This window comes from Jatropha curcas, chromosome 9, assembly GCF_041381405.1.
Source record: "Jatropha curcas cultivar XTBG-Jc1 chromosome 9, XTBG_Jcur_1.0, whole genome shotgun sequence".
Classification (NCBI taxonomy): domain Eukaryota; kingdom Viridiplantae; phylum Streptophyta; class Magnoliopsida; order Malpighiales; family Euphorbiaceae; genus Jatropha; species Jatropha curcas.
This window is the reverse complement of record NC_143159.1, coordinates 20,657,152-20,729,240: the sequence shown is the minus strand read 5'-3', so window position 1 is coordinate 20,729,240 and position 72,089 is coordinate 20,657,152. Positions and strand designations below refer to the sequence as shown.

The 72,089-nt window shown below is 36.6% G+C and overlaps 2 protein-coding genes, 2 non-coding genes and 2 pseudogenes across 4 annotated transcripts; 4 read left to right on the top strand and 2 right to left on the bottom strand.

Annotated features, from left to right (window-relative positions):
* Positions 1-15,762: 15,762 nt before the first annotated feature.
* LOC149493767 (tRNA nucleotidyltransferase cca2-like) lies at positions 15,763-20,499 on the top strand (annotated as a pseudogene).
* A 5,159-nt stretch (positions 20,500-25,658) lies between these two features.
* On the top strand, positions 25,659-26,702 carry LOC149493766 (uncharacterized). The gene is made up of 2 exons (XM_089726335.1): positions 25,659-26,083; positions 26,411-26,702. The coding sequence occupies exons 1-2, from the start codon at positions 25,659-25,661 to the stop codon at positions 26,700-26,702; spliced, it is 717 nt and encodes a 238-aa protein (XP_089582461.1).
* A 7,189-nt stretch (positions 26,703-33,891) lies between these two features.
* LOC149493765 (CCA tRNA nucleotidyltransferase, mitochondrial-like) lies at positions 33,892-39,982 on the top strand (annotated as a pseudogene).
* Positions 39,983-52,295: 12,313 nt separating this feature from the next.
* LOC149493764 (small nucleolar RNA R71) lies at positions 52,296-52,402 on the bottom strand. The gene has a single exon (XR_016322771.1). It is a non-coding gene; the product is annotated as a small nucleolar RNA R71 (small nucleolar RNA).
* Positions 52,403-53,321: 919 nt separating this feature from the next.
* Positions 53,322-54,103, top strand: LOC149493763 (uncharacterized). Its single transcript, XM_089726334.1, has 2 exons — positions 53,322-54,015; positions 54,087-54,103. Exons 1-2 carry the CDS (start codon positions 53,322-53,324, stop codon positions 54,101-54,103), a joined length of 711 nt encoding a protein of 236 aa, XP_089582460.1.
* Positions 54,104-66,450: 12,347 nt separating this feature from the next.
* On the bottom strand, positions 66,451-66,557 carry LOC149493762 (small nucleolar RNA R71). Its single transcript, XR_016322757.1, has one exon. It is a non-coding gene; the product is annotated as a small nucleolar RNA R71 (small nucleolar RNA).
* Between the last annotated feature and the right edge of the window lie 5,532 nt (positions 66,558-72,089).

The following is a 72,089-nucleotide window of genomic DNA, read 5'->3' as shown; positions in this document are numbered from 1 at the left end:
TGCTGCCAAAATAAACACAAAATCCAGTTGTGGATCGACGAGTATCATGACATCCTGCCCAATCCGCATCTGAATAAGCTGTTAAACATGGTTCGCCTCCTTTATACAATTGTAACCCATAGTTTGATGTTCCTCGAAGATAACGAAGGATTCGTTTTACAGCGTGTAAATGCTTTTCACGTGGTGAATGCATATATTGACATACCTGATTTACTGCAAAGATGATATCAGGTCTTGTGAATGTCAAGTACTGCAGCGCACCCACTATGCTGCGATATAGTTGAGGATCCGAACAAAGTGGGCTTTCAACTGAAGAAGTAAGCACATCATTAATTGCCACTGGTGTTGAGAGAGGTTTCACTGTCTCCATGCCTGACTTCTTTAATAAATCCAAGATGTATTTCGTTTGATGCATAAATAGACCAGATGAGTTTTTCGTAACTGCAATCCCCAAGAAATAATGCAATGTTCCAAGGTCTGTCATCGCAAATTCATCCTTCAACGAAGCCAAAATCTGTTCTAACAATAAACCAGATGAAGCAGTTAGAATAATGTCATCAACGTACAGAAGCAATACTGCCATATCCTCTCCCTTTCGCAAAATAAACATAGAATTATCAGCACGGCTACATTGAAAACCCAATAGTTGAAGATAAGAAGTAAAGCGTTCAAACCACGCTCTCGGTGCCTGTTTTAAGCCATAAAGTGCTTTTCGAAGCTTACAGACATATTCTGGAAATTCTGGATGAACAAACCCACGTGGTTGTTGCATATAAACATCTTCCTTTAACACTCCATGCAAAAACGCATTTTTGACATCTAATTGATGTATCGGCCAGTCCCTCGAAGTTGCCAAAGAGAGCACAGTTCGAATAGTTGTTGATTTAACAACTGGACTGAAAGTTTCATCATAATCTTGTCCAGCCTTCTGCGCAAAACCTTGAGCCACCAAACGTACTTTGTATCGCTCTAAACTTCCATCAGATCGAAGCTTGACACGATAAACCAACTTTGACCCAATGATATTACCACTTTGCGGCTTTGGAACAAGTATCCAGGTCTGGTTATTTAACAAGGAATTATACTCCTCTGACATTGCATTCTTCCATTGTGGATCTTTATTTGCTTGTGTGAAACAAGTTGGCTCAACAAACTGTGTACTCTGAACAGCAGTCATAGAAAATATATTCTTTGGTTTGCGTATACCTGCCTTTGATCGTGTCGTCATTGGATGTTGATTAATTTGTTCAGTCGGCCTTTCTTCAACAGTTGCTAGCGGCATTGAATTGGAGGGATTTTCTGCACTTTCTTGCAGATCAGAAGAACACTTGTTGCGTGCTGAAATCTGTATCCTGCAGTAACAGAGGTGATGCTGGTTGTGATAACAGAACTGGTGCTGATTTTGCTTTTCTTTGCAATGAAGTTACAGTAGATGGAAAACTTGGTAACGGCAGTCGAAATGGAGTAGTGGCAGAAGATTGATGTTGTTCCATTGCAGCAACAAGCTTTTGATAGGGAAATTCATTCTCATTGAACGTGACATGCCTGGAAACAATGACTTTCTTCGAAACTGGATCATAGCACCTGTAACCCTTATAATTCAAGGGAATTCCCAAGAAAACACAATGAATTGAACGAGGAGCCAATTTATGAGCTGCAGTGGCAAAAACGTTAGGAAAACAAGAGCAGCCAAAAACTTTAACATGAGCATATATAGGAGGTTTAGCAAATAATTTCTCATGCGGAGAGACATAAGCCATAGTACTTGAAGGCAAAATATTATACAAATAAACTGCCATGTGCAATGCTTCAACCCAAAACTGCAGTGGTAAACATGCTTGACTCAACAATGTGCGAACCATAGTAATAAGTGTACGATGTAACCTTTCTACTGCCCCGTTTTGTTGAGGGGTATAAGGACATGATTATTGAAGTTTTATACCATTTTCCCTTGCAAAATCCTGAAGTAAAGAACTTGTATATTCACCTCCACCGTCACACTGCAAAACCTTAATCATACAATGAAATTGAGTTTTGATAAACATTGCAAATTCAACAAAAATTTGATAAACATCACTCTTGCGTTTCATTGGAAAAAGCCATACATAACGAGAAAAATCGTCCATAAACGCCACATAGTATTTAAAGCCACTAAAAGACAAGACAGGAGACGTCTAGACATCAGAATGAATTAATGTAAAAGGAGCAGAAGCTCGTACATGAAAATTAGAAAATGGCAGCCTAGTATGCTTACCCAATTGACAAGCATTACAACTTATTTTATTAAAACTAGAAGAATGAAAAATTTTGGACAAAATAGACGAGCTATAATGACCCAAACGACGATGCCATAATACTGGAGAATCTTGAAACGCAACATGACTTGACGAACCAGAAGACGAAGACAACGAAGGAGGAAACTCATAAAGATCACCAGGACTACTGCAGCTGAGAAGAGGATTCCGCGTCCGCAGATCCTTCACACAAAAGCCAAAAGGATCAAATTCAACAGTACAATTATTATCACGAGTAAACTTTTTAATAGAAACAAGATTACGAGCAACTGAAGGAACAACCAGAACATTTTTAAGACGAAAATTAGAGGAAGGAGTAGACAACATATAATTACCAACATGAGTAATTGGAAGTGAGGACCCATTACCAAACTTAACAGAATCATGACCTTGATAGGATTGAACATTATTAAGAATACCTGGATTGCCAGTCATATGAGAAGTAGCCCCAGTATCGGGTAACCATGGAGTTGGCACAGGTTCTTGAAGATTGAAAGCCGCATATGATTGATTATAACCAGATGGACATGACTGAGACTGACGCAGAAAGAAGGGACAATCACGGGCTGAATGAGAAAATTCAGAACAGATTTGACACTGAACAGATTGATTTACTTGTTGAGGTATAGTGTGCGAAACTGGCGGTCGTGCTCCAAGAATTCCAGTGTTATAATTTGCTGTATAGTAAGGATTGGAAAATGATTGCTGTGGATAGGATTGTCCTCTTCTGCCTCTACCTCGCCTGCCACGTCCACGATTATAAGAATCATAAGAATTCTGGTTTTGATTGTATCCTCGACCACCTCTTCCACGACTTGAATTGTTATTAATTGTAGGTGACCGATCGACAGCAACAAGAGCAGTTTGAGAAACAGACGTTGCTGTAGACGAGGCCTGCCTTTTTGTTCAATTCTTTATCCTGAGCTCTTGCAAATATAAAGCAGTCCGAGTTTCAACAAAATTCGGAAGAGGTGTTTTGCTGGTGAGGCTTATAACCACATTCTCATATTCAGTTGGTAATCCTTCAAGAACCTGCATGACCAGATCATCTTCTCCAATTTGATACCCAATAGTACAGAGAGAATCATAAATACTTTTGAGTTTTTGCAAATACTCATCAATCGAAAGAGTGTCCTTAGTAACACTGTAGAATTCTGCCTTTAATTGAAGGAGCTTGGCATGTGCCTGATCTTTAAACAGAGTTTCAATAGAATCCCAGGCTTGCTTCGCTGTAAGTGTGACATTAGGTTTAATAAGACTTCTCAAAATTTCAGAATTAACCGTAGCTTGGATCCATGAGAGGACAAGAGAATCAACTTGCTTCCATGACACAAACTCTGGATTACGTATTGAAACACCATCCATAGTAATTTTCTCAGCAGGAGATTGTTCAGAACCATCAATATGACTATAGACATTGTACCCTTGAAGCACGGGTACCATAAGTGATCTCCACACCAGATAGTTTATGAAAGACAGGGTTTCACTAACATAATTTCTGATATTTGAAACAGAAAAGGAAGGATGAGTCATAGAAGGAATAGCAGAAGAAGACGACACACCAGTATTCTGAGTAATGGAAGGAGGTGTTGAGGGAGGAGTGACCATTATGATAGAAAGACACAGAAATTTAGCCAGAAAAACGCAAAGAAAAGATGGAAGACAGAAAAAAAAAAAAAAAAAAAAAAAAAGAGAATTTGGAACCCTAAGGCTCTGATACCATGTAAGGCGGTTATGAATAATATTTCTCTTGTAAGTCTTATTGATACAGAGTACTCCTATTTATAATACATTGTAGAGAGAATTTAGGTGTTACAGATATAATACAATACAAACTATATTTATCTCTATTAACAGAATATAGCTAGAATAGTTATCCAATACTAACTCCTCATCGGTAGGATCGAACCGAAATCCAGGAAGCATGGTTGAATTCTAGTCTCCCGTTCTTGAATTTCTCTAGAAATTCTTGAATGTTCTCAGCTTTCTCGGGGAAAAGTAGCGCAGAAGCCAAATAATAGTTTGGGAATCAAGCAAAAAGGGAACGAGGGAAAGCAATAAATACCTAATGGAGAGACGCGGGATGTTACCGTTATACCGTTAGAAGAAGATAATTTGAAATCTTAGTTTTATGAGCTGTGCGTGTGGACAGATAATTTAAATCTTTGTATTGGCTATGTATAAATCTTTATAAGTGTTTAACATTGTGTCTAACAATAAAAAAAACGCGTTGGTAGATATATTTATTTGCTAATGAAAAAATGAAACTCTAATAATTTTAAATGAGTTGGATTTAAGTAAATTATTATTTAATTATTATGTAATATAAAATTCAAATAATCAATTAGTTCTGCAAGGAGCCATAATCGAATATTATAGTACTCAAATTCAGCTTAACTATTGGGTCGTAGCTATTCGAGTTTAAGTTTAAAACAATTAAAATCAAGTTAAACTCAAATTTGTTTTGTTAGTCTAATCGAGATAGCTCATAAGTAGTTTAGCTCACTTGCATTTCGAATAATTGGATACCTTGTGCAAAAGACCAAGGTTGATTAAGTTTTACTCCCTAATTAAAAGTATGTGATGTTGTGCAAGAAGTTAAGTTTCAACAATTGACGCTTTTGGAGGCAATTTTTGTAGAAATGATGAAATGTATTTTCACAATTGAAGTTTCAAATTTTAATTTGACTCATTGAACAATTTAATTTTTAAAAATTTCATACATTGAATGTTTATTTAACGACTTTCAATTATTTTATATGTGTTTAATAAAAGTGCTTTTGTAAATTAAAATATCCAACAAATAAATTTTTATAAATTAAAGTTCGATGCATCCATTTTTATAGCAATTCAAGTCTTGAATCCTGCAATGAATCTTTATTTTGTTTTTGAGATATTGTGAATGCTAATGGATTTTATTTTCATTGTCTTAAAAAATGTGAATTTGATTACGCTTAGATATAATGCTTTCACAGAATATCTTTACAATAGAATGTTTAATCTTTTCATTGAAGCTACCACCGTTATATAGTCATTCAAGCAACAGAGCTAGGAGGCCAAAAAAAAAACAAGGAACAATTTACTATTTGGTCCTTGAGGTTTGAATGAAACATTCGCAGTAAAAATGGTTGTTTCCCTTTGAGTGTTTGACTTTCATTGACTAGAAATCTCATCACTGCATTAAAAACACAAACAAAGGTAGGAACATTTTGGAGATTTCTGTGAAATAGTCGAATATTGTTAATAACCGTTAACATACAATAATAAAATATATTAAAATAATAATACTAGACTCCTAAATAAACTCTAACTAACAGATAATGTAGGATGCGTAATCCTTATCCTAACAAGACTATCCTAAATCCAGTATATATACTCTAAATTTACCCCAATGACGTGTTATTTCATAATTTACTATACCTCAAATTCTGAGAGCTTAACAATTGGTGCGGTGAGTGTGGAAGACACCTTTAAACCCTAAAAAATCCCCACAGTTTTTCTCGATTCCTATGGCTAATGATTCCACTGAACGCCTCAACATGGAAGGCCAAGAAAACAATCATGGCGAGGCCAACCAACAACCCACATTCGCCCCTCCAACAACCACTGATCCCTAGGTAGTAGTTACTCTATCTCAGGCTTATTCGTTGTTTACCACTATGTTGAAATGCCTCTTAGAGAACCCTCAGCCTATCCGCGAGCCAGTACCACCCACTAGTCGGGCGAACCCTCCCCACCTAGAACATAACCTCCCACCCACCTCGCCTAAATACCGAAGTCATTCAGTGTCTGATCGATACCATGAGGAGGAATCGGAGGTAGACCCTAGTGCGACTAACCCTAGCAGCCAAGAGCTAAGTCACACTTAGCCAGTCTTGGACGGAGCTAATATTCAGAATGTTGTCAAGGAATTGGTTTGGGAGTGTAGAGAGACAAGAGAAACATGGGATTATGGCCTCTGGTAAGACTCGCCCTTATCAGCTGATATTTTGGCTGCAGTCTTCCCACCAAAGTTCAAACTTCCTACTTTCCAATCATATGATGGATCTACCGATCCCCGAAGCCATCTGGTGACCTTCCGAACAATGATGTACCTTTAAACCAACTCGGAGGATCTAATGTGCATGGTCTTCCCAACTACCTTGAAAGGAACAGCTCAAGAGTAGCATCAAACACTCAAAACAGGATTCGTTCATTCCTTCTCCTACTTAGCCACAATATTCCAAGCTTGTTTTATAACATGTGTATCATCTAGAAAAATATCGTCTGACTTGGTAGATTGAAAAAGAGAAGAGGGGGAGACTCTAAGGCAATACGTATCCAAATTTCAAAGAATGGTGATGCAATTGGAGAACTTGAATGATGAGGTGGCCATTAGCGCCATGGCAAAGAATTACAAGTACAATAAGTTATTTGAGAGTTTAAGTATAGGCCCTCCCCTGACCTTCGCCGAGCTCATGGTGCGACCTCACAAATACACCAAATTATATGAAGCCTATAAGGCACAACAACATAGATTGCCTAAAGAAGAGAGGCATAGGATCAGAAGACACTCATCCCCGATAAGGAGACGATCGCGCCGAAGGGGGTTACCCATCCGGCTCCCACGAATCAGTTACTCTGTTCGAATGCCATACTCAAGAGATGGCAGACCACAACAAGATCGGGAGTTTACCCCCTTTAAACAGACCACGCTCGAAAATATTGTCCTGATTTAGAGAACATGGCGATCAAATTCAATTCTATTATCCTAGAAAGATGAAGGAGGATACCTTGAGCCATCGAGATAAAAGCAAGTATTGTGAGTTCCATAGGGATGTAAACCACGAGACCGAAGCCTGTTGGCAATTAAAGAAAGAGATAGAATGCCTTGTGCAAAGAGGCGAACTAAAGCAATTTGTTGGGAGAGCTCGGAGGGAAAGTGAATAGAAAGACAAGAAGGTGGAAAAATGTCATAATCTAGGCACAATCCACACCATATTTGGTGGCTCATCGGGGGGTGATAGCAATGCAGCTAGGAAAAGGTGAGTTAGGGAAATCTATTCCATTCTACACAATAAAAATCGAGCGCTAATCCGCCCAAATCATTCTCAGAGGCTAATGACGAACTTCTACATACTCCACACAATGATGCCCTAGTAATTGGGGGAATTTTGGAAAACCTTCTAGAAAAAAGAATATTGGTGGATGAAGGTAGTGCAATGAACTTGTTGACCGTGGAAGTGTTCAAGGCTTTGAAACTAGACCAGGCGAAGCTTAAACCTGTCCGAATCCCATTAGTCGGCCTAGCAAGAAAACCTGTACAAATGTCTAGATCTATAGACATAACCCTAAAGCTCAGAACCGAAGTCTCATAAAGGAAAATTGGAGTTTATGGTAGCAGACATTCACTTTCCATACAATTCCATATTGGGAAGACTAGCCCTATTTGAATTGGAAGCGACCACATGCATTAGGTATCTCACCATGAAGTTTTACTTCGACAAGGGCGAAGTCGTCGCTATTAAGGAAGACTCGAATATAGCTCAGGAAGCAAATAGATAGCACTGAAAGGGTTACCTCTTCCCCTACCAATCATGTGGATGCTAGAAGAAGAACTATGACAAAGTCAACCAAACACCAACCCTTTGATAACCCTAATCATAATACAGACCAGCCCAACACTTGTGGGCGAGCTGATCACATGGGAAGTGAAACAGGGGAAGAAGTTAACATCGGAAGACGATCTACTCAGAGAGGTACAGGATTGTATTAAGACAGTTTTAGGGGATAATGTTAACAGCTTCGGCTGGACCGCGAAAGACATAATTGATATCGATCCTGATACCATATCCCGCACGCTCAGCATTGACCCGAAGCTTTAAACCAATAAAGCAAAAAAGCGGAATAATGGTCTAAAAAGACAGCATGTTATAGCAACTGAAGTGGATAAACTTTTGAAATCAAAGTTTATAAGGAAGGTGAACTATCTAGAATGGTTGGCGAACGTAGTTTTGGTACCAAAGTGCAATGGAAAATGGAGATTATGTGTTGACTTTACCGATTTGAACAAGGCATGCCCTAAAGATCCTTACCCTTTGCCCAATGTAGATTAGCTGGCAGATTCAATAGCCGGCTATGAAATATATAGTTTTATGGATACAGAAGTTGGATACCATAAGATAAGAATGAAAGAACTGGATGAGGAAAAGACGAGCTTCATCACTGACAGGGAAATCTATTGTTATCAAGTCATACCGTTCGGATTAAAGAACGCAGGAGCCATATACCAGAGGTTGGTCAATAGCATGTTCCAAGATCAGATAGGCGAACTGTAGAAGTATATTTAGATGACATGATAATAAAACGTACTCAAGCTGTCGACCATCCTAGAGTCCTACATGAAGTGTTTGAAATCCTGAATAGGTTTAATATGAAGTTCAATCTAGACAACTACACATTCAGAGTTAAGGCGGAGAAATTTTTGGGTTTTATGATATCATGAAGGGGGATTGAGGCGTACCCTGAGAAGATCAAGGTAATTTTAAAGATGCAAGAACCCACTAGCATTCATGAAGTTCAACAATTGAATGGTCGAATTATAGCCTTAGTGCGATTTATCTCCTACTCGCCCAAGAGGTGCATGCCTTTCTACCAAACCCTAAAGCAGTTGAACGGTTTTCAATGGGATGAAAAGTGCTAGCTCGCCTTTGAAAGAATTAAAGATTTATTGTCTTTCGCTCCCCTCGTAAGCAGACCTAAAAAAGATGAGCCCTTATACTTGTACTTAGCTGCTATTGAAAATTCTGTTGCATCAGTATTGGTTCGGGAAGAGGAAGGTGAGCAATATTGTGACATCCTGGACATCAGGGGGCATCACCTTAGGCGAATCCCACATCGGCTACGGACGAGGTAAACGATCTATACATAAGAGGGGTAGTCTCTAACCTTGGTAGGCGCCTTTTGAGTTGGCAGAGTGGGTGACCCCTAGCTCAAAGGGACAAAACCGTGAGGTGTAGGGACATCCGGGCCATCCGGGGACTATGCCAAAGCGGACAATACTTACCAAGGGTAGGGCTATGACAATTGGTATCAGAGCCGGCCTCGTTCCCTCTGGCTGGTGGTGGGGCAAACCTCAGCGAGGACGCTGAGTCCCTTAGGGGGGGTGAATGTGACATCCTGGACATCAGGGGGCATCACCTTAGGCGAATCCCACATCGGCTACGGACGAGGTAAACGATCTATACATAAGAGGGGTAGTCTCTAACCTTGGTAGGCGCCTTTTGAGTTGGCAGAGTGGGTGACCCCTAGCTCAAAGGGACAAAACCGTGAGGTGTAGGGACATCCGGGCCATCCGGGGACTATGCCAAAGCGGACAATACTTACCAAGGGTAGGGCTATGACAAATATCTTGTTTATTAGATTAGCAAAGTCCTCAGGGATTCTGAGCTCGGTATCCAAATGTTGAAAAATTAGCATTCGACATCCTTAATTCAGCGAACCAGTTGCACCACTACTTCCAATCTCACACTATAACTATCCGAACTAACCACCCCCTGAAAAGATCCTACACTAAGCCGAAACTTCTAGAAGATTGGTGGAATGGTAGATTAGATTGGGAGAATTTAATATCATGTACGCTCCTCGAACTGCAATGAAGGCATAAGTACTGGCAGACTTTGTGGCCGAAATTTCTAGTGAAGATGGAAAAGGCGAGCCTAAAGCCGAACTCCCGAACCCTAGCTACAACACTTGGCCGTTGCACACTGATGGGGCTTTAGGGAGCTCAGGAGCTATAGCAGGGGTAATCTACAAGGGCCAAGGAAGAAAAAAATTCAGTATGTCGTACGCCCAGACTTTACGACAACTAACAATGGTGCCGAGTATGAGGATTTAATAACCAAAGAGCGAAATCTAATCAAGTACCATTATCTAGCCTTATTCCTCTCACACAAGTTTGAAGAAGAAGGCAGCATTAGGAAGATGACCTAAATAGAATGGGCGAACAATAAAGAGACAAACTCCATAGCCAAAGCTGCAGCGCGGGAAGAAGATTTACTAAGGGAAGTGATGGTCGAACACCAAAATCGGCTGAGCTATGAGTTAAATGAAGTCCTTGTATCCCAACCAGCAGCAACTGGATGAGTCTGATCTTTGACTTCTTATAGAATGGCGTTCGGCCTAGCAATAAGCCAGAGGTGATCAAGCTTTGAGGGAAAGCGACGAACTATGCAATGGAAAATGGAGAGCTCTGCAGGAAATCAAAATCACATCCATGGGCGAAGTGTCTAACTGAGGAAGAAGGCAATTACATCATAAGGGAGACCCATGAAGGTGTTTGCAGGGCAAATGAGGGCTTGGAGGCTATGCTTAGAAAAATACTGCTCTTAGGATACTATTGGCAAATAATGAAGAAGGATGTTAGCCACATATTCACCATTGTAGCACTTGTCAAAAATATGATTGTGCACCTAGAAAACCCTTATCAGAACTACAATCCTTATCATCAGCCTAGCCTTTTGGTCAATAAGGGATAGACATTCTAGCACCTTTTCCCACCACAAAAGCGTAAGAAAGTTCATGCTGGTTGCAATTGATCACTTCTCCAAGTGGGTAGAAGCCGAGGCCCTCAGCACCATTACCCCAGCTCGGGTTATTAGCTTTTTCAGGAAGAATGTGATATTTAGATATGGCGTGCCCCATAAAATCATTACTGACAATGGTAAGCAATTTGACTCTGGAGTCTTTAGATCTTTTTGTGAAGACTGGCACATTGGGCTTCATTTTATCTTGGTAGCCCACCAACAAACTAATGGCCTTACCGAAGTCACCAATAGTACCATCCCGTAAGGCTTAAAGAAGAGGTTGGATGGAGAAAAAACTAACTAGGTAGATGAACTAAACAACGTCTTATGGGCTTACAAAACCACGCCTCGGCAAGCAACATAGCAAACCCCTTTCTCTTTAGTATATGGGACCAAAGCAGTAGTATGAGTAGAGATAAGCATACCTAGCAAAAGCGCAAGAGTGTACGAAGAGCTCGGCAGCAATGAAAGCATAAAAATTAGCTTAGACTTGGTAGTAAAGCTTAGGGAGAATGCTGCAGTCTGAACTGAAGCATACAAACAAAGGATAAGAAGATACTTTAATAGGCAAGTTCAATGTAGGTAGTTCAGAGAAGGAGACAGAGTATGTCGAAAGGCAGAGATAACCAGATGCTTAACATATGTGGGTAAATTAGGACAGAACTGGGAAGGTTACTATGAAATTTCAACGCAGTTAGGCCCGAGAATATATAAGCTGAGAAAGATTGAGGGAGCTGAATTACCTCGGACATGGAACGCTGATAATCTAAAAATGCATATTATGTCTCCAGTTAATAATATGTAAAGTAACTTTTGTATTTGAATAATAATAAGGCCTCGGGTTTTTTCACTTAATGTATCAAGCCTTTCAAAGATAAAAAAGGGCATGATGCATTAAATTTTTCTTGAAGGATCTTACTTAAAAATTTTTCTCTTTTCAGCCTTCACATTAGTTCGCCAGATGACCTAAGCGGTCCTTTTCACTAAGTCCATTAGCTCGGACATTCATAGCTCATCTAGATGACCTAAGCAGTCCTTCTCATTAAGTCCATTAGCTCGAACATACACAGCTCGCCTAGATGACCTAAGTAGTCCTCTTCGTCAAGTCCATTAGCTCAGACATACGTAGTTCACCCAGATGACCTAAGCGGTCCTTCTTACTAAGTCCATTAGCTCGAACATACATAGCTCGCCCAGATGACCTAAGCAGTCCCTTTTACTAACTCCATAGATTTGGAAACACGTAACTCACTGAATAAAACTTAAGTAAACCTTTAGGCTCGATTATACACAGTTTGGATTTTTACTTTAAATCTTAAAAGTAAAAGAAAAATACTTAGGCAAATATGAAAAGCTCAACACACGTGAAATAGTGATAATTTTCATTCATTTCATAAAAAGTGATCACATAGGTATTTTACAAGGTATCCCTATTCAAAAAGATAAGTTACAAAACTTTTTACCCTCTATAAATCCTAATCTAGCTACATGTCTTAGTCAGTAGACCGATCCCCAGCTGCACCTTGTCCTTTTGAAGAAATGGGGTGAATATCAGCAAATACCTTAGTTTCTACCCTTGGGGGAGACAAATCATCGATAGGGCGATTCGCATCCTCTTCTCCTTCCTCGTCTTCATCACCCTCATCGGGGTATACATCATTTATCCAACCCCAGTCAACTTCAGGCTCCTTCACCTTTAGTTCGGCTAGAATGTTCGTTCAAGCTTAAGCATGCCTTGGCCAGATTATCTTCCTCAGACCTCACTTGATCCTGAAACTTCTACAGCTCCTTCTCATCTCTTTTACCCTACTTTCAAGCTCTTTATTCTTATTGAGTAATTCCCAGTTCTCCTCTCTCAACCTGTTTACATCAGCATCTCGAGTAGCAATCTCTACCTTGTGCTGAGCCTCCTGTTCCCTCATTGTAACTTCAGCACCCTTTTGTGTATCCTCCATATAGTTTCTTCACTTTCATCTTAGTATAACCTATCTTTAACTTGGTTATCCGAGCAAAGTTCATACTGTTGGCGTTGATAGCTTGAAACAAGCATTGGTTGATTAGATCCTTTATCGCCACATCGTCCACATGCTCAAAGTAGCTAGCATTTGTAGGGAATAGACAATGGTGAGCCACTTCTCGGCTAGGCTGTCCTCCCAAAGATTGCACGTCACCCCATACTTATGTAGGAAGTCGCTCCGGATGTCCAACGCCCTTGGAGGAACAGGAGAGGGGACAGGAACACGTACTTCCCTCTGCCTTTTTCTGAGAGGCTCTACCAGCGGGCTTAAGGGAGGTTGTTTGCAATGAGTGACCCCTACAACAGCGTCAACTTTGATCGGTTGAGTATCAGGTACCACCGAAGGAGCCTCGTTTCCCGAAATCCCAGCAACAGCCTTTTTCTTCATTGCTTCGATGACCTTGGCTATCTTAGAGGTTTTGGATTTCTTCAGTACCATTTCTGCGCCGAAGCAAGAAGGGAAAATTAAGAGATGTTAGTGTCAAGAATCAAAGGCAAAGTTATTAAGGACAAAGCTTACCAGAGAAGGAAGGGTTGGGTCTCATGGGTCCACTAGGGTAACAGGTCGGATAACCCTCGGCTATCACCTGCTTAGATTAACAGAACCAAGTCCCTTAGCCTTTATTAACTCCATACAAGTTCGGTCATAAGGACTGGGCAAGGTAGGAATGTGGAAAAGAGGATCCTCAGACCAATGGTTTGCCACTCCAAACCCCCTAGGATATTTGATAATGAAATAATAAGATTTTTAATTTTTCAAAGAGGAAATGTTACATTTCTTTGAAAAAATGTTGCAAGTGTTATTTGCCTGGTGGAAGCAGTGGTCCTCCATTAGGCGAACGGAGAAATGATAAAGCTCCCAAACCGCCCTAGCCGTCACATTATACCCATCTTGGTGAGCCAACGCTATTAGGCCACACAAGAGCCTCAAGCCATTGGCGTGTAGTTGGCTGATAGTAATGTTGTACTCATTGAAAACTTATTTCAGTGATTTGGATAAAGGAAATCGAACCCTAGATTGGAAGCTTTCTTCATACATCATATAATAGAATATCCATCTAACGGCTCGATTACCCTCTTGCCCTCTGAAGGTTGGATCAGTTTGTATTCTGGTTAAAGGTTATGTATAAAACATACATCCAATAGCTCGCCCTCATCAATATCAGATGTTATGTTGGCAATTATAACATTCTCCTTCCAACCCTTGGCTTCGCCCACCCCCAAGTCAATGTCCGTAGTATGCTCATCACCGAACTAATCATGTAACATCTGGACATCCTCGTCACCAGAGGAACCCATGACCCTGACAGGCAAAATGCAAAAGGAAGAAAGGAGCAGATTGAACTTACTCGGAAGAAGTTAGAGAGGGAAACAATTTAGAGAGAGATGCTCTGAGGATCAATTTCTGAGAAGTGAAACAAATGAAGTAAGGAAGTGGCCTTATATAGGTCAGGCTAGGCAACTGAAGAGTCACCTCATTTAATAAGGCAACTCTTCAAGTACCCCCCCCCCCAAACCAATGCCTAATTCTTTGCAAAATAAAGCTGCCATAAAATGACAGCCTTCACAACAAGCAACACAACAAAAGCTTGTAAAAAATAAATAACTAACGAAATAAACAGACATTAAAAATACATAAACACTACATTTGGACATAAAATGACCAAATAACTAATTGGGAACTACTGTTAACATTCAATAATAAAATATTTTAAAATAATAATACTAGACTCCTACATAAACTCCAACCAACACATAATGTAGGATTCGTAATCCTTATCCTAACATGACTATCCTAAATCAAGTATATATACTCCAAATTTATCCCAAGGATGGGTGAATTTACAATTTACTACACCTCAAATTCTGAGAGCTTAACAATAACTAAGCAATTAAATTTTGGAAAAGATAACCAATGAGTTTTGTTTAGTGATACTGGAACTATCTGAAAAAATCTAAAAGTTTCGAATTAAAATCTCTACTAACCTAAACTAATCCCAAGTTAAAAGTTGAAAAGTAGAACTAATCCACTTTAGTTTCGAAGCATGGAGTTGTCTCCAGGACTATGAATTTGCAGCCAAGAAAGTTCAAATTTCAAAAGAAAAATGAGAGACTAATATAGATAACATAAATACTTTAGGCCTAAATAAAAAGAATGGTATACATGTGCATGTCAGAGTTTGTTATAATTTTTAGAATTTTAAACCTACTTCTTACTCATTAATCTATCATCTATCTCGTGTTAGTTTTCCAATTGCATGCTTGATTAAAACTTCAAGTATGTTTAAGAAGCCATGGAAAAACAAGTTAATAAATACAAATCACATTTTTTTATTATCATTAATTTATTTTGAGATGTTTTATCAGAACTACAATGAATTAATTTTACAGTCTTCACTTCTCCAGTTTAACCAGCATACGACTACTGCCTATTGTTAAGTTTTTCAAGTAGACTATCTAACTACTGACTTACGTGGTATCCATCAATAACTACATCAACAGGCCAAATTAAACGATTGGTCACTCAAATTTTTAAAGCTAATTTTAGTTTGGTAATTAAAGATCCATTTGTTTATTTGATGCCAGACTTTTTCATTTAACAAACCAAATATAATCATATTAAAATTTAAGAGTAATCCTACCAGGAAAATACAAATCAAATAGGGTTTTTTTTTAGAATTAGGGAGGTGGTTTTCAAACCTAAGACTATGCCAAAATTTGTATTCGGTAATTGCTTATACATAATAAGTTTTGTTGCTTATACAAAATTTAAAAATTTGTATTTGGTTCACTTGTATTATAACAAAAAACATAAATGGAAACAATAATTATTTTCAACAAAGTCAAAACAAATTCCATTCATTTATGTTGGTATCTTCCTTTTTAAATGATTAAATTGGTGCGCTCTCTGTATGCTATTCATGATAACTATATAATTATTGTTGGACTAACATATGGCATTAACATTTCATTTTATGTTAGCTTGTTCTACAATATTAATACCAGTTCAGTTGAGGACTTTACTGAAAGAGGTTAAGATAGGCTTTTTATGCTGTTCTCTTTCGTTTATTATTAAGTAAATTTGTTACGTCCTTTGCATAAAGCTTTCTCACTTATATTACTCTTTCTTTCATTGCAGGCATTGAAGATCTAAAGTCTAGAAAAATAGTTATTCCTTTACCTCCAAAAGCTACTTTTTTGGATGATCCGCTTAGAGTTCTTCGAGCTATTCGATTTGATACTTTTGAATTTAGATTTTATTTGATTGTGTTGGGATAATTTTTTGGATAACACATGCAAGTTTCTTGCTCAGCATGTCTTGAAATAGCTTAGTATCAAAACTTGTATTTTTTATATCTCTATTTTGTTTTCTTAGTGTCATGTAATGTCTTCAAGAAACATTTGGGTTTTATCCTTTCAATTGAATTATAAATTTTCATTGAAATAAAACTCTACCAAACAATTAGAACTCATGTTGGTCCTTGGATAGGTGAAACATGTTGAACTTTGTAAATCTTCTAAGGCTTCATTTTAAACAGCTGTATTTAAGAAGTAAGATCAAACTCTACCAACTAATAACAGCTGTATTTAAGAAGTAAGATCAAAATTAAGTGATTGATCATTGCTCTGAAATTGCTATGCATATATGGGCAATAACTCAACTGCTGAAAACTTTTGAGTCCATGTCTATTATATAACCTGATCATGTCTTATAAAACACCTCAAATTTTTCATATGCGCAGTCAGCTAGCGTGATCTTACAACCTAATATTTTTCTTCACTTCTATTGGTTCTTTTTGTCTTGTTTCTCTTTTTCCATTTCTATGTCTTACATGGCTAATTTCTGGTTATTTAGGTGCAAGGTTTGGATTCATACTTGATGAAGAACTCAAAGTAGCTGCTGCCTGTGATGATGTGAAAAATGCTCTTGCAGTGAAAATTAGCAAAGAGCGCATTGGAACTGAAGTATGCTAACCCTCTTGAAAAGATGAATAGCATGTACGTCAAAATATTTTTTGATGTCTGGAAAGACATTGACTTGCTTGTGAGGGACTTCTTTATATCCATTGTGTACTATGATAGTAGTTTATTATTTATCTCATTGCTGCTCTTCTGTGCAGGTTGATCTCATGATTTCTGGCAATCAACCTGTTAAAGCTATGACACATATTTCAAATTTGACATTATTCTGGGTTGTCTTTCGTTTTCCTCCTAAGGTTGAGCCAGCAGTGTCAGAAGGATGCCACAAGTACGATATGGTGCATGATATCATTGATAATTACATCTTATCTATGTTTTTATGTAAAATAAATCTGCTACTAAGTTTGGGTATCAAACTAGTCCAAAATCCAATTTAGAGTTTGTTATATTATTTAGCAAGAGTTTAGGAATGATGAAGGCATGCATCAGCGTGATTATAATTTATCTTTCTCGAGTTAGGCATGGCCACCAGTTCATTTTGAACTGGAACCAAATTGTATTGTAGATGAACCGAAACTGGATCGGAACCGTCGGTTCAAAATTTTGAACCAGAACCGGCGGTTCAAGGGCCGTTAAGGTTCATGTGAATGTTAAAATTTGAACTTGAACCAGCCCTGAACCGGCGATTCCAATCCGGTTTGAATCGAAAATTTTCTATTTTTATTTTTAAAATAATAATCACTTAGCATATTTTATACATCTCTAAAAGTCTCAATAATATTTTACTACATGATATACTTTACTTAAGATTTTTTTTTTTTTTTAAAATACACTTTACTTTAAAAGTTAAAAATCTAAAAAGTAAAATGGAAAGAAAAGAGAGAAATATTTAATTAAACTTATATTGTTTTTAACTTTTGTTTTTACGCTTTTAAATTGTTTACTAAGTTTAAAATTACAATTTTTTGAAGCATTTTTGAAAATTTTCTTATAATTTATTTAATTAATAACATTTAAACAAAATAAAGTGATAACTTATTTGATTATTTTGTAAATTTAATTAATTTTATTCTTATATGAGTATGAGCATTCTAAAATTATTGAAAATAAAATTTACCAATATTTTTTAAACTCATATTAATATTTGCGAAAATAAGATGTACGTTAAAACCATTTTTTTTTTAAAAAAAAAGCATATATCGCCAGAAATTTTGATCGGAACCGTACCGGAATCGGCCAAAACCGGAACCCGATTGGAACCGGCGGTTCAAGGATCGGTTCAGGTTCAACATTTCAAAAATTTTGAACCGTTGGTTCCATGAACCGGCCATGCCTATCTCTAATCTAGAAATTTTGTGGTCAAACATAGTGCGTTTTAAAATTTTCCTCCTCTCTCCTAAAAGTTTACTGCTTTGGAATTTAAAAATAGATGCAGCTTATTGAGCAAAGTAAACCCATTCATTCAATATCGTTTGAGCAGTTTTGATGTTTTGCATTTTTATTAAGAAATTTTTGCTAACATCATTATTATTGGGCTTAGAGAATGTCATTGTGTTTACAACAGCCTTTTATTATATATATGTTTTTTTTTCCTACTCACAGGATCCTTTTACCCATTTTAGGCTCTGTGTTGCTTACTTGGATGCTGCATGGAACCTTATTCAATCAATTGGGTGTTCTTTCTTCACTGTGAGTGAGCCACGAATTATTTCCCAAATCTTTTTACTTTCACCTTCTTCTGTTGACATTATCTAAAGTAGTTTCCATTTCAATTCTTTTTATGCATGTTTAGTGTGTTGTCTTTGGTTTTGAGTTATAAATACTGTCACATTTGCATTCTAGGATGAACAAAGGAGACTCTGTTTATATGCTGTGTTGTTTCTTCCATTCAGAAATGTTACATACAAGGATGAGAAGGGTAAAAAGTTACGGTCCTTGTTTCGTTTTCTTTATATCCTGCATCTTTTTGTGCTTGTTTCTTTATTTCTGGAAGCATGCAACGGATCCACATGAACACTAAACGTGCATCACAGGAAGTTGTTACCATTGTTTAGTTTCATAATAGGATGATGCAAATATTTAAGCCTTTTTCGCACCATTTGTTGTCCCCCTTGTATAATTCTCTCACCCTCTCTCAGAATGGGATTTTGACAGGGGACCACTTTACAGTTGTATTTTTTTTCGGGCATCTTGACCCGGCTGCAACATTCAACAAAGTACAAACAATTTGATTTTGAATCATAATGAATGCCCTGAATTATCTTTTCAGGCTTTTGTCGTTTCTTAAATTTCTGATTGTACTCTGTCTGGGGTTTCAATACATGCATATCTTTATTTCGATATCCAATAGTTAAGTTTATTTGCTGCTGAAGCTGCCCATGTGTTCTCATGCTGCAGGCTCTGTTGTCAACTTTGTCTTCAAAGACTCTCTTAAGCAAAAAGTCAGCTGACTCTGAAACAGTGAGTTTAACCTATTCTCTTTGGTTTCTAACTGCATCTACTAATGATAGGATATAATTTCAACAGTCTCAGAGGCTTCTTGAAGATAACTTCAATTGTTTTTTTGTAGGTTATTAAGATACATAGGTTAATTGAGAAATGCTTAAACTTGATCCCTTTGCTTACTTCTGATGAGGACACCCATCCAGATGAAGTTGACTGGGGAGTAAAACTTATTGATGTGCCTTTCTCATCAGAACACCGCGTATTGGCAGGTATAAAGTTGTCCGCGGCATATTTAACCTTACCCTGAAATAGCCTGATTGCCTAAATCTGCCCTTTTTGGCATTCATTGGAATGGCTGCTCAGCCATTATATTAAATATATTACAAACAATTAGAGCATTCAGTGCAGTAAACTGCTTCTTGTAACTTTAATGATGCAGGATTTCTGCTACGAGAAATCAAAAACTTCGGGCGAGTTGCTTTATTGATATCTACTATGATATATCCCACCAGCACAGATTTTACTCAAGAACTTTTAGATAAACAGTTTCAACTCGACAAGAGAAGAGAACTATTTAAGACAGTTGAGAATGCCATTACAGGACTAGGTATGAAAATTCATCTGTGTTATATGATTCACACTCCTAAGAATTTTTATCCTTCTGAGCATAGGTATAGAAATGTCAAATACTCGTTATTTGCTATGTATATATTATAGACATAAGAAAACCCTAGTTTGTTTTATTTTGACTGGGAAGCTCCCCTGCATGTCCTTTTTCTGATTGTGATGTTTTATTTCCTCTTTGCAGCAACAAAAATTGCTAGCTTGGCAACTTGCCCATCCCACAGGAACTGCAGAAGAATGCCTTGATTGGATGAATGAAACGCACTCAAAGCGTACCAAAATGGCGTAAACATCAATCTAATTCAATCTCTATTTAATATAAGACCTCATCTAATCTGACTGGAAGTTGCTTTTGCAAGTTCCCCTGAGTTCCCATGAACATTCATGTAGCTTTGGGTAATAGACTGATGAAGAAATGATGGAAGACAGGTAGCACAAGAAAATTTCTCAAGTTTCGAGTAACAATTTTGTACAGATCTACAGATACGTACTTGAAGTTGCAGTAGAGGCAAAAGTATTTTGTTATAAACATTGACTATAGTTTCACCTTCTAAGCATAATTGTTAAGAATCAGAAAATTGTATTTTAACTATGGGCTTTATGACCCACTTATTCTACTGTGTTTACACTTGGAATCGCAAACATTTTGACTTGTTCATATAAGTGGCATATAGCTGTTAAATATTAGTTCATACAGCTGGTATTTTAACTGCTTTTGGGTTAATGTTCTTAAACGTCATGGAATTTGATGGAACCCAGATAAGTTTAAAAATCTTATAATGATTCCTTTTCAATTGATCCTCAAGAAGAAGATTACAATTCCCATCTTGGATCGTTTTTGAATCAGATGTCTGGTATGTGATTGAAATGTCTTCTGTGTACCATGGATATGGGCATGCTAGAGAAGCAACAGGATCAAGAACTCAACAAATCTCACATAACAGTCAATTTTAACTTACAAATCTAGTCTCAGTTTATCACGTCAGAAAAAATAGAAATCAATTCCCTATCAAATTCTTCTGTCAAGTGTCTGTTTTATTTTGAAAAACATTTACATGGAAACAAACAGAGGAAATTGAACATCTTAATTTCGTGTATTTCATTATTTTGGCAACAAAAAGGAAAAAAAAAAAGCCTTTAAGACCAAATTACACAAACTGAAAGCCTTGCAACACAGGCCATTTGATCAGGCATCAAACCAAACATCTTGAAATCACACAAAACTTGCAGGAACATTTCTTTCAACCAAAAACAGAGTATACCGGACAATACATTTAAGTATGCAAGGAAGGAAGCAATCTTGCTCATATTCATATGAACCCATCATTCAAATGCACAAATTCAGAATTTCCCAACACATTACTAATTGAATGGAATTGAATATAGACAAGTTGAAAATACTAAATAATACTGAAAAGAAACAACACATATGTTTTGAATCCAGTACTTGATTTTCCTTTAATGAATCAACATGTAAATTGATTACACAGAAAACACCAATCATGTTACATATTTTTGAAACAAACTAAAAAAAAGAACCACCAAAAATGTTTTCCTTGTCATATCTGCAATTAAACAGCAGCTCAATGGCCAAGGTTGTGGAAAAGAGGAAGAGAGAATGTACAAGAGGCACTAAACAGAACCCGAGTCAGGATCAGAATCAGACCCCAGAAATTTCTGCATATAAGCAAAAAAATCCTCATTCTCATCAGCATAATCGATCTGATCAAATTCAAAGGTATTAGCATTATCCAGCAGCTCCTCAACACTAAATTCAGAACCCATTGGCTCATCACGATCAGCGCCTATCGTCAAACATTCATCCTCTCCAGGAGCCCAGATATCATTGCATTCTGAGACAACGTGTTCAAGCTCGTGTACCTGATTATTAGCCCTAAGTTCAGTTCCCAATGGATAATCAAAATCGCTACCTATAACCCAATTCCCATAATCTCCGTTTGCTCTCATGATACTACAATCTGATGTTACTTCTTGTTGTTCTTCTACTTGATTATTAGCCCAAAATTCAGTACCCATTTGATCATCAAAATCAGAAGCTATAACCAAACAATCATCATCTCCATTAGCCCTAATCTGGTTATAGTAGGACTCCGCTTCATTGTCATTAGCCTTGATACGCTTATTGCCAGTAATAACCATCTCACAGTTTACAACTTCACCACCCTCACAATCATCTATTTTCCTCTTGCCCTTATTTTTTTCCCCTGTTTTAGACCCATTTTTCCTCAAACAACAGAGCACTAATTCACGGTTCAAATCAGGCAAACTATACTCAAACAAGATCCAACCGCAATGGTGGCTTGAATTTCTGTTTTTGTATTTGAACCTTTTCTTGGTTGCTTCTATCTTAATCCTACAATCAAAATCTGCCCTAGCCGTGACTTCAAAAATTTTCCCAGAATCTTCTCTATGCCAGTTACCCTCACCAGTACCAACACTTCGATCAACTCTAGAATAGTCAGTAATCAACGTTTGTTTGTTCTTCTTCTGCGAGGCTTTCTTCTTTAATTCAGTGAAAAAGTAGAGATCCTTAACATCAGTTCTCTCTTCACCACCGAATCTCTTCCAGACTTCCCAGGGCTCTTCTCTTCCATATAACTGGCAGTCACTTACTATCATCTCCGCTGCCGCAAAAAGCTTTCCAGTGAGTTTCTTGTACAGATAGTGACCTGCTAACTCCTCATCGGTAGGATCGAACCGAAATCCTGGAAGCATGGTTGAATTCTAGTCTCCCGTTCTTAAATTTCTCTAGAAATTCTTGAATTTTCTCAGCTTTCTCAGGGAAAAGTAGCGCAGAAGCCAAATAATAGTTTGGGAATCAAGCAAAAAGAGGGAACAAGGGAAAGCAATAAATACCTAATGGAGAGACGCGGGATGTTACCGTTAGAAGAAGATAATTTGAAATCTTAGTTTTATGAGTTATGCGTGTGGACAGATAATTTAAATCTTTGTATTGGCTATATATAAATCTTTAAAAGTGTTTAACATTGTGTCTAACAATAAAAAAAACGCATTGGTAGATATATTTATTTGCTAATGAAAAAATGAAACTCTAATAATTTTAAATGAGTTGGATTTAAGTAAATTATTATGTAATATAAAATTCAAATAATCAATTAGTTCTGCAAGTAACCATAATCAAATATTATAGTACTCAAACTCAGCTTAACTATTGGGTCGAAGCTACTCGATTTTAAGTTTAAAACAATTAAAATCAAGTTAAACTCAAATTTTTTTGTTAGTCCAATCGAAATTGCTCATAAATAGTTTAGCTCACTTGCATCTCGATTAATTGGATACCTTGTGCAAAAGACCAAGGTTGATTAAGTTTTACTCCCTAATTAAAAGTATGTGATGTAGTGCAAGAAGTTAAGTTTCGACAATTGACGCTTTTGGAGGCAATTTTTGTAGAAATGATGAAATGTTTTTTGACAATTAAGTTTCAAATTCTAATCTGACTCATTGAGCAATTTAATTTATAAAATTTCATACATTGAATGTTTATTTAACCACTTTCAATTATTTGATATGTGTTTAAGAAGAGTAATTTTGTAAATTAAAATATCCAACAAATTAAATTAAAGTTCGATGCATCCATTTTTATAGGAATTCAAGTCTTGAATCTTGCAATGAATCTTTATTTTGTTTTTGAGATATTGTGAATGCTAATGGATTTTATTTTCATTGTCTTAAAAAATGTGAATTTGATTCCGCTTAGATACAATGTTTTTACAGAATACCTTTACAATAGAATCTTTAATCCTTTCATTGAAGCTACTACCGTTATATAGTCATTCAAGCAACAGAGCTAGGAGGCCAAAAAACAAATAAGTAAGGAATAATTTAATATTTGGTCCTTGAGGTTTGAATGAAACATTCGCAGTAAAAATGGTTGTTTCCCTTTGAGTGTTTGACTTTCATTGATTAGAAATCTCATCACTGCATTAAAAACACAAACAAAGGTAGGAACATTTTGGAGATTTCTGTGAAATAGTCGAATATTGTTAATAACCGTTAACATACAATAATAAAATATATTAAAATAATAATACTAGACTCCTAAATAAACTCTAACTAACATATAATGTAGGATTCGTAATCCTTATCCTAAATCCAGTATATATACTCTAAATTTACCCTAAGGACACGTTATTTCACAATTTACTACACCTCAAATTTCGAGAGCTTAACAATTGGTGCGGTGAGCGTGGAAGACACCTTTAAACCCTAAAAAATCCCACAGTTTTTCTCAATTCCTATGGCTAATGATTCCACTAAACGCCTCAACATGGAAGGCCAAGAAAACAACCATGGCGAGGCCAACCAAAAACCCACATTCGCCCCTCCAACAACCACTGATCCCCAGGTAGTAGCTACTATATCTCAGGCTTATTCGTTGTTTACCACTATGCAGAAACGCCTCTTAGAGAACCCTCTACCTATTGGCGAGCCAGTACCACCCACCAGGCCGGCGAACCCCCCAACCTAGAACATAGCCTCCCTCCCACCTCGCCTAAATACCGAAGTCATTTAGTGTCTGATCGATACCATGAGGCAGAATCGGAGGTGGACCCTAATGGGATTAACCTTAGCAGCCAAGAGCTAAGTCACACTTAGCCAGTCTTGGACGGAGCTAATCTTCAAAATGTTGTCAAGGAATTGGTTTGAGAGTGTAGAGAGACAAGAGAACCATGGGATTATGGTCTTCGACAAGACTCGCGCTTGTCAGCTGATATTTTGGCTGTAGCCTTCCCACCAAAGTTCAAACTTCCTACTTTCCAATCATATGATGGATCTACCGATCCCCGAAGCCATCTGGCGACCTTCCGAACAATGATGTACTGGAGGATCTAATGTGCAAGGTCTTCCCAACTACCTTGAAAGGAGCAACTCAAGAGTGGTATCAAACACTCAAAACAGGATCTGTTCATTCCTTCTCCCAGTTAGCCACAATATTCCAAGCTTGTTTTATAACATGTGTATCATCCAGAAAAATATCATCTGACTTGGTAGATTTAAAAAGAGAAGAGGGGGAGACTCTAAGGCAATACGTATCCAAATTTCAAAGAATGGTGATGCAAATGGAGAACTTGAATGATGAGGTGGCCATTAGCGCCATGGCAAAGAATTACAAGTACAATAAGTTGTTTAAGAGTTGAAGTATAGACCCTCCCCTGACCTTCGCCGAGATCATGGTGCAAGCTCACAAATACACCAAATCAGATGAAGCCTATGAGGCACAACAGCATAGATCGCCTAAAGAAGAGTGGTATAGGCACAGAAGACACTCATCCCTAGTAAGGAGATGATTGCCCTGAAGGGGGTTGCCCATCTGGCTCCCACGAACTAGTTACTCTGTTCGAATGCCATACTTAAGAGATGGCAGACCATAATAAGATCGAGAGTTTACCCCTTTGAACAGACCATGCTCAAAAATATTGTCTTGAGTTAGAGAACATGGCGATCAAATTCAGTTCTATTATCCTAGAAAGATAAAGCAGGATACCTTGAGCCATCGAGATAAAAGCAAGTATTGTGAGTTCCATAGGGATGTAGGCCACGAGACCGAAGCCTGCTGGCAATTAAAGAAAGAGATAGAATGCCTTCTGCAAAGAGGCGAACTAAAGCAATTTGTTGGGAGAGCTCGGAGGGAAAGTGAATAGAAAGACAAGAAGGTGGAAAAATGTCATAACCTAGGCACAATCCACACCATATTTGATGGCTCATCGGGGGGGTGACAGCAATGCAACTAGGAAAAGGAGAGTTAGGGAAATGTATTCCATTCTACCCCAGCAGAAATCAAGCGCTAGTCCGCCCATATCATTCTCTAAGGCGGATGACAAACTTGTACATACTCCACAGAATGATGCCCTAGTAATTAGGGGAATTTTGGAAAACTTTCTAGTAAAAAGAATCTTGGTAGATAAAGGTAGTGCAGTGAACTTGTTGAGCATGAAAGTGTTCAAGGCTTTGAAACTAGACCAGGCGAAGCTTAAACCTGTCCGAACCCCTTTAATCGGCCTGGCAAGAAAACCTGTACAATTTTCTAGATCTATAGACATAACCCTAGAGGTCAGAACTAAAGTCTCATCAAGGAAACTCAAATTGGAGTTTATGGTAGCAGACATTCACTTTCGATACAATTCTATGTTGGGAAGACTAGCCCTATTTGAATTGGCAGCGACCACATGCATCAGGTATCTCACCATGAAGTTTTACTCCGACAAGGGCGAAGTCATCGCTATTAGGGGAGACTAGAATATAGCTCGGGAAGTAAATATGATAGCACTGAAAGGGTTACCTCTTACCCTACCAATCATGTGGATGCTAGAATAAGAACTACCACAAAGTCAACCAAACACCAACCCTTTGATATCCCCAAACATAATACAGACCAGCCCAACACCTGTGGGTAAGTTGATCACATGGGAAGGGAAATAGGGGAAGAACTTAATGTCAGGAGATGATCTTTCGAGAGAGGTACATGATAATCTTAAGACAGTTTTAGGGGATAATGTTAACAGCTTCAGCTGGACTGCGAAAGACATAATTGATATCGATCCTGATACCATATCCCGCACGCTCAGCATAGACCCAAGCTTTAAATCGATAAAGCAAAAAAAGCGGAATCATGGTCTAAAAAGACAACATGTTATTGCAACTAAAGTGGATAAGATTTTGAAATCAAAGTTTATAAGGAAGGTGAACTATCTAGAATGGCTAGCGAACATAGTTTTGGTATCGAAGTCCAATGGAAAATGGAGATTATGTGTTGACTTTACTGATTTGAACAAGGCATGCCTTAAAGATCCTTAACCTTTGCGCAATATAGATTAGCTGGTAGATTCAGTAGCCGGCTATGAAATATATAGTTTTATGGATACAGAAGTTGGATGAGGAAAAGATGAGCTTCATCACTAATAAGGAAATTTATTGTTATCAAGTCATGCTATACGGATTAAAGAACGCAGGAGCCATATACCAGAGTTGGTCAATAGCATGATCCAAGATCAGATAGGTGAACCATAGAAGTATATGTAGATGACATGATAATAAAAAGTACTCAAGCTGTCGACCATCCTAGAGACCTACATGAAGTGTTTGAAATCCTGAATAGGTTTAATATGAAGTTCAATCTAGACAACTACACATTCAGAGTTAAGGCGAAGAAATTTTTGGGTTTTATGATATTATGAAGGGGGATTGAGGCGTACCTTGATAAGATCAAGGCAATTTTGAAGATGCAAGAACCCACCAGCATTCATGAAGTTCAATAGTTGAATGGTCAAATTACAGCCTTAGTGCGATTTATCTCCTACTTGGCCAAGAGGCGCATGCCTTTCTACCAAACCCTAAAGCAGTTGAAAGGTTTTCAATAGGATGAAAAGTGCTAGCTCCCCTTTGAAAGAATTAAAGATTTATTGTCTTTTGCTCCCCTCTTGAGCAAACCTAAAAAAGATGAGCCCTTATACTTGTAGTTAGCTGCTATTGAAAATTTTGTTGCATCAGTATTGGTTAGGGAAGAGGAAGTTGAGCAATATCTTGTTTATTACATTAGCAAAGTCCTAAGGGGTTCTAAGCTCAGTATCCAAATGTTGAAAAATTAGCATTCGCCATCCTTAATTCGACGAACCAGTTGTGGCACTACTTCCAATCTCACACTATAATTATCCGAACTAACTGCCCCCTAAAAAAGATCCTATACCGAGCCGAAACTTCCAGAAGATTGGTGAAATGGTCGATTAGATTAGGAGAATTTGATATCAGGTACACTCCTTGTACCGTAATGAAGGCACAAATGCTTGTAGACTTTGTGGCCGAAATTTCTAGTGAAGATGAAAAAGGCGAGCCTGAAGCCGAACTCCTGAACCCCAGCTACAACACTTGGCAGTTGCACACTGACAGGGCCTTAGGGAGCTCGGGAGCTACATCAGGGGTAATCTACAAGGGCCAAGAAAGAAAAAAATTCAGTATGTCGTACGCCCAGACTTTACGACAACTAACAATGGTGCCGAGTATGAGAGTTTAATAACCAAAAAGCGAAATCTATTCAAGTACCATTATCTAGCCTTATTCCTCTTACACAAGTTAGAAGAAGAAGGCAGCATTAGGAAGATGACCTAAATAGAACGGGTGAACAATAAAGAGGCAAACTCCATAGCCAAAGCTGCAACGCGGGAAGAAGATTTATTAAGGGAAGTGATTGTCTAACACCAAAACCGGCTGAGCTATGAGTTAAATGAAGTCCTTGTATCCCAACCGGTAGTAACTGGATGAGTCCGATCATTGACTTCTTATAGAATGACGTTCGGCCTAGCAATAAGTAAGAGGTGATCAAGCTTTGCGGGAAAGTGGCGAACTATGCAATGGAAAATGGAGAACTCTGCAAGAGATCAAAATCACATCTATGGGTGAAGTATCTAACTGAGGAAGAAGGCAATTACATTATAAGGGAGACCCATGAAGGTGTTTGCAAGGCACATGAGGGCTCAGAGGTATGCTTCGAAAAATATTGCTCTTAGGATACTATTGGCAAATAATGAAGAAGGATGTTAGCCAGCATATTCGCCATTGTAGCACTTGTCAAAAATATGATCGTGTATCCAGAAAAGCCTTATCAGAACTACAATCCTTATCATCAGCCTAGCCTTCGCTCAATAAGGGATAGAAATTCTGGCGCCTTTTCCCACAACAAGAGCGTAAGAAAGTTCATGCTAGTTGCAATTGATCACTTCTCCAACTGGGTAGAAGTCGAGGCCCTCAGCACCATTACCCCAGCTCGAGTTATTAGCTTTTTCAGGAACAATGTGATATTTAGATATGGCATGCCCCATAAAATCGTTACTAAAAATGGTAAGCAATTTGACGCAGGAGTCTTCAAATCTTTTTGTGAAGACTGGCACATTGGGCTTCATTTACCTTGGTAGCCCACCCACAAACTAATGGCCTTACTGAAGTCATCAATAGTACCATCCCGCAAGGCTTAAAGAAGAGGTTGGATGGAGAAAAAGAGAACTAGGTAGATGAACTAAATAGCGTCCTATGGGCTTATAGAACCATGCCTCGGCAAGCAACATAGCAAACCCCTTTCTCTTTAGTATATGGGACCAAAGCAGTTGTATCAGTAGAGATCAGCATACTGTGAACCCCCACCCCAAATGTTAGGCATATGATGCATATGACTAAGGGCAGAAATGCATGTGAATGTGTGAGTCGCCACCTTGTTTAATTATTTTAGGGTAAACTAGGAAAAAACCCTAAGTGACTCCAATTTTAATTAACCTAATTACTAGATTAATTATCCCAATGTCTAAGGCCTGGTTTGCGAACCCGAGGTGGATCCCGAGACCATGTCATGTTGATGAACTAACCAAAGAATGAATGCTTTGCAGGGTGATTAATGTAATTGGACCAATGAAATGTTTAAGTGATTTTGACTTGCCACTCGAGGTTAAATCCCAAACGTGCCTACGTACTTCCGTTTGAATGGAAGATCAAAGTTCACGTAGTTCGATGGGCTTTTTTTTTAAAGGGCTTTGAATGGGTATGCTTAATGCATGAATGTGTGTATGCTTCGTGCATTTTGTTTAGGCATTTTGCCAAAAAGGTTGATTGATTTGTTGAGGCGTTTGTTGCCAAAAGGAGGTGTTTGATTGGGCTTATTGTTGCCAAAAGGAAGTGTTTGATTAGGCTTATTGTTACCAAAAAGAAGTGTTTGATTGGGCTTATTGTTGCCAAAAATGGATTAAGGCTTTTAGCCAAAGAGTTTTGTGATTTAGGCAATTTGTTTGCCAAAAGATTGGTTTATTTAAAGGCTTTTAGCCAAAAATGTGTAGATTTGAAGGCTTCTAGCCAAAAGTGTTGATTTAGGCAATTTATTTGCCAAAAGATGTTGATTGGGCGATTGTCGCCAAAATTGATTGATTTACAGCAATTTATTTGCCAAAAGATTGATTAATTCAAGGCGTCTTGCCAAAAATTGATGTATAATTTAGGCAATTTGTTGCCAAAATGATTTATTAAACTGTAGGCAATTTGTTGCCGAAAACGTGATTGATTAAGGCTTCTAGTCACAATTATTGATTAATTGGACTTAAGCCGGACTGTTCGAAATAAAGGCAATTAAACCGTAGTTATTAATTAACTAGGCTTTTTAGCCAATATTGTCGGATTTAGCATTAATACCACGATTATTAATTAACCGGGTATTTAAGCTTAATCATATTTGATTGAGGCAGTTTATTTGCCTAATTGATGACATGAATGCGTTTATGCAGTTGTAGAGTTATTAGGAGTAGAAGAGAAATATGCATGAAGTGCTAAAATTAAATGAGCGAAGTTTTGTTTATTTACCTGAGTTAACCGGCGACCGCTTCTTAGCTTCAGCTTGAAAAACTCCGGATTAAGCTCCTCGTTTGGGGAATATTAATTTAGAATTAATTTAATTTAAGTGGTCAAATATCAAAGCAAGAAAGCAATAAAAGCTAAATTAAAAACGCAGAAAAGCAGTAAAAGAATCGCAAGGAGCATAGGGGAGAAGGAGCGTCCGTCAACACAGACTGAGTGAGTAAAACTGAGTGCCCGGGGCTATTTTTATAGGCAAAATCCTGGCTGGAGGGCGGCAGCTGCCGCCGAGGTCGGTGGCAGCTGCCACTGGGGTCGGCGGGCTTGGTAGTCTTTCGTTCTAAAAGCTTTTTCGGGGGTTCCGTACCTCCAAAAAATATTCCGGGACCTGTTCTGCGATCCTCGTAATTTTCCGAACGTTTCAAGTACCATATTGGCATACTTTTGGTAAACTTTCCGAATGGCCTCCGGTCCGGTCGAACTGTTTGCAGTCTGGGAAAATAGGCTTTTTCTGAGCCTCAAAATTTGAGTATTCACACATACCTAGCAAAAGAGCAGGAATGTACGAAGAGCTCGACAGCAATGAGAGCCTAAAAATTAGCTTAGACTTGGCAGAGGAGCTTAGGGAGGATGCTGCGGTCCGAGTTGAAGCATACAAACAAAGGATAAGAAGATACTTTAATAAGCAAGTTCAAAGTAGGTAGTTCAGAGAAGGAGACAGAGTATGGCGAAAGGCAGAGATAACCATATGCTTAACAGATGTGGGTAAATTAGGATAGAAATGGGAAGGTCACTATGAAATTTCGAAGCATTAGGCCCAAGAACATATAAGCTGAGAAAGATTGAGGGAGTTGAATTACCTCGGACATGGAACGCTAATAATCTAAAAATGCATATTGTGTCTCTAGTTAATAATATGTAAAGTAACTTTTGTATTTGAATAATAATAAGGCCTCAGGTTTTTTCACTTAATGTATCAAGCCTTTCAAAGATAAAAAAGGGCATGATGCACTAAGTTTTTCCTGAAGGATCTTACTTAAAAAATTTTCTCTTTCCAGCCTTCACATTAGTTCGCTAGATGACTTATGCGGTCCTTTTCACTAAGTCCATTAGCTTGGACATTCGTAGCCTGTCCAGATGACCTAAGCAGTCCTTCTCATTAAGTCCATTAGCTCGAACATACATAGCTTGCCTAGATGACCTAAGCAGTCCTCTTCGCCAAGTCCATTAGCTCGGACATACGTAGTTCGCCCAGATGACCTAAGCGGTCCTTTTTACTAACTCCATAGATTTGGAAACACGTAATTCACTGAATAAAATTTAAGTAAACCCTTAGGCTCGATTATACACAGTTTGGATTTTAACTTTAAATCTGAAAAGTAAAAGAAAAATACTTAGGCAAATATGAAAAGCTCAACACACGAGCAATAGTGATAATTTTCATTCATTTCATAAAAAGTGATCACATAGTTATTTTACAAGGTATCCCTATTCAAAAAGATAAGTTACAAAACTTTTTACCCTCTATAAATCCTAATCTAGCTATATGTCTTGGTCAGTAGACCCATCCCTAGTTGCACCTCGCCCTTTTGAAGAAATGAGGTGAATATCAGCAGATACCTTAGTTTCTACCCTTGGTGGAGACAAATAATCGATAGGGCGATTTGCATCCTCTTCTCCTTCCTCGTCTTCATCACCCTCATCTAGGTATACTTCATTTATCCAACCCCAGTCAACTTTAGGCTCCTTCGCCTTCAGTTCGGTTAGAATGTTCGTCCTCAAGCTTAAGCATGCCTTTGCCAGATCATCTTCCTCAGACCCCACTTAATCCTAAAACTTCTATAGCTCCTTCTCATCTCTTTTACCCTACTTTCAAGCTCTTTATTCTTGTTGAGTAATTCCCAGCTCTCCTCTCTCAACCTGTCTACATCAGCATCTCGAGTCGCAATCTCTGCCTTATGCTGAGCCTCTTGTTCCCTCATGGTAACTTCAACACCCTTTAGTGCATCCTCCATGTGGTTTTTCTTCACTTTCATCTTAGTATAACCTATCTTTAACTTGGTTATCCAAGCAAAGTTCATACTGTTGGCGTTGATAGCTTGAAACAAGCATTGGTTGATTAGATCCTTTATCTCCACATCGTCAGAATAAGGCAACTGAAGAGTCACCTCATTTAATAAGGCAACTCTTCAAGTACCCCCCCAAACCAATGCCTAATTCTTTGCAAAATAAAGATGCCATAAAATGACAGCCTTCACAACAAGCAACACAACAAAAGCTTATAAAAAAAAACTAATGAAATAAACAGACACTAAAAATACATAAACACTACATTTGGGCATAAAATGACCAAATAACTAATGGGGAACTACTGTTAACATACAATAATAAAATATATTAAAATAATAATACTAGACTTCTACATGAACTTCAACCAACAGATTATGTAGGATTCGTAATCCTTATCCTAACATGACTATCATAAATCCAGTATATATACTTCAAATTTGCCCCAAGGATGGGTTAATTTACAATTTACTACACCTAAAATTTTGAGAGCTTAACAATAACTAAGCAATTAAATTTTGAAAAAGATAACCAATGAGTTTTGTTTAGTACACTGAAACTATTTGCAAAAATCTAAAAGTTTCGAATTCAAATCTCCACTTACCTAAACTAATCCAAAGTTAAAAGTTGAAAAGCAGAACCTATCCACTTTAGTTTCAAAGCATGGAGTTGTATCCAAGACTATGAATTTGCAGCCAAGAAAAGTTCAAATTTCAAAAGACAAATGAGAGACCAATATAGATAACATAAATACTTTAGGCCTAAATAAAAAGAATGGTATACATGTGCATGTCAGAGTTTGTTATAATTTTTAGAATTTTAAACCTACTTCTTACTCATTAATCTATCATCTATCTCGTGTTAGTTTTCCAATTGCATGCTTGATTAAAACTTCAAGTATGTTTAAGAAGCCATGGAAAATCAAGTTAATAAATACAAATCACATTTTTTTTATTATTATCATTAATTTATTTTGAGATGTTTTATCAGAACTACAATGAATTAATTTTACAGTCTTCACTTTTCCAATTTAACCAGCAAATGACTACTGCCTATTGTTAAGTTTTTCAAGTAGACTATCTAACTACTGACTTATGTGGTATCCATCAATAACTACATCAATAGGCCAAATTAAACCATTGGTCACTCAAATTTTTAAAGCTAATTTTAGTTTGGTAATTAAAGATCCATTTGTTTATTTGATGCCAGACTTTTTCATTTAACAAAGCAAATATAATCATATTAAAATTTAAGAGCAATCCTACCAGGAAAATACAAATCCAATAGGGTTTTTTTTTTTTAGAATTAGGGAGGTGGTTTTCGAGCCTAAGACTATGCCAAAATTTGTATTCGGTAATTGCACTAGGCATAGCTTGTGAGTGCAATGAAATATCAAAATTTAAAAATTTGCTTATGCATAATAAGTTTTGTTGAAATATTCAAGATATTTTTCAGCTCAAGGCAGGTTCACTTGTATTATAACGAAAAACATAAATGGAAACAATAATTATTTTCAACAAAGTCAAAACAAATTATTCAGCAATTAGCTTCGTGAATAAATTACATTCATTTATGTTGGTATCTTCCTCTTTAAATGATTAAATTGGTGCGCTCTCTGTACGCTATTCATTATAACTATATATTTGTTGTTGGACTAACGTATGGCATTAACATTTCATTTTATGTCAGCTTGTTCTACAATATTAATACCAGTTCAGTTGAGGAATTTACTGAAAGAGGTTAAGATAGGCTTTCTATGCTGTTCTCTTTCGTTTACTTTTAAGTAAATTTGTTACGTCCTTTGCATAAAGCTTTCTCACTTATATTACCTTCTCTTTCTTTCATTGCAGGCATTGAAGATCTAAAGTCTGGAAAAATAGTTACTCCTTTACCTCCAAAAGCTACTTTTTTGGATGATCCACTTAGAGTTCTTCGAGCTATTCGATTTGGTACTTCTGAATTTAGATTTTATTTGATTGTGTTGGGAATTTCATTTTTCTTTTTCCTTTTGGTGAAATTTGACTACACATAATTTTTTGGATAACATATGCAAGTTTCTCGCTCAACATGTCTTGAAATAGCTCAGTATCAAAACTTCCTTGTTTTTTTTTTTTTTTTTTTTTTTGTATCTCTATTTTGTTTTCTTAGTGTCATGTAATGTCTTCAAGAAACATTCGGGTTTTGTTCTTTCAATTGAATTATAAATTTTCTATGAAATAAAACTCTACCAAACAATTAGAACTCATGTTGGTCCTTGGATAGGTGAAACATGTTGAACTTTGTAAATCTTCTAGGGCTTCATTTTAAATAACTACCAACTAATAACAGCAGTAATTAAGAAGTAAGATCAAACTTAAGTATTGCTCTGAAATTGCTATGCATATATGGGCAATAACTCAACTGCTGAAAACTTTTGAGTCCATGTCTATTATATAACCTAATCATGTCTTATAAAACACCTCAAATTTTTTCATATGCGTAGTCAGCTAGCGTGATCTTACAACCTAATATTTTTCTTCACTTCTATTGGTTCTTTTTGTTTTGCTTCTCTTTTTCCATTTCTATGTCTTACATGGCTAATTTCTGGTTATTTAGGTGCAAGGTTTGGATTCATACTTGATGAAGAACTCAAAGTAGCTGCTGCCTGTGATGATGTGCAAAATGCTCTTGCAGTGAAAATTAGCAAAGAGCGCATTGGAACTGAAGTATGCTAACCCTCTTGAATAGATGAATAGCATGTGCCTCAAAATAGTTTTTGATGTCTGGCAAGACATTGACTTGCTTGTGAGGGACTTCTTTATATCCATTGTGTACTATGATAGTTGTTTATTATTTATCTCGTTGCTGCTCTTCTGTGCAGGTTGATCTCGTGATTTTTGGCAATCAACCTGTTAAAGCTATGACACATATTTCAAATTTGACATTATTCTGGGTTGTCTTTGGTTTTCCTCCTAAGGTTGAGCAACAGTGTCAGATGGATGCCACAAGTATGATATGGTCCATGATGTCATTGATAATTACATCTTATCTCTGTTTTTATGTAAAATAAATCTGATGCTAAGTTTGAGTATCAAACTAGTCCAAAATCCAAATTAGAGTTTGTTATAGTATTTAGCAAGAGTTTAGGAATGATGAAGGCATGCATTAGCGTGATTATAATTTATCTTTCTCTAGTTAAGTATGACCACCGGTTCATTTTGAACTGGAATCGAACCGTACTGTAGATGAACCGTAATCAAATCAAAATCGTCGGTTCAAAATTTTGAACCGGAACCGGTGGTTCAAGGGCCGGTTAAGATTCATGTGAATGTTAAAATTTGAACCTGAACCAGCCCTGAACCGGTGGTTCCAGTCCAGTTCGAACCGAAAATTTTCTCTTTTTATTTTCAAAATAATAATCACTTAGCATATTTTATACATCTTTAAAAGTCTTAATAATATATTACTATATGATATACTTTACTTAAGATTTTTTTTAAAAAAAAATACACTTTACTTTAAAAGTTAAAAATCTAAAAAGTAAAATGGAAAGAAAGAGAGAAATACTTGGTCTAAACTTATATTGTTTTTAACTTTTTTTTTTTACCCTTTTAAATTGTTTACTAAGTTTAAAATTACGTTTTTTTTTAAGCATTTTTCAAAATTTTCTTATAAGTTATTTAATTAATAACATTTAAACAAAATAAAGTGATAACTTATTTGATTATTTTGTAAAATTAATTATTTTTATTCTTATATGAGTATGAGCATTCTAAAATTTATTTAAAATAAAATTTACCAATATTTTTTAAACTCATATTAATATTTTCGAAAAAAAGATATAACGTTAGAACCGATTTTTTTAAAAATATATATATATATATATCACCAGAAATCGTGATCGGAACCGTCGGTTCATCAAAACTGTACCGTAACTGGAACCCGACTTGAACCGGCGATTCAAGAGCCGATTCAGGTTTAACAATTTAAAAATTTTGATCCGTCGGTTCAAAAAACCGGAACCGGCGGTTCAATGAATCGGCCATGCCTTTCTCTAGTCTAGTAATTTGGTGGTCAAACATAGTGCCTTTTAAAAGTTTTCTCCTCTATCCTGAAATTTTACCGCTTTGGAATTTAAAAATAGATGCAGCTTATTGAGCAAAGTAAACCCATTCATTCAATATCGTTTGAGCAGTTTTGATGTTTTGCATTTTTATTAAGAAATTTTTGTAGTATAATAGCAGCTGGAATGCACGCTTTTCATGAGATATTGATCCTGAGAGAATTCCTATACACTTTTGCTGACATCATTATTATTGGGCCGCGAATTATTTCCCAAATCTTTTTACTTTCACCTTCTTCTGTTGACATTATCTAAAGTAGTTTCCATTTCAATTCTTTTTATGCATGTTTAGTGTGTTGTCTTTGGTTTTGAGTTATAAATACCGTCACATTTGCATTCTAGGATGAACAAAGGAGACTCTGTTTATATGCTGCGTTGTTTCTTCCATTCAGAAATGTTAAATAGAAGTATGAGAAGGGTAAAAAGGTATGGTCCTTGTTTCTTTTTCTTTATATCCTGCATCTTTTTGTGCTTGTTTCTTTATTTCTGGAAGCATGCAACGGATCCACATGAACACTAAACGTGCATCACAGGAAGTTGTTACCATTGTTTAGTTTCATAATAGGATGATGCAAATATTTAAGCTTTTTTCGCACCATTTGTTGTCCCCCTTGTATAATTCTCTCACCCTCTCTCAGAATGGGATTTTGGCAGGGAGCCACTTTACAGTTGTATTTTTTTGGGGCATCCTGACCCGGCTGCAACATTCAACAAAGTACAAACAATTTGATTTTGAATCATAATGAATTCCCTTTGGCCCTGAATTATCTTTTCAGGCTTTTGTCGTTTCTTAATTTTCTGATTGTACTCTTTGTCTTGGGTTTCAATACAAGCATATCTTTATTTCGATATCCAATAGTTAAGTTTATTTGCTGCTGAAGCTGCCCATGTGTTCTCATGCTGCAGGCTCCTGTTGTCAACTTTGTCTTCAAAGACTCTCTTAAGCAAAAAGTCAGCGACTCTGAAACAGTGAGTTTAACCTATTCTCTTTGGTTTCTAACTGCATCTACTAATGATAGGATATAATTTCAACAGTCTCAGGGGCTTCTTGAAGATAACTTCAATTGTTTTTTTGTAGGTTATTTGTTGGAATTCTAGGGAAGGAGAAAGGGAAATGCATAAGATGATTAACAATGTTTAGCACTTCATTGAATTAACAAAAGGATATGTCTATTTGTAGGCTTACAAGTGAATTAAATAAGACCTAAAAATACTCTTAAAAATCATTAATCCTAATAATAAAAACATCAAATTCTATGCAAAAAATATGGTCTAACTAAAATTGAAATCTTAAAATATTTTTAATAATATTTTTTTGAATTAATCCTAACATTCCCTCTTAATTCAAACATAATATATTTTTTTTATTACGATAATTTTTTTTTAATCTAGCATTTGAAGCACCTCTCTCAAATTAACTTTGTTGAAGAACCTCCAACTCATCATTTTGATGCACTTCTCACCAAATATTGATGCACTTCTCATCAAACTAGCAAATGAATTTTAATTTTTTTTTAAGCACTTCTCTTCAAATATTGATGCACCTCTCATCACTTTCTTTATTTTGAAGCACATCTCTCCAATGTTCTCATAGAGCACATCTCTTCAATACTCAAAAAAGAATTTTTTTTCAACCACCCTTCTTTCAAGAAATTCCTCACCAAGTAATTTAATTTTGTTAATAATGGACATGAGATTGTTAACATATTCTTTGACACCTTCATATGTTTTCATTTTTGCATCTCAAATTCTCTTTTGAGATTCAAAACTTGCATCAATTTCGTTTCCTCATTGCCTTGATGCTCATTTTTTAATGAGTCCCATATCTCCTTTGTTGTTTCACATGTCATAATACTTGTGAAAATTATGTCCGAAATAGAAGAGTGAAGGCATGTTTTGCTTTGAATTTTTTGGCTTTTTCTTCGTTATGATTCTTAATTTGAACCATAGTTGGGTTGGATGGCAACGGAGGGATTTTTTTTTCTGTTTCAACATCCTCCCATAAGTCATAAGCTTGTAAACAAATTTTCATTTTAACAACCCATAGCTTATAATTTTCACCAACAAAAATTGGAGGGGAAGAAAATGGAATAGTGTTTGTGGCCATTATATTTATTTATTTATTTATTTATTGGCTCAAAGGGATAGGCTCTGATACCAAAAATGTTGAAATTTTAGGGAAGGGGAAATGGAAATGCACAAGATGATTAACAATGTTTAGCACTTCATTGAATTAACAAAAGGATATGCCTATTTATAGGCTTACAAGTGAATCAAATAAGACTAAAAATACTCCTAAAAATCGTTAATCTTAATAACAAAAACATCAAATTCTATGCAGAAAATCTGGTATAACTAAAATTGAAATCTCAATATATTTTTAATAATATTATTTTGAATTAATCCTAACATTATTAAGATACATAGTTCAATTGAGAAATTCTTAAACTTGATCCCTTTGCTTACTTCTAATGGGGACACCCATCCACCAGATGAAGTTGACTGGGGAGTAGAACTTATTGATGTTCCTTTCTCATCAGAACACCGCGTATTGGCAGGTATAAAGTTGTCCGCGGCATATTCAACCTTTCGCTGATTTCTCTATGATTCTTTCTTATTTGGCTCGTCTATTGATAACTTTCACTACTATAAACAATCATTCTAGTAAATACCTATAAATTTGTAACAAGTCACCCAACCTCTGTCATTTTATTCTAGATAGTCAATTTTCTATTCTACACAGTAAGTGACCACAATATCCGTGACCGTATAGATGTGCCGGAATAGTTCAGTATTCTTACCCTGAAATAGCCTGATTGCCTAAATCTGCCCCTTTTGGCATTCATTGGAATGGCTGCTCAGCCATTATATTAAATATATCACAAACAATTAGGGCATTCAGTTCAGTAAACTGCTACTTGTAACTTTAATGATGCAGGATTTCGGCTACGAGAAATCAAAGACTTCTGGCGAGTTGCTTTATTGATATCTACTGTGATATATCCCACCAACACAGATTTTACTCAAGAACTTTTAGATAAACAGTTTCAACTCGACAAGAGAAGAGAACTATTTAAGACAGTTGAGAATGCCATTACTGGACTAGGTATGAAAATTCATCTGTGTTATATGATTCATACTCCTAAGAATTTTTATCCTTCTGAGCACAGGTATAAAAATGTCAAATACTCATTATTTGCTATGTATATATTATAGACATAAGAAAACCCTAGTTTGTTTTATTTTGACTGGGAAGCTCCCCTGCATGTCCTTTTTCTGATTGTGATGTTTTTATCATGATACAGGTCTTGAAAAAATCTGGGACGTATAGCGATTGGTTAATGGCAAAGATATTATCAGCGTTTTGCAGCTTAAATCAGGAGGACCTCTTGTTCGGGAATGGGTAAGGCATTCGTTCTTTCCCATAGTTGAGAGCTACTATAAAATTTCTTGATTCTAATTTATTTCCTCTTTGCAGCAACAAAAATTGCTAGTTTGGCAACTTGCCCATCCCACAGGAACTGCAGAAGAATGCCTTGATTGGATGAATGAAACGCACTCAAAGCGTACCAACATGGCGTAAACATCAATCTAATTCAATCTCTATTTAATATAAGACCTCATCTAATCTGACTGGAAGTTGCTTTTGCACGTTCCCCTGAGTTCCCATGAACATTCATGTAGCTTTGGGTAATAGACTGATGGAGAAATGATGGAAGACAGGTAGCACGAGAAAATTTCTCAAGTTTCGAGTAACAATTTTGTACAGATCTACAGATACGTACTTGACTATAGTTTTGAAACAGGAAACGCGGTTCAGGTAACTCATTTCTAGATTTTAAGTGATCGAAGCTAAGATGCTTAGTTTTGAAACTTAGAGCAATAACTAGTGCAGTTGTGGGATTGGGCGACGAGAAGAGTGCCTTTATAGAAGGAAGGAGCGGTTTTATAAAACATGAAACAGGAAACAGGAAAAAGGAAATGGTTTTGTTCAAAATAATAGCGGCGGGACCCAACGCCGAGGTTGTTTGGGCCTGTGTTCGTCTTGAACTTACTAATTGTGTACGAATGTGTGCTTCTCTCGGGAGAAATTCAATATCTCTTGTAATAAAAAAAAAAAAGTTTATTATTTATTTGGATTGAAAACGAACTCATACTAAACCCAATTTAGGTTAGGTTAGATTGTGTTAATATATTATATAATAACTTAAAACTTTTCTTTTAGAAATTAAAATTCAATTATTAATTATTAATTATTAATTTAGTGATCAATATATACTTCAAATTATGTAGATTATGATTTTATTAAAAATATATAGGGGGAAGATATTGTTGATGAAAAATTATTAATTTATTTATGAATTTTTGTAAAAAATTATATGTCAATTTTTAATTTTTCACTTTGATCTATTGAAACTCTCTATTTATAAAATTATATCTATTAAATATTTTAATTAATAAAATTATTATATTAAATGCCCAACTTGTAATCAGCAAAATCTTTCGAATAAAAATATTTGTTGAATAATTAAAAAATGTGAAAATTAGTTTTAGAAAATAATATTAATTAGGGTGTGAGCAAAACAACTAATCGAAATTACCTATTTTAGTTGGGTTCAGTAAACGCATTGAAAGAGAATTTTGTTTTATGAGTTAGTTAGTTTGAACTGAAATTATTAGTGATTGGGCTTGATTTTACAAAAATTAACTGATTAGACTTAAAATCGGTTCCAAATGGTACAAATTGATCAAAATCGATTGGTTCAATATGGTTGAATTTAATATCAATTTTGGTTCGATTGCAATCAAACAAAATTCAAATTTAGATTTTTAACTTTGGTTTGGTTAGGTTTGAATCAAATGAACCATTTTCTCATCCCTAATATTAATTACACATCAAATCATTAATGCTAGTATATAAAAATATATAAAATTACTAAAATCAAAAGTATTTTGTTATAAACATTGACTATAGTTTCACCTTCTAAGCATAATTGTTAAGAATCAGAAAATTGTATTTTAACTATGGGCTTTATGACCCACTTATTCTACTGTGTTTACACTTGGAATCGTAAACATTTTGACTTGTTCATATAACTGGTATATAGCTGTTAAATATTAGTTCATACAGTTCGTATTTTAACTGCTTTTGGGTTAAGTTTAAAAATCTTATAATGATTCCTTTTCAATTGATCCTCAAGAAGAAGACTACAATTCCCATCTTGGATCGTTTTTGAATCAGATGTCTGGTATGTGATTGAAATGTCTTCTGTGTACCATGGATATGGGCATGCTAGAGAAGCAACAGGCTCAAGAACTCAACAAATCTCACATAACAGTCATTTTAACTTACAAATCTAGTCTCAGTTTATCACGTCAGAAAAAATAGAAATCAATTCCCTATCAAATTCTTCTGTCAAGTGTCTGTTTTATTTTGAAAAACATTTACATGGAAACAAACAGAGGAAATTGAACATCTTAATTTCGTGTATTTCATTATTTTGGCAACAAAAAGGCAAAAAAAAAAAAAAAAAAAGCCTTTACATTTAAGACCAAATTACACAAACTGAAAGCCTTGCAACACAGGCCATTTGATCAGGCATCAAACCAAACATCTTGAAATCACACAAAACTTACAGGGACATTTCTTTCAACCAAAAACAGAGTATACCGGACAATACATTTAAGTATGCAAGGAAGGAAGCCATCTTGATCATATTCATATGAACCCATCATTCAAATGCACAAATTCAGCATTTCCCAACACATTACTAATTGAATTGAATTGAATATAGACAAGCTGAAAATACTAAATAGCACTGAAAAGAAACAACACATATGTTTTGAATCCAATACTTGATTTTCCTTTAATGAATCAACATGTAAATTGATTACACAGAAAACACCAATCATGTTCCATATTTTTGAAACAAACTAAAAAAAAGAACCACCAAAAATGTTTTCCTTGTCATATCTGCAATTAAACAGCAGCTCAATGGCCAAGGTTGTGGAAAAGAGGAAGAGAGAATGTACAAGAGGCACTAAACAGAACCAGAACCAGGATCAGAATCAGACCCCAGAAATTTCTGCACATCAGCAAAAAAATCCTCATTCTCTTCAACATAATCGATCTGATCAAATTCAAAGGTATTAGCATTATCCAGCAGCTCCTCAACACTAAATTCAGTACCCATTGGCTCATCACGATCAGCGCCTACCGTCAAACATTCATCACCTCCAGGAGCCCAGATATCATTACATTCTGAGACAACGTGTTCAAGCTCGTCTACCTGATTATTAGCCCCAAGTTCAGTTCCCAATGGATAATCAAAATCACTACCTATAACCCAATTCCCATAATCTCCGTTTCCTCTCATGATACTACAATCTGATGTTACTTCTTGTTGTTCTTCTACTTGATTATTAGCCCAAAATTCAGTACCCATTTGATCATCAAAATCAGAAGCTATAACCAAACAATCATCATCTCCATTAGCCCTAATCTGGTTATAGTATGACTCTGCTTCATTGTCATTAGCCTTGATACGCTTATTGCCAGACGTAACCACCATCTCACAGTTTACAACTTCTCCACCCTCACAATCATCTATTTTCCTCTTGCCCCTATTTTTTTCCCCTGTTTTAGACCCATTTTTCCTCAAACGACAGAGCACTAATTCACGGTTCAAATCAGGAAAACTATACTCAAACAAGATCCAACCGCAATGGTGGCTTGAATTTCTGTTTTTGTATTTGAACCTTTTCTTGGTTGCTTCTATCTTAATCCTACAATCAAAATCTGCCCTAGCCGTGACTTCAAAAATTTTCCCAGAATCTTCTCTATGCCAGTTACCCTTACCCGTACCAACACTTCGATCAACTCTAGAATAGTCAGTAATCAGCGTTTGTTTGTTCTTCTTCTGCGAGGCTTTCTTCTTTATTTCAGTGAAAAAGTAGAGATCCTTAACATCAGTTCTCTCGTCACCACCGAATCTCTTCCAGACTTCCCAGGGCTCTTCTCTTCCATATAATTGGCAGTCACTTACTATCATCCCCGCTGCCGCAAAAGGCTTTCCAGTGAGTTTCTTGTACAGATAGTGACCTGCTAACTCCTCATCGGTAGGATCGAACCGAAATCCAGGAAGCATGGTTGAATTCTAGTCTCCCGTTCTTGAATTTCCCTAGAAATTCTTGAATTTTCTCAGCTTTCTCGGGAAAAGTAGCGCAGAAGCCAAATAATAGTTTGGGAATCAAGCAAAAAGAGGGAACGAGGGAAAGCAATAAATACCTAATGGAGAGACGCGGGATGTTACCGTTATACCGTTAGAAGAAGATAATTTGAAATCTTAGTTTTATGAGTTGTGCGTGTGGACAAATAATTTAAATCTTTGTATTGGCTATGTATAAATCTTTATAAGTGTTTAACATTGTGTCTAACAATAAAAAAAACGCGTTGGTAGATATATTTATTTGCTAATGAAAAAATGAAACTCTAATAATTTTAAATGAGTTGGATTTAAGTAAATTATTATTTAATTATTATGTAATATAAAATTCAAATAATCAATTAGTTCTGCAAGTAGCCATAATCGAATATTATAGTATTCAAACTCAGCTTAACTATTGGGTCGAAGCTATTCGAGTTTAAGTTTAAAACAATTAAAATCAAGTTAAACTCAAATTTTTTTTGTTAGTCTAATCGAACAAAGCTTACCAGAGAAGGAAGGGCTGGGTCTCATGGGTCCACTAGGGTAACAGGTCGGATAACCCTCGGCTATCACCTGCCTTAGATTAACAGAACCAAGTCCCTTAGCCTTTATTAACTCTATACAGGTTCGGTCATAAGGACTCGGCAAGGTAGGAATGTGGCAAAGCGGATCCTCAGACCAATGGTTTGCCACTCCAAACCCCCCAGTGTATTTGATAATGAAATAATAAGATTTTTAATTTTTCAAAGAGGAAATGTTACATTTCTTTGAAAAAATGTTGCAAGTGTTATTTGCCTAGTGGAAGCAGTGGTCCTCCATTGGGCGAACGGAGAAATGATAAAGCTCCCAAACCGCCCTAGCCGTCATATTATACCCATCTGTGAGCCAACGCTATTAGGCCACACAAGAGACTCAAGCCATTGGCGTGTAGTTGGCTGATAGTAATGTTGTACTCATTGAAAACTTATTTCAATGATTTGGATAAAGGAAATCGAACCCTAGATTGGAAGCTTTCTTCATACATCATATAATAGAATATCCGTCTAACGGCTCGGGTACCCTCTTGCCCTCTGAAGTTCGGATCAGTTTGTATTCTGGTTAAAGGTTATGTATAAAACATACATCCAATAGCTCGTCCTCATCAATATCAGACGTTATGTTGGGAATTCTAACATTCTCCTTCCAACCCTTGGCTTCGCCAACCCCCAAGTCAATGTTTGTAGTATGCTTATCACCGAACTAATCATGTAACATCTGGACATCCTCGTCACCAGAGGAACCCATGACCCTAACAGGCAAAATGGAAAAGGAAGAAAGGAGCAGATTGAACTTACTTGGAAGAAGTTAGAGAGAGAAACAGTTTAGAGAGAGATGCTCTGAGGATCAATTTCTGAGAAGTGAAACAAATGAAGTAAGGAAGTGGCCTTATATAGGCCAGGCTAGGCAACTGAAGAGTCACCTCATTTAATAAGGCAACTCTTCAAGTACTCCCCCCCCCCCCTCCCCAAAAAAAAATCAACACCTAATTTTTTGCAAAATAAAGCTGCCATAAAATGACAGCCTTCACAACAAGAAACACAACAAAAGCTTGTAAAAAATAAATAACTAATGAAATAAACAGACACTAAAAATACATAAACACTACATTTGGACATAAAATGACCAAATAACTAATTGGGAACTACTGTTAACATTCAATAATAAAATATTTTAAAATAATAATACTAAACTCCTACATAAACTCCAACCAACACATAATGTAGGATTCGTAATCATTATCCTAACATGACTATCCTAAATCCAATATATATACTCCAAATTTACCCCAAGGATGGATTAATTTACAATTTACTACACCTCAAATTCTGAGAGTTTAACAATAACTAAGCAATTAAATTTTGAAAAAGATAACCAATGAGTTTTGTTTAGTGATACTGGAACTATCTGAAAAAATCTAAAAGTTTCGAATTCAAATCTCCACTAACCTAAACTAATCCAAAGTTAAAAGTTGAAAAGTAGAACTAATCCACTTTAGTTTCGAAGCATGGAGACAACTAATCCAAAGTTAAAAGTTGAAAAGTAGAACTAATCCACTTTAGTTTCGAAGCATGGAGTTGTCTCCAGGACTATGAATTTGCAGCCAAGAAAGTTCAAATTTCAAAAGAAAAATGAGAGACTAATATAGATAACATAAATACTTTAGGCCTAAATAAAAAGAATGGTATACATGTGCATGTCAGAGTTTGTTATAATTTTTAGAATTTTAAACCTACTTCTTACTCATTAATCTATCATCTATCTCGTGTTAGTTTTCCAATTGCATGCTTGATTAAAACTTCAAGAATGTTTAAGAAGCCATGGAAAAACAAGTTAATAAATACAAATCACATTTTTTTTATTATCATTAATTTATTTTGAGATGTTTTATCAGAACTACAATGAATTAATTTTACAGTCTTCACTTCTCCAGTTTAACCAGCATACGACTACTGCCTATTGTTAAGTTTTTCAAGTAGACTATCTAACTACTGACTTACGTGGTATCCATCAATAACTACATCAACAGGCCAAATTAAACGATTGGTCACTCAAATTTTTAAAGCTAATTTTAGTTTGGTAATTAAAGATCCATTTGTATATTTGATGCCAAACTTTTTCATTTAACAAACCAAATATAATCATATTAAAATTTAAGAGTAATCCTACCAGGAAAATACAAATCAAATAGGGTTTTTTTTTAGAATTAGGGAGGTGGTTTTCAAACCTAAGACTATGCCAAAATTTGTATTCGGTAATTGCACTAGGCATAGCTTGTGAGTGCAATGAAATATCAAAATTTAAAAATTTGCTTATACATAATAAGTTTTGTTGAAATATTCAAGATATTTTTCAGCTCAAGGCAGGTTCACTTGTATTATAACAAAAAACATAAATGGAAAAAATAATTATTTTCAACAAAGTCAAAACAAATTATTCAGCAATTAGCTTCGTGTATAAATTCCATTCATTTATGTTGGTATCTTCCTCTGTAAATGATTAAATTGGTGCGCTCTCTGTATGCTATTCATGATAACTATATAATTATTGTTGGACTAACATATGGCATTAACATTTTATGCTATTAATACCAGTTCAGTTGAGGACTTTACTGAAAGAGGTTAAGATAGGCTTTTTATGCTGTTCTCTTTCGTTTATTGTTAAGTAAATTTGTTACGTCCTTTGCATAAAGCTTTCTCACTTATATTACTCTTTCTTTCATTGCAGGCATTGAAGATCTAAAGTCTGGAAAAATAGTTATTCCTTTACCTCCAAAAGCTACTTTTTTGGATGATCCGCTTAGAGTTCTTCGAGCTATTCGATTTGATACTTTTGAATTTAGATTTTATTTGATTGTGTTGGGATAATTTTTTGGATAACACATGCAAGTTTCTCATTCAGCATGTCTTGAAATAGCTTAGTATCAAAACTTGTATTTTTTATATCTCTATTTTGTTTTCTTAGTGTCATGTAATGTCTTCAAGAAACATTTGGGTTTTATCCTTTCAATTGAATTATAAATTTTCAATGAAATAAAACTCTACCAAACAATTAGAACTCATGTTGGTCCTTGGATAGGTAAAACATGTTGAACTTTGTAAATCTTCTAGGGCTTCATTTTAAACAACTACCAACTAATAACAGTAGTATTTAAGAAGTAAGATCAAAATTAAGTGATTGATCATTGCTTTGAAATTGCTATGCATATATGGGCAATAACTCAACTGCTGAAAACTTTTGAGTCCATGTCTATTATATAACCTGATCATGTCTTATAAAACAACTCAAATTTTTTCATATGCGCAGTCAGCTAGCGTGATCTTACAACCTAATATTTTTCTTCACTTCTATTGGTTCTTTTTGTTTTGCTTCTCTTTTTCCATTTCTATGTCTTACATGGCTAATTTCTGGTTATTTAGGTGCAAGGTTTGGATTCATACTTGATGAAGAATTCAAAGTAGCTGCTGCCTGTGATGATGTGCAAAATGCTCTTGCAGTGAAAATTAGCAAAGAGCGCATTGGAACTGAAGTATGCTAACCCTCTTGAATAGATGAATAGCATGTCCCTCAAAATATTTTTTGATGTCTGGCAAGACATTGACTTGCTTGTGAGGGACTTCTTTATATCCATTGTGTACTATGATAGTAGTTTATTATTTATCTCGTTGCTGCTCTTCTGTGCAGGTTGATCTCATAATTTCTGGCAATCAACCTGTTAAAGCTATGACACATATTTCAGATTTGACATTATTCTGGGTTGTCTTTGGTTTTCCTCCTAAGGTTGAGCCAGCAGTGTCAGAAGGATGCCACAAGTATGATATGGTCCATGATGTCATTGATAGTTACATCTAATCTCTCTTTTTATGTAAAATAAATCTGCTGCTAAGTTTGGGTATCAAACTAATCCAAAATCCAAATTAGAGTTTGTTATATTATTTAGCAAGAGTTTTGGAATGATGAAGGCATGCATCAGCGTGATTATAATTTATCTTTCTCTAGTTAGGCATGGCTACCGGTTCATTTTGAACCGGAATCAAACTGTACTGTAGATGAACCAGAATTGGATCGGAACCGTCGTTTTAAAATTTTAAACCGGAACTGGCAGTTCAAGGGCCGTGAAGGTTCATGTGAATGTTAAAATTTGAACCTGAACCAGCCTTGAACCGGGGATTCCAGTCCGGTAAGAACCAGAAATTTTCTATTTTTATTTTTAAAATAATAATCACTTAGCATATTTTATACATCTCTAAAAGTCTCAATAATATTTTATTGCATGATATACTTTAATTAAGATTTTTGTTTTTAAAATACACTTTACTTTAAAAGTTAAAAATCTAAAAAGTAAAATGGAAAGAAAAGAGAGAAATATTTAGTCTAAACTTATATTGTTTTTAACTTTTTTTTTACCCTTTTAAATTGTTTACTAAGTTTAAAATTACATTTTTTTGAAGTATTTTTCAAAATTTTCTTATAATTTATTTAATTAATAACATTTAAACAAAATAAAGTGATAACTTATTTGATTATTTTGTAAAATTACTTATTTTTATTCTTATATGAGTATGAGCATTCTAAAATTTATTTAAAATAAAATTTACCAATATTTTTTAAACTCATATTAATATTTTCGAAAAAAAGATGTAACGTTAGAACCGATTTTTTTTTTTAAAAAGTATATATCGCCGGAAATCGTGATCGGAACCGTCGGTTCATCGGAACTGTACCGAAACTGGCCGGCACTAAAACTAGACCAAAACCGGCGGTTCAAGGGTCGGTTCAGGTTCAACATTTCAAAAATTTTGAACCGTCGGTTCCATGAATCGGAACTAGTGGTTCAATGAACCGGCCATGCCTATCTCTAGTCCGGTAATTTGGTAGTCAAACATAGTGCGTTTTAAAAGTTTCCTCCTCTCTCCTGAAATTTTACCGCTTTGGAATTTAAAAATAGATGTAGCTTATTGAGCAAAGTAAACCCATTCATTCAATATCGTTTGAGCAGTTTTGATATTTTGCATTTTTATTAAGAAATTTTTTTAGTATAATAGCAGCTGGAATGCACGCTTTTCATGAGATACTGATCCTGAGAGAATTCCTATACACTTTTGCTACCATCATTATTATTGGGCTTAGAGAATGTCATTGTGTTTACAGCAGCCTTTTATTATATATATGTTTTTTTTTTTCCTACTCACAGGATCCTTTTACCCATTTTAGGCTCTGTGTTGCTTACTTGGATGCTGCATGGAACCTTATTCAATCAATTGGGTGTGCTTTCTTCACTGTGAGTGAGCCACGAATTATTTCCCAAATCTTTTCACTTTCACCTTCTTCTGTTGACATTATCTAAAGTAGTTTCCATTTCAATTCTTTTTATGCATGTGTAGTGTGTTGTCTTTGGTTTTGAGTTATAAATACCGTCACATTTGCATTCTAGGATGAACAAAGGAGACTCTGTTTATATGCCGCGTTGTTTCTTCCATTCAGAAATGTTACATACAAGGATGAGAAGAGTAAAAAGGTATGGTCCTTGTTTCGTTTTCTTTATTTCTAGAAGCATGCAACGGATCCACATGAACACTAAACGTGCATCACAGGAAGTTGTTACCATTGTTTAGTTTCATAATGGGATGATGCAAATATTTATGCCTTGTTCGCACCATTTGTTGTCCCCCTTGTATAATTCTCTGAGAATGGGATTTCGACAGGGGCCACTGATAGTGTTGATTTTTATAGTGTTATTATTGTAATTTTGATTTAAATTCCTATTACTTTTAATTAGTTTTTATGTAACATTGATATATTTTTATTCAAAAGCTTCCTTGAAACACAACTCACTTGATTGGAAAGAAAATTGTAGGATTTTGCAAAGAAAAGAACAAAAATGAAGCAAAACACAATTGGCACGCCCCATCCCGTGTCGCGAAGCACGGCCGTGTCTGGCATAAGGCGAGACAAACTAAAGAGACAGAAAGATGCATGCCCCAAGCCGTGCCAAAGAACACGCCCGTGCGCGCTAACCTGTTCAAGCCGTGCTAACCCGCACGCCCGTGCATCACATGCCTCAGACTTCCAGAGAGATGCACGCCCCAAGCCGTGCTACCCCGCACGCCCGTGCGCGCTATCAATAAGACTTCCAGGAGACTGCACGCCCAGACAGCACGCCCGTGCGCGTGAGCTTGCCAAGCCATGCTAAGGAACACGGCCCGTGCCAGAACCTCTAACCCTCCAAAGACTGGCACGCCCCAGGCAGTGCCAGGCAACACGCCCGTGCAATACAAAAATTCTATATTTTGAGTCAAAAGTTGCCAACCAATTTCTACCATTTTTACAAGATGCTTTGGATGCTTTCTTCACATGCCAGTCAAAGTTCAACCATGTGCAATTGAGAAAACCATAATTGAGAGCAATTCATGGCTTGATTTACAACTTTTCCACCTCACAAAGTTGAACTTTACTCATTAAAACACAAGGCTTGTTCCCCCAAGAAGTCTATATAAGGAAGAGAAAGAACCACTCCAAGGGCATCCAGCAATTCCATTCTTTCCATACTCCACAAAAATTCTTTTCTTATAGTTTTACAGATAGCTTCATTTTCTTTTAAAGTTAAGTGAGCAAGAATTGTGCAAGATCCAAAGAAGCCATCAAAGCAATACCTCTCTAGTTCTTATTCTTAACTCTTAATCTTGTTTATTTCTTTCATTATCTTTATTGATTATGGAATATTTATCAAGTATTTTTGAGTTTTATTTAAGTACTATGTGTAACTAAATTCTTATACTAGGGGGTTTGATGTAGCTTAACCTCTCTTCCAATTTATGCAATTAGATTTATTTTTCCTTATTCAAGTTATGATTTATTAATGAACTTAATGCTTCTAGGCAGAATTTTCCCCTAGATTGATTTATTTCAATTATCACTATCGGAAGAAGGATCTTTGATATGAAAAGTTTAATAAAACACATGAGAATAATAACTTGATGCGGAAGCTATACGGTTTGACTTATGGGGGGTTTTCATAAGTTAATGACCTTAGGTTATGAATTCACAAAACAAACCATAAAACTTAATGATTTAATTCATGTTTGATTGTGCTATTGGAAGATAGGTAATTAGACCGGATTAAAATAGCTAACAATACATCGGGAGAGCTTGTTAGTAATTTTTGGGTTGTTTCCCCTACTTGAATAATTAAATTGATCAATGAACTAATGAAGTAAATTGGATAGAGTTAAGTGAAATCAAAACCCCTAGTAGTTTTACTTCCTTGATTTCTTTAATCAATAATTGCTTGCTTAACTTCTTATTTTTACTTGTTGAATTTTAATTTCTATAAACAATTTCCTCATTTATCGTTTAAATAATAACAAGATAATATAATTTTGGTACTTGGTATACAATCCCTATGGATACGATACTCTACTCACTCTATATTACTTGTAGCGATTCGTACACTTGCGAAATAAGCTGTCAAGTTTTTGGCACCGTTGCCGGGGATTGGCAATATCAATATCAATACAAATTATCATGTTATTAATTTAGACATTTACTTATTCTTTTAATCATTTAATTCAGTGAACCATCTCAGGTTTTATGCAAAGAAGGGCTAGAAGAACAGCACCTCTGATCTTTGATCCAAAAATAGAAAAAACCTGCAGAAGAAACAACGCAGCAAGGAGAGCAAAAGAAACCAGATCCGAACAACAAACAAACATGGACGGACTTAATCCTCAACTTCCAAATATACCACTTGCTGCAAATCCTCAAGCCCTACAGCAGCCAAACGTTCGCACATTGCGAGATTATACCACACCTTCTCTTAATGGAGCCACCTCCAGTATCACTAGACCAAGAGTGGAAGCAAATAATTTTGAAATTAAACCAGCAATAATACAAATGCTCTCCACTTCTATTCAATTTGGAGGACTTCCTAGTGAAGATCCTAATGCTCATATCACTAATTTCCTGGAAATTTGTGACACTTTCAAACAAAATGGTGTTTCTGAAGATGCCATTAAATTAAGACTTTTTCCTTTCACTCTAAGAGATAAGGCCCGATCATGGTTACAATCCTGTCCTGCCGGAAGTTTTACAACTTGGGAAGAATTAGCCCAGAAATTTTTGGCTAAATTTTTTCCATCTTCTAAAACAACTAAATTAAGACATGAGATCATGACCTTTGTTCATCATGATCAAGAGAGTTTATATGAGGCTTGGGAAAGATTTAAGGATTTGTTGAGAAAATGTCCTCACCATAGCCTGCCCAAATGGTTACAAGTCCAAACTTTCTATAATTCATTGTCACCTAACATAAAAATTACATTGGATGCAGCTGCAGAAGGATCCTTCGAAAGAAAAGAGATCGACGAGGCATATGATTTGATTGAAGAAATTGCCAGCAATAGCCATTATCAAAGCAGCTCCGAAAGAAGAAAGACTGCTGGAATTTATGAGATTGATGCTATCACTGCATTAAATGCAAAGGTTGACAATATGGTAAGGAAGCTTGATCTGCTAACCACTAAATCCATAAACTCTATCATACAAACCTGTGACAGATGCAATGAACCACATGGAGCTGGAGAATGCATGATAGATCCTACAAATCCACAAACTCTGGAGCAAGTGAACTATGTGATGAACCAGCAGAGGAGGAACTACCCATATTCAAATCCTTACGATAACAGGTTGAGAAATCATCCGAACCTTTCATATGGTAATTCTAACAATACTTTAAATGCACCACCAGGTTTCTTGCCTCCGAAAAAGAAGTCTCATGATGATCTCCTTACTGCCCTCTCCAAATCACACATGGATTTCATGAACGAAACAAGAGAACATAATAAAATCCAACAAGCTGCAATAAGAAATCTGGAAATCCAAATGGGATAGTTTGCAAACATGATGGCAGCTAGACCTCAAGGCACGTTACCTAGCAACACAGAAAAAAATCCCAAAGAGCAGGTACAAGCCATCACCTTGAGGAGTGGAAGAGAATTGGAGGACAAACCCAGAAAAGAGAAAGTAAAGGAGAATGTAGAGGAGAAAAAGGCTCCTATCATTGATCTAGTGGAAAAGGAAGAGGTAAAAAAGACGCAAGATGATCAAAGCTTCATGAAATTCCTGGACGTCTTTAAGAAGCTTCAAATAAACATCCCCTTTGCTGAAGCTCTTGCTCAAATGCCCAGTTATGCAAAATTCTTGAAAGAAATCTTGAGCAAGAAAAGAAAGATTGATGATCAAGGCATGGTAAAACTGACGGAGGAATGCAGTGCAATAATTCAAAACAAATTACCACCAAAGCTCAAAGATCCAGGGAGTTTTTCTATCCCCTGTAACATTGGCAATTTGAACTTTGAAAAAGCATTGGCTGACTTAGGAGCTAGCATAAATTTGATGTCTTATGAAGTTTTTATAATGCTAGGTATGGGAGAACTCAAGCCAACAAGGATGTCTCTACAATTAGCTGACCGATCAATCAAATACCCTAAAGGAATTGTAGAAGACGTGTTAGTCAAGGTAGGGAAATTCATTTTTCCAGTTGATTTTGTAATCCTTGATATCGATGAAGGAAGAGAGGGATCATTGATCCTTGGAAGACCTTTTCTTGCAACTGCAAGAGCTCTAATTGACGTACATGATGGGAAACTAACATTGCGAGTTGGTCAAGAAGAGGTCATTTTTGATGTGTTAAAATCTTGTAAATTACCTATGGACCACGCTGATTGCTTTAGAATAGATGTAATAGATACATGTGTAAATAAAACTCTATATAGCATAAACAATAATAATACAGAAGAAAAAGAAAAAGAAGACACACCACCTAAGCAAGAGTTGAAGCAGCTTCCTCCTCATTTGAAGCATGCATTTCTAGGTGAGAACGATTCTTTTCCTGTTATTATTTCTTCTCACTTAACGCTTGATCAAGAGGAAGGGTTGTTGCAGGTTCTTCGAAGGCATAAGAAAGCAATAGGGTGGTCAATTTCCGACTTACAAGGAATAAGCCCAAGCATATGCATGCACAAGATCCTAATGGAAGATGACTACAAACCTTCAATCGAACATCAAAGACGTTTGAATCCGAACATAAAGGAGGTGGTAAAAGCTGAAATCATAAAACTCCTGGACGCCGGCATTATCTATCCAATCTCCGATAGTAGTTGGGTAAGTCCTATTCAAGTGGTGCCAAAGAAAGGGGGTATGACTGTTATTTTTAATGAAAGTAATGAGTTAATTCCCACTAGAACAGTCACGGGATGGCGTGTGTGCATTGATTACAGAAAATTAAACAAAGCAACACGTAAGGACCATTTTCCCTTACCCTTCATTGACCAAATGCTTGAAAGACTTGCAGGTTATCCTTTCTACTGTTTCTTGGACGGTTATTCCGGGTATTTCCAAATACCCATTGCTCCAGAAGATCAGGAAAAAACTACTTTCACTTGTCCTTATGGCACTTTTGCCTATAGGAGGATGCCCTTCGGACTATGCAATGCTCCTGCAACTTTCCAAAGATGCATGATGTCCATATTTTCCGATATGGTTGAAAAATCCATTGAAATATTTATGGATGATTTTTCTGTATTTGGTTCTTCTTTTGATGCATGTCTTTATAATCTAGCTTTAGTAATGCAACGATGTGAAGATACTAATCTTGTGTTGAATTGGGAAAAATGTCATTTCATGGTTAGTGAAGGTATCGTCTTGGGACACAAAATTTCTCAGCAAGGAATTGAAGTAGACAAAGCCAAAATCGAGGTAATTGAAAAACTATCTCCTCCTAACTCAGTGAAAGGCATAAGAAGTTTTCTTGGACATGCAGGGTTCTACAGAAGATTTATCAAGGACTTCTCAAAATTCACAAAACCTCTTTGCAATTTATTAGTTAAAGATGTCCCTTTCAATTTTGATAAAGAGTGTTTAGATGCTTTTAACAGATTAAAGAAGGAATTGATCTCAGCACCTATCATCACTACACCAGATTGGACTCTTCCATTTGAACTCATGTGTGATGCTAGTGATCATGCTGTTGGAGCTGTTCTTGGACAACGAAAGGACAAGAAGTTGCATGTCATTTACTATGCTAGTCGTACATTGAATGATGCACAATTGAATTATGCAACTACTGAAAAGGAATTATTAGCTATTGTGTTTGCTTTTGACAAATTTAGGGCTTATTTAATTGGAGCTAAAACAATAGTATATACGGACCACTCTGCCATCAAATACTTGCTTGAAAAGAAAGATGCTAAACCAAGACTAATTCGTTGGGTTCTCTTACTGCAGGAATTTGATCTGGAAATTCGAGACAAAAAGGGAACCGAGAATCTAGTAGCTGATCACCTTTCCAGATTAGAATTAGAAGAAGAGGATGCAACCGAGCTACAAATCAATGAGAGTTTTCCTCATGAACACCTTCTGCTAATGACCCAAACTCCCTGGTATGCTGATATAGTCAATTATCTTGTTTGCAAAATCGTTCCCCCCAATTTTTCTTATCAACAAAAGAAAAAATTCTTCCATGATGTCAAATACTATTATTGGGAGGAGCCGTTCTTGTTCAAGTATTGCAGTGATCAGCTATTCCGACGTTGCATACCGGAAAGTGAAATAGAAAGTGTGCTTAAATTCTGTCATTCGATGGAATGTGGAGGACATTTTGGAGCAAACAAAACAGCAGCACGCATTTTGGAAAGCGGTTTGTATTGGCCTAATCTTTTTAAAGACGCTTTTAACTATGTACGTCTTTGTGATCGCTATCAAAGGTTAGGCAACATTTCAAGAAGACATGAGATGCCTCTACATAGCATTCTTGAAGTTGAAATCTTTGATGTTTGGGGGTTGGACTTCATGGGACCTTTTCCATCATCATACTCAAATCAATACATCCTCGTAGCAGTGGATTACGTGTCAAAATGGGCAGAAGCTATTGCCCTTCCCAATAACGATGCCAGAAGTGTAATGAGCTTCATCAAGAAATACATTTGCACACGCCATGGTACTCCAAGGGCCATAATCACCGATGGAGGTAAGCATTTCTGTAACAAGTACCTTGACTCATTACTTTCCAGATATGGCGTCACACATCGTGTAGGTACTCCATATCACCCTCAAACAAGCGGACAAGTAGAAGTTACGAACCGGGAAATCAAAAAGATATTGGAAACAACAGTTGGCCAATCAAGGAAGGACTGGTCCAAGAAGCTCGATGATGCTCTTTGGGCCTATAGGACTGCATTCAAAACACCAATTGGCATGTCACTATATCGAATGGTATACGGTAAGGCTTGTCACCTTCCTGTCGAGATGGAGCACAAGGCATATTGGGCAATCAAATTTCTTAATTTTGATACTAAGGAAGCTGGTCAAAAGAGGTTGCTTCAATTGAATATGATGGATGAGATGAGGCTTCACGCTTATGAAAATGCCAAAATCTACAAAGAACGCACCAAACAATGGCATGATAAGCTTATCGTTTTGCGGAATCTAAAGGTAGGACAGCAGGTATTACTCTACAACTCTAGACTCCGTCTTTTTCCAGGAAAACTGCGCTCAAGGTGGTCCGGACCCTTCACTATTAAAGAAATTTTCCCGCATGGAGCAGTAGAAATCATGGACAGTGACCGAAGTTTCAAAGTCAATGCTCACCGACTAAAGGTTTACCAAGGAGGAAATTTTGATCCTGCTAAAACCGCTATCAATCTTGAGTAAGCTCTTATCCAGTGTGGAGCGTCGAACTTAACGACGTTAAACAAAAGTGCTTATGGGAGACAACCCATTTTTCATTATAATTGCTTCTATGAGCTTGTTATAACTTGATTTGCTTTTTACAGTGGCCAAAAGGTTGAGATAATCTTGGTATGTAATTTAGCTCGATTGAACTTATTAAAAAAAAAAAAAAAAAAAAAAAGTGGCACGCCCTGGGCCGTGTCACCCAACACTCCCGTGTCAGGTAAGATAGGTACCCTACAGGACATCCAGAGAAGTGCACGCCCCCAACCGTGCAGAGCTGCACGCCCGTGCGCGCATACGCAGGATATCCAGAGAAGTGCACGCCCCCAACCGTGCAGAGCTGCACGCCCGTGCCCGCATGTGCTAAGACATCCAGAGAAGTGCACGCCCCCAACCGTGCAGAGCTGCACGCCCGTGCGCGCATACGCAGGATATCCAGAGAAGTGCACGCCCCCAACCGTGCAGAGCTGCACGCCCGTGCCCGCATGTGCTAAGACATCCAGAGAGGTGCACGCCCTGGGCCGTGTCACTCGACACGCCTGTGCACGCTACCCTATTTAAACAACACGCCTTAGCGCTGTTTCATTCAACTCAACACGCCCTAGCCGTCACATCCATTTTCTCTCATTTTCTGTCAATTTTCTCTCGTTTTCCCTCATTTTCTTGCACTATTTTCTGATTTTTTTTCAATATTTTTCACAATCATGCCTCCTAGGTACAAGCGCAGCCGTCCTTCTTCTTCGGTAGCCGGAAGACGAGGCTCCACCACAAGATCTTCCACGCCTTCTTCGGACACTACACCACTGCCTCCTTTTGATATGGGTTCCAGTGACCAGTTAGAAAGGTACAATAAACTTCTAACATGCCCCATCTTAGCCAATAAATTTATTGATGAGCATGCTTTGTCTATGGTGGGGCTTAAAGATGCTGTGATTGAACCGTTGAAACGTGTGGGGTGGGGTGCCTTTATTGAAATGAAAGACCTTGTGTATCCGCCTCTTACGTTAGAATTTTTAAGCTCCTTTTCTGCATCAATTAAATTTCCAGCTGACAGTTTTAGGAATAACATCACATTTCGACTCCTAGGACGAAATTTTGAATTATCCATAGATGAGGTTAGTCACATTTTCGGTTTTCCTACTGAAAATGCGGTCACCCAAGTCCCGAATGATTTTATGGATCGTCATAGGTGGGGCGAGTTAGCAGACACCAGTGTTTATAGTGCTAGATCGTCCAAAGCGTCAAAAATAAAAAGCCCTGCTTTACGATACATCCATAAGTTTTTGGTTCATACTATTTTCGGACGAAATGAGAGTGAAGGAGTTGTAGGGCGCAGTGAACTTTATTTTTTATGGGCTATTAAAAATGGAGTGTCGTTAAATGTGGGGTATTGGCTATGCCAAAAATGGGCTCGAGTAGCACGTGCCGACAAAGGAGCCATTGTGATGGGTAGTTTTGTTACACGCATTGCCACCTATCTGAGGCTGTGGAATCCAGCTCGACCAATTTATGATAGCTTAGGAGGAGGTAGAGGGATTCGATTTGACATTGAGCTAATGATTCACATGAAGCTTGTAGAAAAATTTGGCGACACATATAGAGTGATAGGTGCCCCAGTGGCAGCTACTGACGAGGACATACCTGCAGCTACTGACATTGAGGAGGATCAGCCACCTCCTTTCCCTGGTTTTACTTCTGGTGCAGGTACATCTGGAGCTGGACCTTCATTCCAGGGCCCTTCTACTGATGAGCTTTTTGCACGTATGTTTTCTCGCATGGACATGTTTGATACTCGACTTACCGGCATTGAGTCCACAATTACTGATCGCTTCCAATCTCTTGAGATCACACAGGGCAGCATTGACTCTCGTTTGGACACCTTGCAGAGTCACTACCAGGGCCTAGCCACTCAGCTTCAGACTGTGATCCAGTTGCTCCAGCCTCCTCCTCCTCCACCACCAGAGGCCTGATATTTGTTTTATTATATTGCTTTGTTTATTTTTTTTTCTGATTTCTTCTCATTATCACACATTTGACATCGGTTGCGTGTGCACACTTTGGCTTTTACTTAGTTCCAGTTGCTACTTTGGATTTTTAAATTGGTTGTCCATTTACATATTTTGGTTGTTATTATTATTTTATGTTTCTCACCTCCTAGCTTGGATGCTCTCCCACGTTCCATTGCATTCTCTTGCCCCAACAATGGTACACTTCTAAACTTTTTTTTGTTATTTGAATTCCATAAGTTTGGGGAATTGTTCATTGAGGACAATGTGCTCAATTAAGTAGGGGGTGGACGTTTTATCTAAATTATAAAATTTTATTTCAATAAAATAAGTATGGAATAATTAATAAAATGAATTTATGATCTATCTTAGTTAAACTTCTGAATAAATTTATAATATCTCCTAAGTAAATTATTCTAAACCAAAAATTAATTTTAGCATACTTCTTGGAATTTAATCAATTGTTTGGAAAATTTTGAATCCTAAAACTAGGGACACTAAAGCCATATTACATGTATGTTCTAAATCAATAAAGGATGAAGGTTTTATCTCAACAAAGTAGTTGGAGCATAAAATGCAACTACTTATTACCTATATTTCTAAAAAAATATATAAGTGGTATGGAGCATAAAATGCAACCACAAAAGAAAAATATGAGAAGTGGTATGGAGCATAAAATGCAACCAATTTCATTAATAGAAATAGATTACCTAAAAATGCCTTGAGATGAGAAATACTACGTGTAGGCTAAACTTGTCCCAAGTAACTAATGTTCTAAAGAAGAAGACAAAAATATTTCTTACTCATGTTTGATTAAAAGAATATGTTATTTCAATTTTGGCTAAAAATAATTTGCATAGGAAATATGTATAGAATTTATTCTTATGTTTAACTCAGTTATTTATTAAATTCATAATCAATTATTCCATGCTATTTTTATAAGAATTTCATTGCTTGAGGACAAGCAATAGTTTAAGTTTGGGGAATCTTGATAGTGTTGATTTTTATAGTGTTATTATTGTAATTTTGATTTAAATTCCTATTACTTTTAATTAGTTTTTATGTAACATTGATATATTTTTATTCAAAAGCTTCCTTGAAACACAACTCACTTGATTGGAAAGAAAATTGTAGGATTTTGCAAAGAAAAGAAAAAAAATGAAGCAAAACACAATTGGCACGCCCCATCCCGTGTCGCGAAGCACGGCCGTGTCTGGCATAAGGCGAGACAAACTAAAGAGACAGAAAGATGCATGCCCCAAGCCGTGCCAAAGAACACGCCCGTGCGCGCTAACCTGTTCAAGCCGTGCTAACCCGCACGCCCGTGCATCACATGCCTCAGACTTCCAGAGAGATGCACGCCCCAAGCCGTGCTACCCCGCACGCCCGTGCGCGCTATCAATAAGACTTCCAGGAGACTGCACGCCCAGACAGCACGCCCGTGCGCGTGAGCTTGCCAAGCCATGCTAAGGAACACGGCCCGTGCCAGAACCTCTAACCCTCCAAAGACTGGCACGCCCCAGGCAGTGCCAGGCAACACGCCCGTGCAATACAAAAATTCTATATTTTGAGTCAAAAGTTGCCAACCAATTTCTACCATTTTTACAAGATGCTTTGGATGCTTTCTTCACATGCCAGTCAAAGTTCAACCATGTGCAATTGAGAAAACCATAATTTAGAGCAATTCATGGCTTGATTTACAACTTTTCCACCTCACAAAGTTGAACTTTACTCATTAAAACACAAGGCTTGTTCCCCCAAGAAGTCTATATAAGGAAGAGAAAGAACCACTCCAAGGGCATCCAGCAATTCCATTCTTTCCATACTCCACAAAAATTCTTTTCTTATAGTTTTACAGATAGCTTCATTTTCTTTTAAAGTTAAGTGAGCAAGAATTGTGCAAGATCCAAAGAAGCCATCAAAGCAATACCTCTCTAGTTCTTATTCTTAACTCTTAATCTTGTTTATTTCTTTCATTATCTTTATTGATTATGGAATATTTATCAAGTATTTTTGAGTTTTATTTAAGTACTATGTGTAACTAAATTCTTATACTAGGGGGTTTGATGTAGCTTAACCTCTCTTCCAATTTATGCAATTAGATTTATTTTTCCTTATTCAAGTTATGATTTATTAATGAACTTAATTCTTCTAGGCAGAATTTTCCCCTAGATTGATTTATTTCAATTATCACTATCGGAAGAAAGATCTTTGATATGAAAAGTTTAATAAAACACATGAGAATAATAACTTGATGCGGAAGCTATACGGTTTGACTCATGGGGGGTTTTCATAAGTTAATGACCTTAGGTTATGAATTCACAAAACAAACCATAAAACTTAATGATTTAATTCATGTTTGATTGTGCTATTGGAAGATAGGTAATTAGACCGGATTAAAATAGCTAACAATACATCGGGAGAGCTTGTTAGTAATTTTTGGGTTGTTTCCCCTACTTGAATAATTAAATTGATCAATGAACTAATGAAGTAAATTGGATAGAGTTAAGTGAAATCAAAACCCCTAGTAGTTTTACTTCCTTGATTTCTTTAATCAATAATTGCTTGCTTAACTTCTTATTTTTACATGTTGAATTTTAATTTCTATAAACAATTTCCTCATTTATCGTTTAAATAATAACAAGATAATATAATTTTGGTACTTGTTATACAATCCCTGTGGATACGATACTCTACTCACTCTATATTACTTGTAGCGATTCGTACACTTGCGAAATAAGCTGTCAGCCACTTTACAAGTGAATCAAATAAGAGCTTAAAATACTCCTAAAAATCATTAATCATAATAACAAAAACATCAAATTCTATGCAGAAAATCAGGTCTAACTAAAATTGATATCTCAAAATATTTTTAATAATATTATTTTGAATTAATCCTAACATTCCCTCTTAATCCAAACATAATATTTTTTTATTACAATAATTTTTTTTTTATCTAGCATTTGAAGCACCTCTCTTCAATTAACTTTGTTGAAGCACCTCTCTCCAACTCATCATTTTCATGCACTTCTCACCAAATATTGATGCACTTCTCATCAAACTAGCAAATGAATTTCAATTTTTTTTTTGAAGCACTTCTCTTCAAATATTGATGCACCTCTTATCACTTTTTTTTATTTTGGAGCACATCTCTCCAATACTCAAAAAAGAATTTTTTTTCAACCAGTCTTCTTTCAAGAAATTCCTCACCAAGTAATCTAATTTTGTTAACAATGGACATGAGATTATTAACATATTCTCTGACACCTTCAGATGTTTTCATTTTTTGCATCTCAAATTCTCTTTTGAGATTCAAAACTTGCTTCAATTTCATTTCCTCATTGCCTTGATGCTTATTTTTTAATGAGTCCCATATCTCCTTTGTTGTTTCACATGTCATAATACTTGTGAAAATTATGTCCGAAACAGAAGAGTGAAGGCAGATTTTACTTTGAATTTTTTTACTTTGCCTTCGTTATGATTCTTAATTTGAACCATAGTTGGGTTGGATGGCAACGGAGGGATTTTTTTTCTGTTTTAACATGCTCCCATAAGTCATAAGCTTGTAAATAAGCTTTCATTTTAACAACCCATAGCTGATAATTTTCACCAACAAAAATTGGAGGAGAAGAAAATGGAATAGTGTTTGCGGCCATTGTATTTTTTTTTTTTTTTGGCTCAAAGGGATAGGCTCTGATACCAAAATTGTTGGAATTTTAGGGAAGGGAAATGGAAATGCACAAGATGATTAACAATGTTTAGCACTTTATTGAATTACCAAAATGATATGTTTATTTATAGGCTGACAAGTGAATCAAATAAGATCTAAAAATACTCCTAAAAATCATTAATCCTAATAACAAAAACATCAAATTCTATGCATACAATCTGGTCTAACTAAAATTTAAATCTCAAAATATTTTTAATAATATTATTTTGAATTAATCCTAACATTATTAAGATACATAGGTCAATTGAGAAATTCTTAAACTTGATCCCTTTGCTTACTTCTAATGAGGACACCCATCCAGATGAAGTTGACTGGGGAGTAGAACTTATTAATGTGCCTTTCTCATCAGAACACCGCGTATTGGCAGGTATAAAGTTGTTTGCGGCATATTCAACCTTTCGCTAATTTCTCCATGATTCTTTCTTATTTGGCTCATCTATTGAGAACTTTCACTACTATAAACAATCATTCTAGTAAATACCTATAAATTTGTAACAAGTCACCAACCTCTGTCATTTTATTCTAGATAGTCAATATTCTATTCTACACAGTAAGTGACCACAAAATCCATGACCATATAGATGTGTCGGAATAGTTCGGTGTTCTCACCCTAAAATAGCCTGATTGCCTAAATATGCCCCTTTTGGCATTCATTGGAATGGCTGCTCAGCCATTATATTAAATATATTACAAACAATTAGGGCATTCAGTTCAGTAAACTGCTTCTTGTAACTTTAATGATGTAGGATTTCTGCTACAAGAAATCAAAGACTTCTGGTGAGTTGCTTTATTGATATCTACTATGATATATCCCACCAACACAGATTTTACTCAAGAACTTTTAGATAAACAGTTTAAACTTGACAAGAGAAGAGAACTATTTAAGACAGTTGAGAATGCCATTACTGGACTAGGTATGAAAATTCATCTGTGTTATATGATTCATACTCTTAAGAATGTTTATCCTTCTGAGCATAGGTATAAAAATGTCAAATACTCATTATTTGCTATGTATATATTATAGACATAAGAAAATCCTAGTTTGTTTTATTTTGACTGGGAAGCTCCCCTACATGTCCTTTTTCTGATTGTGATGTTTTTATCATGATACAGGTCTTGAAAAAATCTGGGACGTAAAGCCGTTGGTTAATGGCAAATATATTATCAGCGTTTTGTAGCTTAAATCAGGAGGACCTCTTGTTCGGGAATAGGTAAGGCATTCGTTCTTTCCCATAGTTGAGAGCTACTATAAAATTTCTTGATTCTAATTTATTTCCTCTTTGCAGCAACAAAAATTGCTAGCTTGGCAACTTGCCCATCCCATAGGAACTGCAGAAGAATGCCTTGATTGGATGAATGAAACGCACTTAAAGCGCACCAAAATGGCGTAAACATCAATCTAATTCAATCTCTATTTAATATAAGACCTCATCTAATCTGACTGGAAGTTGCTTTTGCACGTTCCCCTGAGTTCCCATGAACATTCATGTAGCTTTGGGTAATAGACTGATGGAGAAATGATGGAAGATGATAGGTGTTACTCTTATAGTGTTTTTAATATAGTTTGTGTTAGGAATTTTAGTAGTTTTAATTACTTTAATTAATTTTTATTTAGTTTTATTTATGTTTTTACTTAAAGCTTCGTTGAATCATAATCCACTTGATCTTAAAGAAATTTGCAGGATTTTGACATAGAAAACAGCAAAATAAAGCAAAACGCTCAGGCTCTAGCACGCCCTGCCAGTGCACATTAGCACGCCTGTGCTGAACTTAAGGAAAATTAAGTGGAGACTCAGACTCTAGCACGCCCAGACCGTGCTAAGAGGCATGCCCATGCCTAAGAGGATCTTAGGGCGTGCTTATGCATTTTATCCTAGAAAGTCAGAGCGTAGCACGCCCTAGCCGTGCCATGGGGCACACCCGTGCCACAAATTCTTCTCAGGACATGTCGCGGAGCACTACTCGTGCTGAACCACCTTTAGACTCAGACTCTGGCATGCCCTTCCTGTGCAAAACAACACGCCCGTGCTACGTATTAGGTACTGTCTTGAATCAAGAATGCCAGCCCGTTGCTATAAATTACATGGGCCCACCTCAAATATTTTCCTGACGTACAAATCAAGACCTAATCCTATTTAGGGAGATGAAAGAGTCTTAATTGAGAAGAAATCCAAAGCTTAAACAGTTTGCTATTTCCAAAAAGATTTCGTACTTAATAAGGATTCTATTTCCTAAACGGAGTTGGATTTTCTCCCAAGAAGTCTATATAAAGAGAGGAGCCATTCATTGTAAGGCATCTCCGGTCTTTGACAATTCTTGTTCCATTGTTTCTTTTCTCTCTCAAAGACTTCAAGCATTTAAGATTTGTGCCAAGATTGAAGGAAGCTGTCCACATTATCTGTTGCCTAGTTTTTATCTCTAAACTCTTAATCTTGTTTTACTTTTCATTATTCACATTGATTATGAAATTTTATTCAAGTATTATTGAGTTTTGTTTAATTAGCTTGAATTCTTTTCTAATTTATAATATTAGATTTGTTTTTCTTTATTCAAGTTTAATTTATTATTGAACTTAATGCTTCCAGGCAAAGTTTTTCCCTAGATTGATTTATTTCATTAATCACTACCGGGAGAAGGGTTTTTGATATGAAAAGGGTAATAAATTACATGAGAATAATAACTTGATGCGGAAGCTATATGGTTTGACTCATGGGGGGTTTTCATAAGTTAATGACCTTAGGTTATGAATTCACAAAACAAACCACAAAACTTAATGATTTAATTCATGTTTGATTTCGCTATTGGAAGATAGGTAATTAGATTGGATTAAAATAGCTAACAAAACATCGGGAGAGCTTATTAGTGATTTTAGGGTTGTTTCCCCGACTTGAACAATTAATGTTGATTAACAAACTAATAAAACAAATTGGATAGAGTTAAGTAAAATCAAAATCTCTAGTAGCTTTAAATCCTTGATTTCTTTCCTTCAAATACTGTTGCTTAATTTATTTTTCTTCTCTTTTAATTATTTATTTTAAATTTCTTACAATAATTCCCCTTTATTGCTGTTTAAATAATAATAGGTTAACATAATTTTGGTACTTGATATACAATCCCTGTGGAGACCATACTCTACTCATTCTATATTACTTGCTGCGATTTCGTACTCTTGCGAAAATCACTGTCAAGTTTTTGGCGCCGTTGCCAGGGATTGACGTAATTAATATCAATAATAATTACCCTATTATTAATTTAGAAATTTATTCTTCTTTTGTTCTATTTAATTTTTCTTTTAAATAATTATTTCAGGTGTTTACGCAAAGAAGATCAGGTAGGACTGAACTCCTAATCTTTGATCCAGAAATTGAAAAGACTTGTCGTAGGAACAACGCTGCTAGGAGAGCACGTGAAAGCAAGCCTGAACAGCAAACAGACATGGACGATCAACCTAGAAAACAAACCTCAACCTCATGTCCGCACCTTGCGAGATTACATAACCCCCTCTCTTAATGGAACAACCTCGAGTATCACTAGACCTAGGGTGGAAGCCAATAATTTTGAAATTAAACTTGCAATTATCCAAATGCTTTTCACCTCAATTCAATTTGGAGGTTTACCTAGTGAAGATCCTAATGCCCATATCACAAATGTCCTGGAGATTTGCGATACCTTCAAACAAAATGGTGTTTCCGAGGATGGCATAAAACTAAGACTCTTCCCTTTCACTCTTAAGGACAAAGAACGATCTTGGTTACAATCATGCCCTGCTGGAAGTTTTACAACATGGGAGGCATTAGCCCAATAATTTTTAGCAAAATTCTTTCCATCTTCAAAGACCACAAAATTGAGCAATGAGATAATGACCTTTGTCCACTATGATCAAGAGAGTTTGTACAAAGCTTGGGAAATATTCAAGGACTTATTGAGAAAGTGCCCACATCACAGTTTGCCTAAGTGGTTACAAGTACAAACTTTCTATAATGTGTTATCTCCTAACATTAAAATCACTCAAGATGTAGCTGCAGGTGGATCTTTTGAAAGAAAAGAAATTGATGAGGCATATGACCTAATAGAAGAGATGGCAAGCAATAGTCATTACCAAAATAGTTCTTAAAGAAAGAAGTCTGCAGGAGTCTATGAAATAGTTACCATTACAGCACTCAATGCCAAGGTAGATAATATGGTAAGAAAATTGGACTTATTGACTACTAACCCTGTAAACTATTATGCAAGTTTGTGACAGTGTAATGGGCAACATGGGATTGGAGAATGCATGTTAGACTTTTTAAATCCGCAAACTTTGGAACAAGTAAACTATGTGATGAATCAAGGAAGGAAGAATTACCTATACTCTAATTCTTAAGATAACAGATTGAGGAATCACCCTAATCTTTCGTATGGGAATCCAAACAACGCCTTGAATGCACCACCAGGTTTTATACCTTAAGAGAAAAAATCGCACATGATGGCACATGGACTTTCTAAATCGCACATGGACTTCATGAACGAAATCAGAGAAAACAACAAAATTCAGCAAGCTGCGATAAGAAACTTGGAGATTTATCTAGGACAGTTTGCAAACATGATGGCATCCCGACCTCAAGGTACGTTACCTAGTAATACCGAAAAGAAAAAGCACAAGATGATAAAAGCTTCCTCAAATTTCTTGATGTCTTCAAAAAGCTTCAAATCAACATTCCTTTTGCTGAAGCTCTGGCTCAAATGCCTAGCTATGTAAAATTTCTAAAAGACATCTTGAGCAAGAAACAAAAAATTGATGATTAAGGAATGGTAATGTTAACTGAGGAGTGTAGTGCAATTATTCAAAATAAATTGCCTCCAAAATTAAAAGATCCAGGAAGTTTTTCTATCCCTTATAATATTGGTAATCTTGATTTTGAAAAAGCTTGAGCAGATTTAGGTGCTAGCATTAACCTTATGTCTTATGAAGTTTTTAAGATGCTAGGGATAGGAGAGCTAAAACCAACAAGGATGTCTCTACAATTGGCAGATCGATGAATCAAATATCCAAGAGGAATTGTAGAAGATGTGCTCGTAAAGGTAGGTACATTTATCTTCCCTATTGATTTTGTTATTCTTGACATTAATGAAGATAGAGAAGGATCCTTAATCCTTGGAAGACCCTTTCTTACAACTACAAGAGCATTAATTGATGTATATGAGGGCAAATTAACTTTGAGGGTTGGTCAAGAAGAAATTGTTTTTGATGTTCTTAAATCTTGTAAACTTCCTATGGATTATAATGACTGCTTTAGGATTGATGTTGTTGATGAATGTGTGGAAGACACTTTGCATATTAAGACTAAAGATGACATTAATAATTCAAGCATCATGGATGAGAAAGAAAGTGAACCACCAAAGCAAAAACTGAAACAACTTCCATCTCATTTAAAACATGCATTCTTAAGTGAAAATAATTCTTTTCCTGTTATTATTTCTTCTCACTTAACACTTGATCAAGAGGAAAGGTTGTAGGTTCTTCGAAAACATAAGAAAGCTCTAGGGTGGTCAATTTCAGATTTGCAGGGAATTAGCCCAAGTGTATGCATGCACAAGATCCTGATGGAGGAAGACTATAAACCTTCAATTGAGCATCAAAGAAGATTGAATCCAAATATGAAAGAGATAGTCAAGGCTGAGATCATAAAGATTTTGGATGCCGACATTATTATCCAATTTCTGATAGCTATTGGGTAAGTCTTGTTCAAGTTGTTCCAAAGAAGGGAGGTATGACAGTTGTCTCTAACAAAAACAATGAGTTAATTCCCACTCGATCAGTCACAGGTTGGCACGTGCGCATTGATTATATGAAGTTGAACAAAGCGACACGCAAACATCACTTCCGTTTACCCTTTATTGATCAAATGCTTGAAAGACTTGCAGTTTATCCCTACTATTATTTTTTGGATGGTTATTCAGGATACTTCCAAATACCTATTGCTCTGGAAGATCAAGAGAAAACCACTTTCACTTGCCCTTATGGTACCTTTGCTCATAGGAGAATGCCTTTTGGATTATACAATGCTCCTACAACTTTTCAAAGATGCATGATGTCCATATTCTTTGACATGGTTGAAAAATTTATTGAAATATTTATGGATGATTTTTCTGTGTTTGGTTTCTCTTTTGATGCTTGTCTTTATAACCTGTCTTTATAACCTATCTTTAGTAATGCAGCGATGCGAGGACACTAACCTTGTTTTGAATTGGGAAAAATGTCATTTTATGGTTAGTGAAGGTATTGTTTTAGGGCATAAAAATCTCACAAAAAGGGATTGAAGTGGATAAAGCCAAAATGTAGGTAGGTAATTGAAAAGCAACCTCCTCTAAATTCAGTGAGAGGAGTAAAGAGCTTTCTTAGCCATACAAGATTTTATAGGATATTTATCAAAGACTTCTCCAAAATCATAAAACCTCTTTGTAATTTATTAGTTAAAGATGTCCCTTTTGATTTTGACAAAGAGTGCTTGAATGCTTTTAACATGTTAAAGAAACAGTTGATTTTAGCTCCCATCATTGCTACACCAGATTGGACTCTTCCCTTTGAACTTATGTGTGATGCTAGTGATCATGCTGTTGGAGCTATTCTTGGGCAAAGAAAGGAAAAGAAGTTGCACGTCATTTATTATGCCAGTCACACATTGAATTATGCACAATCAAATTATTCCACCACTAAAAAAGAACTTCTAGCTATTGTTTTTGCTTTTGATAAATTTAGGGCTTATTTGATTGGAGCTAAAACAATAGTTTAGACTAATCACTCTGCTGTGAATACCCAAATTTTGAGGCTCAGAAAGCCTGTTTTCCCGGACTGCAAACAGTCCGGCCGGACCGGAGGCTATTTCGGAAGTTCACCGAAAATATGTCAATATGGTACTTAAAACGTCCGGAATATCGCGAGGATCGCGGAACAGGTCCCGGAATATTTTTCGGAGGTCCGGAACTCCTAAAAAGGCCCTCAGAGCGAGGCACGGTGTCCACACCGGCCACGGCGGAGCCGGCCGCCGCCCAGCCTGGGCGGCACCTGCCGCCCCACTTCCTGGGCGAGGCCTGCCGACCCGCGCGGGCGAGGCCTGCCGCGCGCGCGGGCGAGGCCTGTCGGCCCGCGCGTGCGTGTCCTGCCGCGCGCGCGTGCGAGGCCTGCGCCCAGCGCGCGCGCGCGGGCGATTCCTTCTCCCCAGCTCTCTCATTCTCGTGCCTTCGCCCGGCTCTTTCTGTTCCTGCCAGCTCTCGTCTTTCTTGTTGCCTTCGCTCTCTCGCATCGGCGTTTCGTTTCCGTATCGCCCCGCGCACGGCTTGGCCTGGCCCCGCCCCTACGCCCGCTATTAGGGGCCCGGCACATGCCGCCCAGCTTGGGCGACACCTGCCGCCCAGACCAGCTGGGCCTGCCGCCCCACCGACTGGGCGGCAGCTGCCCGCCTCACCAGGCGCGGCACCCCCCGCCCAGCGTGGGCGGGGACCCTTGCCGCCCCACCGACAGTGGCGGCACCTGCCCCAGCCCCCCTGGGCGGCAGCTTCCGCCCTCCCGGCAGCACCACCTGCCAGGCCCGGACCCCGAAAATGGCCTATAAATAGGCCATTTTCAGCCATTTTCTGGTACACCTGTCTGTATTGAACGGACGAATCCTTCTCCATCTCACGCTCCTTGCGTTTTCTTTACCGCTTTATTTGCATTTAATTTAATTTTTATTGCATTTTATTGTGATATTTGACCATTAAAATCAAACAAATTAAAATTAATTAATATTTCCTAAGCGAAGAGCTTAATCCGGAGTTAAGAAGCGGTCGTCGATTAAATCAGGTATGTAAACAAAACTCTGCCTATTTAATTTTAGCACTTCATGCATATTTCTCTTCTACTCTTAATAATTCTACAATTGCATAAATGCATCCACGTCATTATTTTTGGTAAATAAACTGCCTTAATTAATTTGATTAAGCTTAAATGCCCGGTTAATCAATAATCGTGGTATTAAAGTTTAAATCCGACAATATTGGCTAAAAGAGCCTAGTTAATTAATAACTACGGTTCAATTGCCTTATTTCGAACAAATCCGGCTTAAGTCCAATTAATCAATAATTGTGGCTAAAAGCCTTAATCAATCACGTTTCGACAATAAATTGTGATTAAGCTCGAACGCCCGATTAATTGATAATCGAGGCATTAAAGCCTAAATCGCACATTTTGGCAAACTAATTGCCTAAAACAACACCTTTTGGCCAAAGGCCTAAAATCAACCATTTTTAGCAACAAATCGCTTAAAATCAATCTTTTGGCAAAATGCCTTAAAATCAACATTTTCGGCTTAAAACCGTAAAATCAACCATTTTAGCGTCAAATCGCGTAAAATCGACATTTTTGGCAAAATGCCTTTAAAATCAACAATTTTCGGCTCAAAGCCATAAAATCGACATTTTTGGCGAAATGCCTTAAAATGAACCAATTTTCAGCCAAAGGCCTTAAAATCAATCTTTTAAGCGACAAATCGTTTAAATGAATCATTTTGGCACAAATGCCTCAAAATCAACATTTTTGGCAAAATGCCTAAACAAAATGCACAAAGCATACACACACTCATGCACAAAGCATACACACTCATGCACAAAGCATACAAAAGCATGCACAAAGCATACAAAATCATGCACAAAGCATACACAAAATCATGCACAAAGCATACACACAAAATGCACAAAGCATACACAAAATCATGCACTAAGCATACACACACCCATGCATTAAGCATATCATTCAAAGCCCTCTAAAAGAGGCCTATCGAACTACGTTGACTTTGATCTTCCATTCAAATGGAAGTACGTAGGCACGTCCGGGATTTCACGCCGGGTGGCAAGTCAAAATCACTCAAACATTTCATTAATCCATCATTCACCTTGCAAAACATTCATTCATCGGTTAGTTTATCGGCATGACATAGTCTCGGGATCCATCTCGGGTTCGCAGATTGTGCCTTAATCATTGGGATAATTAATCTAGTAACTAGGTTAATTAAAAATGGAGTCACTTAGGGTTTTTCCTAGTTTACCCTAAAATAATTAAACACGGTGGCGACTCACACACATTACGTGTATTTCTTCTCATTCATCATATGCATCACATGCTTATGACATTTGGGGAAGGGGTTCACATCTGCCATTAAGTATTTATTAGAAAAGAAAGATGCAAAGCCTAGATTAATTCGCTGGGTTCTTCTTTTGCAGGAATTTGATCTAGAAATTTATGATAAAAAAGGAACCGAGAACCTCATAGCAGACCACCTATCCAGGCTCGAGTTGGGGGAAGAAGAGCAAATAGAATTACAAATCAATGTAGACTTCCCCCATGAACATGTTCTCCTCTTAGCAAAAAAACAAGCTCCATGGTATGCCAATATAGTTAACTACATTGTTGGCAAAATCACTCCTCCCAATCTTTCTTATAAACAAAAGAAAAAGTTTTTTCAT

Excerpts from the sequence above, each read along its gene's own strand:
- LOC149493766 (XM_089726335.1), top strand. The coding sequence starts at position 25,659 with ATGTATTCCATTCTACCCCAGCAGAAATCAAGCGCTAGTCCGCCCATA. Across the intron at positions 26,084-26,410 it reads GCAGCGACCACATGCATCAG|CTTCAGCTGGACTGCGAAAG; the intron begins GTATCTCACCAT and ends TAATGTTAACAG.
- LOC149493763 (XM_089726334.1), top strand. The coding sequence starts at position 53,322 with ATGCCCAGTTATGCAAAATTCTTGAAAGAAATCTTGAGCAAGAAAAGA.